We start from the raw sequence: 72,089 nt of genomic DNA, 5'->3' as shown, positions 1-72,089 counted from the left end.
GAGCTTTAGAGTATAGTAGTACCTTGTCGTTTTCTTCTTTTGTCCATTGTGACTGAGTTTTTGGAACTGACGCAACTGTGTCTGTTGCAGTAGTCATTGGAGTGTAGTTGCCATTTTCAACCACAGACCACATGTTGTTATCTTGAGATAGTAGAAACAATCTCATCTTACCTTTCCAGTAGTAGTAGTCAGAACCATTAAAGTAAGGAGGCATGTGTGATGATCCTCCTTCAGCTATAAACTTTGTATCAGTCATTTCATGTTTGATCGATTAACTCTAACACGGTTAAGTGTTCTGTATATTCAGAGCCCGTAGCTCTGATACCAATTGATGGAATAAGGTACGACACAACAAGGGGGGTTGGATTGTGTCCCTTTTAAAATTTATCTAAGTATTTAAAATGTTGCCTTTAATCAGAAGAAAAAGATTAGTAATAACTTTAGAGATTTTAAGTAATTGGTGTTAATGTGTGTGATAAAGTATAGTTGTGAATAATATGAATAAAGGACAATAAATAAAGAACACAAGAAAACTTATCCTGGTTCACCAACTTGGTTAGTCCAGTCCCCACACCCTGTGAGATTATCCTTTATTGAATACTTCTTACAATAGCCTTTTTCTTCTATGTATTCTTAGCCTCACCAGGCTTACACTTCTAAATGATATAGCTTACAGATAGCTTACAAGATGATTGGTTTGTATATCTATGATATACTTTGTGATCTTATGAGGTTTACAATAAACTCCTAAATACTCTCCGTATGGCAGTGAGTATTTTACTTATAGAATGTGTATGATAACTCTAATATATTTTTATCACTTATATGGTAGTGAAAGCTAAAGATAATATATAGAGAGTATGATTGCTTTGTGAATAAAGACTTTGGTTTTCTTTGTATGCTTGTGGATATTTTCGGTGCATGAGAATGAAGCATAAGTCTTGTTTTTATAGAGCAAAGCAAAGTGAGAAGGAAGTGCCGAGAGTTTCATTTGAGAAGTGCTGGCAGCTTTGTCTTTGTAGGACTTGGTCTTGGCTTGACTTGGTCTTGGTACTGCTGACAATCTGCAAGTTCTGACATTTGACCATTTCAACAAAGACTTATTCTTGGCACAGTAAATCTGGAGGAGTAACTCTGGGACGAGTAACTCTGGAACGAGTAACTCTGGGATGAGTAACTCTGGGACGAGTAACTCTTGGACCGTGATTCTTGAGAGTAACTCTGGGGCCATAATTCTGAAGAGTATCTCTGGGGCCATAATTCTGGAGAGTAACTCTGGGGCCATAATTCTGGAGAGTAACTCTGGGACTGTCATTCTGAAGAGTAACTCTGGGACCATAATTCTGAAGAGTAAATTATTGAACTTCTGAGAATCCATATGTTCTTAAAGCTTTGTTCTTTGTCAGCACAATCTTGAATCATCATTTTAACTCTTTGTTTTATAGAGACCATAAATTATTTAGATGATTAATTGATGAAATCACTTTGGAGTTTCTTTAGATAAAATAGTTTGTAATATTCAAAACATTAACAGAATATGTTTCAACATTTCCTCTATACTTGTGTCAACTTATTAATAACATTTAAATTGTGAAATTATGGTTAGTGAAAAGTTAAATAAAAGACAATTTTGATATTAATTTAAATTACTCATATTTTTTATGAAATCATGGTAAGTGATCGTACCTGATAAGACTGGATCGTCAATGTCCTTCAACTCCTTGAATTTTAAGTGAATGGGGGGTGTACCTGCAAGGTACTCCGATGCTTAAGTAAGAAAGAGAGCAAATGAGAGCAAGTACAGAGAATAGGTGAAGGTGAATGAATACCTGACCCTGTAGTGAAAGGGGGTATTTATAGTCCACGCGTGGGACCAAGATTTCCCTATTTTGGGCTGGATTGTTGGAGGCCCAAAACCAAGGAAACTCCCAGGTTGCCACGGGGTAGGGCAGAGTCAGCAAGTGACTCATATCCTGGTTAAATCGATCGTAGGGTTATGATGTGGTGACCAAAATTCCCGCTGGTGGGTGACCACGTGTTTTTCATGTAACACGTGGAGATGACGCTTCAACGATCATTAAGGAAAACAAGTGCATTTGGGCACAAACTTGGAATTGCCCCCTAGTCGTTGCTTCAGTTAGAAGTGATGACTTGAATCATCTCAGAGGTCATGGAGAACCAAGCAGACTTCGAGATTGCGTTTGTGACAAAAAAAATTGTTCGCGCTTCTTGATGGAGGGGATCATAGGCTTGTTTCCTAGAGGATGGTCGAGGTGACACCCTCGGTGTGTTGTGTTTTTTGGAGGTGGAGATGGACGTCAACGGTACTGTGTCAGGGAGTTAGATCTACGACCCTTATGGATTTTCAGGGATAAACTCGCATGGAACCCAGAGAGGTTACGCATGGCAGATGTAAGGTGTTATTATGACAGTGTTTGCTAGAGTGTTACACGTGGCGGCTGTCATTATGATCTAGGGGAGTCTAGCAGTCCTAGGCAATGATGACAATGATGATGCTTTTTCACAGTTTCCCGTGTGGCTTTGTCTATAAAAGAGGATGAAGGAATCATCTTAAACTTGTGAAATTTGGGCTTCAAAACTTATGATGTGCAGAATATCAGAGCTTGAAAATCTTCAGAAGTTCCTTTATTAGAGAGAGAGTTAGAAGCCATTTGATGATCATTCTTTTTGAAGCATTGTTAAAGAGTATTCCATAACTTGACTTTTCTTTGTAAAGCAAACTTTTGATATCTCTTTAGAGTCGGAGTGTGTTGTGTTCAGAAAATGATGACGTCATATGTTACTTCTTCAAAATCAGAACATGTCAACACTTAGCTACACACTAGACAAAATAAATCAGCGTACAAAATTGTTCTCCAAATCTTTCTTTTACATCTCCCCTTTTTGATGATGACAAAACCATATATTTTGATGAATAATATTTAGTTGGTTTAATTACATAAAACATATTAGAGTGAACTAGCAAGCTTCCCGTTAGTTTTATACATTAAAAAATTATCTCATCTTGTTCTAGGACTCCCCCTGAGTTTAGGACATATAAAATAATTTTGCTACATAAAACAATTGAATCAATATGAAAGGAATACTTTCCTAATTAAAACATTATTGGAATCTAATTAGATTTGTCAGATTCATTATCTTAGAGTTTACGGTTACTATCAAAATCTGATTAGACATGCCTGAATCTTGCTTGTTATCAAAGTCTAGTAGGATTTACTTTTATCAAATACCTGATTAACAACTCCTAGTTTTTAGAACAGGATATATCTTCAGAATTTCTAATTCCTGTTAAACCTTCATCTAAAATTTCCTACAAGAAAGTTTTAAGTGGAAAAGAATATGTGAAATCGAAGATACAAGATTTCCAAAGATGTGCGTCGAACTATGATTAGAAAGTTGAACGGAATGAGAATTCAAACCGTGACAAGACGGTGAACAACGGTGAGTACGTGAATGACGATCGATAATGAAGAGACGAGAGTGGCATGTGAATGTTCGAGAGGGTTCCGACAATGATAGATAACTCGTTCTCCATTTTTTTAGATTTAATATTATTTAACTTTTTTAGTATAACTTTCATATACCTTAAAAAAATATACATTAAATAAAATTCTATAAAAGAATGTAACGTGACATATAATTTGTTTAATTGAAAATAAGTTATATCACTATATATATATATATATATATATATATATATATATATATATATATATATATATATATATATATATATATATATATGAGATGTACTTTAAATTTGACTTCAGATATTTATCCGATGAAAATATGTTTAAAAAATTGTGAAACTTGTTCGATACATTGCCACAGCACAAGATTAGGGTGTAATCGGATGGAAAAATCTGATTAAACTAACAATGCAAACTAAACTAAATCGGATAAAAACTCTAGCACTCTTCTCCAATTTAAAATAGAATAAAAATAATGAAGATCGGGCTGAATTAAAACTTAAAAATTGATTAAAAACTAATTTTGATAAAAATTTAAACAAAATCCATTATTATTTTATACAAAAAATTGTTTTAATTTATTTTTTTTTATTTTGTATAATTAAAAAATCTATACGAATATTTCCAGCTAAATACGCATGTATGTTTCTTACGAATTTCTCTAGGATGCAGAAATGCAGGTTATATTTGAAAGATAGAAAAACACTTAGAAAGGGGGGTTTGAATAAGTGTAGTCTAAAAACTTGAACGATAAAAACAATTTGCACAGTTATTTTTATCCTGGTTCGTTGTTAACTAAACTACTCCAGTCCACCCCCACGGAGTGATTTACCTCACCTGAGGATTTAATCCACTAATCTCAACAGATTACAATGGTTTTCCACTTAGCCCACGACTAAGTCTTCTAGAGTATTCTGATCACAACTTGATCACTCTAGGAACAAATGCTTAGACACACTCTAAGACTTTCTAGAGTATCCTGACCACCACGTGATCACTCTAGTTACAACTGCTTAGACACAAGCTAAGACTTCCTAGAGTTTCCTGATCAACACGATCACTCTAGTTCCTTACAAATTAATGTAATCAGTTAAGAGTATTACAAGTGCTTCTTGAAAGCGATAATCACAACTGTGATATTTCTCTTACAGTTTAAGCTTAATCTCACTAATATATTACAACAGCAATATAGTGAGCTTTGATGAAGATGAAGTCTGTGAGCTTTGATTTGAGCAGCGTTTCAGCAAGTTTGTATTCACATAAATAAGTCAGAATTTCGTTAACCTTGCTTCTCATCAGAACTTCATATTTATAGGCGTTTGAGAAGATGACCGTTGGGAGCATTTAATGCTTTTCGTATTCCGTACAACATTGCATTTAATGTTTCACTCTTTTGTCAACTACCTCGAGCCTTGTTCACGCTGTGTCTACTGACGTTGCCTTTAATAGCTTCTAACGTTCCTTTTGTCAGTCAGCGTAGCCTTCCATCTTGTACTTGCTTCTGATCTGATGTTTGTGTATACAACGTTTGAATAGCATCAGAGTCAAACAGCTTGGTGCAGAGCATCTTCTTGTCTCCTGACCTTGAAGTGCTTCTGAGCGTGATACCATGACTTCAGCAACTTCTGCTTCTGATCTCTAGTTCCTTCTGATGCTTCCATAGACCCATGTTCTGATTCTGCTTGACCATCTTCTGATGTCTTGCCAGACCATGTTCTGATGTTGCATGCTGAACCTTCTGAGTCAAAGCTTCTGAGCGCTGATTTGTGCATACTCTTTATATATTTCCTGAAAGGGAAATTGCAATGTATTAGAGTACCACATTATCTTATGCAAAATTCATATCCTTGTTATCATCAAAACTAAGAATATTGATCAGAACAAATCTTGTTCTAACAATCTCCCCCTTTTTGATGATGACAAAAACATACATAAATGATATGAATTTGCAATCAGAAAAGAACAGACGGCTAAAGACAATTGCACAGCTATAGCATAAGCATATAGACAACGTGTGAATATGTCTCCCCCTGAAATTGATAATCTACCCCTGAGATAGATAATCTCCCGCTGAAATAGATACTCGAAGAATTTTAATAATAAAATACTTCCCTGATTATTTCAGTTGAGACGTTCACATAAGCTTATGTCTTTAGAACATTCATAGCTTCTGATTCTTGCTTCCGTAGGACAGCTTCAGAACTTGAATTTCTTAGATCCCTAGAACACTCACAGCTTCTGATTCCTGCTTCCATCGGACAACTTCAGAACTTGAATTTCTTTGATCTTCAGAACATTCACAGCTTCTGATTCCTGCTTCCATTAGGACAGCTTCAGAACTTGAATTTCTTTGATCTTCAGAACATTCACAGCTTCTAATTCCTGCTTCCATCGGACAGCTTCAGAGCTTGAATTTCCTAGATCTTTTAGAACATTCACCGCTTCTGATTTCTGCTTCCCTCGGATAGCTTCAGAGCTTGAATTTCTTCTTGCATCACTTCATGCTAAATTGTATCAGAACATTGTTGAATGTACCAGAGCGTCATCAGAGCATCTCTACATCCTGAAATGTTACAGAACAAATCTATACGACAAAAGTCAGCATGAATGAGTCAGAACATAAAATATGTATCAGAGCAAATGGACTACTTCTGATCATATACAATGTGTTTCATTAAATATATCAATTTGTCAGAACACACATAAAATGTTTCAGAGCATATAAAAATATGCATCAGAACATATAGAGCATTAGAAAGGAAGGAATATTCTAGCATCAGAATATCATAGCATTCTTCCTTCTTGCTTCTTGCTTCTGATTCTGAAGCTTCATAGCACTCAGCCTGCTTCAAGAATCCAAAAGCTTGATTCTTTAGAGTCGCTTCTCCTCATGATTTTGCTTCTGGTGTTGAACCTTTGAGATTGTCTTCAATCCTGCAAAACACTTAGAAACACAAATATTGCAAATCCTGCAAATTCTGTTAGTGGTGTAGGGACTTTCTTCCCGGTAACTGATAATATTAATCAGATCATTTATCACCATTTTCTCCCCCTTTTTGTCATAACATCAAAAACATAAAAGATTCAGATGAAAAAACAAAAGGAAACATGGAAGAGTAAAGAGAATTTTCATTCAGCTCAAGAAGACAGAAGTACAGAAGTACAAGAGGATAAGCAAAAGAAGATGCACAAAATAGATGCAGCAAAGCAAGAACGAAGGACAATACAACTAAGACTCAATCTAAGATGACCCTAGCTTCGACAAGATCTTGGCCAGCATCTTTTGAAACCCATCGTTGTATTTATTCTGCCTCTCCATGAAAGCTCTAAACTCAGCATTGACTAAGCTTTGCTCATCCTGGTTCTTCTGAATAACTTCCAGAGTCCTTGCAAAATGGGAAGGTTCATCAGAAGAAGCTTCACAGCTTCTATCCACAGGGATGACATTTAATGTTACGTGACGTGAGGAGAGATAATTATGACAAAGGAAGTGATTAGCACAGTTACCTAAGTAGGCGTCCCCTCAACTGCACGCACGCTTGTCCAGAAATAGTGAACACATGTTTACCATCTGGAAAGCCAGTTACAGCTGTTTTGCTTTAAAGAGATTCTGAATTAACTTAGACAATGAAACGTTAGTAATAACAGAATCACTACTTCTAATTGATTAGTATCAGAACTTCTTATGACTGCCTAGTCTTAACACATATCAGAAGATACTTATACAAAGATTTTCTCATCTTCTCATTCTGGGCACAAGTCCATACTGATATTCTTCAGAATGAACTTAAACCTATCTTCAACAAGGGGTTTTGTAAAGATGTCAGCCCATTGATGGTCTGTATCCACAAAGTTTAAAGATATAACACCCTTCTGAACATAGTCCCTTATGAAATGATGTTTAATCTCAATATGTTTAGCTTTTGAGTGTAAGTGTTGCACCCCAAAATTTGCCCTCATATATTTGCCAATGTCATTTTATTTCAAATGAGTGACATGACACATTTGGTAAGAGTGTAAAGCTTGCATGTACGAGGTCTCGGGTTCGAATCCCACTTTTGACTTTTTAAATTTATTTATTGTCTTTAACTTTATTTCCTTTTTTTATTTTATATAAAAAAAATCACAAAAAATGTTTTCTTTTTTAATTTTCGTCTTTATTTATTTTATTTTTTTAAAATAATTTTATTTTTATGATTTATGCACTTTTTATCACAAATTGATCAAAATCACAAAAAGAAGTTATTTATTTATTTTCCATGTTTAGAATAATATCTTTAGAAATAAGTGAATGTGATTAATTTCAAAATTAAATATTTTTATCACATTTATCTTCCTACCATTTGTGTTAACCTAGTTTCTATTGTACAAAAGGGGCCATTCATCCACGTACAAAAGAACTAACAGTCAACCCCTATTCTCTCCCATCAACCTTACACGGCTAAAAACCACTCTTCGAACCCTCATTCCTTCACCGCCAATTTCATTCAAACAATGACAATTTCACCCACTCTGTACAAAGCTCTAACCTTATTTTCTATCATCTACACAGTATAACCACCGTAAAGCTAACATCACAATAACCTCTCAAAACCTGCAAATCAATTTTTTCTCAGACAATAACAAAACTCAAAACCAAACTCACCATCCATTTAAACCACACAAAACCTTCTTCGATCCATCTTCAACACTCAACATCCCATCATCAACACAGCACGTCTGCAAAACACAACACAACACAGCGCAACCTTCAGCTGATCCTTCAAACATCACAGCCGTCGTCAATCTTCGACTCCGCCACGCTTCCGATCGCCAACCGCACCTCCCACCATGAAGTCCTTCGATTCATGAGCTCCCCCAGCTGGACGAAACAATCGCGCCTCCCAACAACGAGCCACTTTCTCCGATCCGTCGATGAATCCCACCGGCGCTCCGACCATGACGTCCAACCATATCACATCTTGTTGCGGCTATCAACGGCGGAGGTTTCGCTTTCTACTCTCAATTATTTCTAATATTTGAATGAAACTGGTTTGCTTTTTTTCAGATTTAAACATTATTGCGTTGTTGGAATAAAAAAAGAAGAAGAAGAATACGTTAAGATGCAGAGGAAAATGTGTGATGAAGAGTTGATTCATGTGCTTTATCATTTCACTATTTTATTTTTCTTATGGGGATTTGCCACGTGTTGCAATATGATTGGTTGTGCTTGGATGGAAAAGTCAAAGAGCAAAATGTGGAAGGAGGGATGCACCGCCCCAGCCATGCCCATTCATTGGTTTCTCTTCAATTTTGATTAAACTCTTTTTTTTCATTAATTATAGACTATTAGGATTCATTTTAATTAATTTTGTAGGTTTATTAATTAAAATCAATTAGATGTTTAGGTTAATCTTTTATGTTTAATCATTTAATAAATAATTATTTTAATTAAGTAGATTAATTAGGATAAATAGTTAAAATTAGATTTAGGTTTTAATTAAGTTTAATAATTTTAATTAATTTTAGTTAATTTTAGGATAATTAGTAATTAGTTTGTTTTTTAGCACTAATTTAGTTAATTTAGAATTAAGATTAATTTATAAATTAAAGTTTAAATTGCACATAGTAAATTAAAATTAAGTTAAATTATTTCTTTAGGTAATTAGTTTTAGGTTAGAATTTGTTAGTTTTTTTATTTCAATTAACATTAACCTTTTTTTTTTTCTTCTAATTTCAATTCGCGATTCTCTTCTCACCTCACACTCCAATGAATGTCGTGTGTTTGTTTTATATTATTTAAAATTATTTAATTATCCATTTAAATATTAGAAATCGATGTATAGGTCGTATGGTTTTTTTTTGTAATAGCGTAGATTTATTTTCTCGCACATTTACTTTCCGCACACTATAACTGCTACTATTATTTGTTTAGATGTATGGTTTAGGATTGTATGACAAGATAAAATCAATCGCTGGCTAAACTTAATTCAAGATAATATCTCTGAACATAAAACACTTTACTGTTCACACACTCACCTTTAGGGTTTCCCTTCTTACGTTGCCTTTCGAAAAATAATAGTCAAGTCCCTTCGAATGTAGGGATACCTTAGCCTATGTTGCCTTCGATTCAAAATCACCACGTCCCTCCGATTTAAAGATCATAGTCCCTTCGATGTTGCCTTTCGGTATAAATGATCTTGTCCCTCGATTAAACGGTGATAGTCCCTTCGATGACTAAGGTATCCTTACCTGTTGCCTTTTTGACTATTCACATCTCATAGGACTTCCTACCTTCTTTATGGTATGGATAGTCTCTATGAAGATTCGACGACCCTTCGATGACCCGCACATCCAATGTATAGGACTACCTACCCTCAAATGGTATGGATAGTACTATCGCCCAAGGAAAGTCTTAGAATAGGAAAGACCTTATGAACTTAGGGTAGGTTACTCTTAAGTGCTTGCTCACAACAAATCAACAAACGCTTTTCACACCATGTTTTCTAACACTTGTCTTTTTAGACACTTTCAAAACAAAACTATTTTTCTAAACACACACGACACCTTTCAAACATTTCAAACAAACAAAGTGAGCTAAGCAACTAAGAGCCCGTGGATAACTACGGATGAAAAGGGTGCTTACACCTTCCCTTTTCATAACCTACCCCCCGAACTCAATCTCTTTTCAAAGAAGGTCTTTCCTGTTCTTTTATACCTTTCCTAGTTGGATAAAATAAAAGTCGGTGGCGACTCTTGCTCACCGCAACATTGGTTGCTTACAAAAATAAAAGTCAGTTCACCGTATTACAGAACTGGCGACTCTGCTGGGGATGCTTAAAAAGAGGGGTTACCTTAGAGTTTAGTTCACTTTAATAATTGTTTGTTTTGATTGCTTTACCTTTCAAAGTTTGTTTGGGCATTTGAATGGAAGATGAATCCTATACCCGGATTCGAGTGCACCATAAGATAGGATGTGGCATAGTCATGGAGACCTCCCTTGTGCATGCTTGGGATTGGTCAATATGAAGTTCACGCTTGAGTTAGGCCTCCACTGGTTATTATGTACCTCTTTTGCATGAGAGAGGTTTACGTATGTACCTTTGGGTGCGTCGGAGCTCAAGGACCTTTAGTCACCTTTAACCCATCCTAACTTTTAGGAACGTAGTGGGAGGGCTATTCTTGGTGCATGCCAAGTTATGGTCGCGACCCGATACTACAACTCAGATAGGTTTCTTCTTAAAGTATCATTGCGTGGTATGCATGTACCATGTTCGAGGGTGCTTTAGAGGGGCTGACAATTCTGAGTAATTGGTAGAACCTGTTGCTGATTTCATCCTTATCCTTAGAAGTACCTATTGGGGAAGGGTAATCACCTGGTCATACTCCATGCAAGCTGTAAACCTAAGGACTCTTGTGTGACATGTTTGTTATTTAACCACTTGATCTCCTTGCAGGTTTTGTTTGTAGGACTTACTTGTCCGTACTACCCTATGCTTTTACATAACGTGCTGACTAACCTTTTTCAGGGATCTTAGGTATTTAGGACGCATAATTCCCAGGAACTGTTATGGAAGGACTATCCAGAGCCTAAATTTCTATCCAGGGGCAAGAGGATTTATTTTCCTCTAGCCAGATGCCTTCAAACTCAAGGGTACAGTTCCTATCGAGGGGCAAGAGGATTTATTTTCCTTTAGCCACATGCTTTTAAGCTCAAAAGTACCATACCCCGAATCAGAGGCTATGACCCACTGGATATGGTGAGCTTGATTCTTAAAGAAGGACGTTCAAAGATGGAAGTCGAAGTTCTTCAACAAAGTTGCAACTACATTTCAATGTTGCAAACTGGGTTCCAAAAAGATCCTTGAAAACATTGCATATGCATTTGCATACATATCATTGCATAACAGGTTTCCAGACAACGAACTTCTCATTTTCTACCTCAAATCCCTAAAGCTTGATACTTACAACTCCTTTGTGGCTTCGTCAGAATCTTCTTCTTAGAAGTAATATGTACTTCAGATACGAACGCTTGGTTTGGTTTCCTCTCTGGAGCACTTGGTCAGTCGATCGATAATTGCTAACCAGTCCGAGATAAGGTACAAGACCTGATTGATGCAAAGGCTATCATATTCATACCTGCAGGCCAGACTTGAAGTTCTCCTTCGACTCAATGGACCTTCTGAAGCAATAAGTCCATACGGAGAAAATCTCCACAATGTTGGCAATTCGTAATTTCTCATGCATTTTCATGCGTAATCTTTCTTGTTCTTGTTCAATACTGTCTATATGCAATACTTGTTTGTTTTTGAACTATAACAATGATGCATTGAATATGTTTGTCTTGAAAAAAATTCATTCGCTCTCGCTCTAATATGTTTTTATTTGCTTGTGATACCAAACTCTCAGTGATAAAGCATGATGACTCTGAAGGGAGAATGACGAACACATAATACCAATAATCTCAAATGGTGTGCTTTCGAGTAAAACCCTGTTGATGATGTACAGGCATTGTTTCAAATTCCCAAACACTGGAGATATAAGGAAGTTAATCCCTTGCCAACCCCTTTTGAGCCTTGAAGTAGGAGTTTCTTTTCTATACGAAAAAACCCTCACATTTAACCTAGGGGCAGGGTAGTGTTCAGTTAACCTGATTGGGTGTTCAAAATTCAGCAGGACCTCGCACCTAAGGAAACAATAATGGTTATCCTTCAAAAGGTTCAGGAAAAGTCGAGACCGCAATGGTCACCTCTCGCGTAATAAGAGGTCAAATATGACGATACAACAACGACTATCCCTCGTCGACCAAGAAATGAGGCAGTCACAATCTTTCCAAAAAGACGTCTCAGGATCATACGACTTGCTCAAAAAATAAAAAGAACGAAAAAAAAAAAAGAGAAAAGAAAGCCCGCTAAGTCAATAACTTGAAAACAAATGACTAAGGCAAAAGTTAGGGCATCCCGCTGGACTTCAAACTCAGAATTCAAAAGAATTTGTCCAGGCAAAAGTTAGGGAAACAAAAAAGATCCTCAACAAAAGGGGCAAATTCGTGTGTCTATAAATTCAAGATCGTGTGATCAGACGCCAAGAACAAAAGGTAAGTGACTGTCATGTCCAAACACCTTGTCGATTCCTCAATCGTCTCAAACTCCTCTTGAAGGATGAATGCTCGCGTCGAGTTAACTGAACTTAGGTTGGAGAACATCACGAAGGGGGTGGGCACCAATAAAATTTTGAGCCTATATATCTTTTTTTTCTAAAACCATTAACCTGGCCACGTTACAACCCTCAAAAGTCCTAATTGAAGCAGGGTTAATTCGAAAGCATACTGTAACGAGAATACGGTAAACTGCCTCCTAGGAGTTTTGCTAAACGCTTGAGTTGGTATCACACCACCTTTCAGAAAAAAATCGATGTTTTAACATCCTTTCAAAAATTTCTTCTTCTAAACTTTAAGACAAACATGAACTTTGCATTAGAATTATATTTCTCATACTAAACATTCTTTGCATATGAACAAGTACTTGACACCAGGAAAGTTTCCATCATGAGCTGCAGATGAAAAGTTTAATCCTCTCAAGGGACAAGTTGTCTTCAGAACTCCATTGAGTTCGAGCATGAACATCTCAAATTATAATCACCCTCAGGGGCACAAAAGCGGTCAAAATACTCCATGGAGTAAGCGTTCAGGTATCTGGGGCAATCAGACCAAGATTCAAAGGATCTCTCAAAACTGCTGAACAACCAGGAGCCTTCACCCAAGCACAGTTTAAATTACCTCCAACCTTGATCAACCAGGGGCATGATTCCTAAGTCCATGATACAGGGGCATGTTGCTCATGATAGCACGAATCTCAGAAAGTCCCCTGACAGATAAAGCTGCAAAGACGTCTCGTATGCCTGACTCAGTCAGTCAAAAGTTTGTATATACAAGGGGCATGACATGTTATTATCTCATTCATCTGGGGCAATCAAGTCAAGATTCAGAGAATCTCACAAAGGTACTAAACAGTCAGAGAGGCAAGCCTATCACTTGGGACATATTGCATTAGTCACAAATCTCAGCAAAAGCTATTTAGCTACTAGCAGCAGGATCAGTATCTCCTTTGAAGTTCTAATTCCAGTAATCTCAAGAATCAAGTATACCAAGTTACCGACTCCAGAGACAGATAGACTTCCCCATGCAAAGGGCCACATATGGTTAAGGAAATGTTTTACAACATCAAGTGACATGGGGGCAATGAAAATTGAAATCTCAAGGGATCTTACCCACAAAGTTGTTTTCACAACAATATCCCCACAGAGTAATCCTCGAGGAGTTACCTTCAAGTAATCTCTTCCCAACAGAGACTTGGCTCCCCAACACTACACGCTCTCCGATACAATCTTCTTTTCCAATAGGGTTTATTCAAACTCACTGTTCCCAGTAAAGTTGGCACTCACAGTGGAAACTTGGTCAGTTATCCATCTCTCTTATCCCTAGTCAGGGCACATCAGGATCAAATCACTCAAGCTACTTTCATCCCCAAGCGGTAATAAAAATCTCCAGCTGGATATCCTTGAACAAAAGACAGGAATTCTCAACCACCCTGTCATTATCTCCAGCAGCATACAAAGATTTATTTTCTCAACCAGCAATTGCTATACAAAGTTACCAATATGCTTCGACTATATAGTCCATCCATGCATCATTCATAATACATACATGACATACAACATTCTTGTTTATTTCGAGAACCTCTTACACAATACATGCATCATGACATTGCATAAAACTAATTTTGCCTTTTCAGGTCATTTCACAATCAAAAGAACATTATCATCCAAGTATAGTGCAAAGATGATCGTATCAACGATTCAATCCTAACACTCATTCAAGACAAATACAATTCTAATGCTCCATTCCAAGTCTTTCTCCAAAGATAATTCAGAAACAATTAAAGAACTTCTCATCCTTTATAGGAACCTTTCTAGGTAGTCTTTTCTAAGACATTTATCAACCTTTCTAGGTAGTCTTTTCTAAGACGTTTATCAACCTTTCTAGGTAGTCTTCTCTAAGACGTTTATCAACCTTTCTAGGTAGTCTTCTCTAAGACGTTTATCAACCTTTCTAGGTAGTCTTTTCTAAGACGTTTATAACCTTTCTAGGTAGTATTTTCTAAGACGTTTATCAACCTTTCTAGGTAGTCTTCTCTAAGACGTTTATCAACCTTTCTAGGTAGTCTTTTCTAAGACGTTTATCAACCTTTCTAGGTAGTCTTTTCTAAGACGTTTATCAATCTTTCTAGGTAGTCTTTTCTAAGACGTTTATAACCTTTCTAGGTAGTCTTTTCTAAGACGTTTACCAACCTTTCTAGGTTAGTCTTGTTCAAGACGTAACCCAGTCCTTCTCGGTAGTCTTCTCTAAGACATATCTCCACCTTTTTAGGTAACCTTCTTTAATACATTTATCCAATCTTTTCTAAGACATCTCTTGCCCTTTTAAGGAGCTTCTCAGTTAATCTTCTACAAGACAGTTATTCCCGAGCTTTGTTTAAAGCCTAATCTTCTTTACATCAGTCATTGATCTACCCTATTCAAGAACCTCTCCAGGCAGTCTTATGTAAGACATTACTTCATTTTGATGAATTGCTCCAACTCAGACAACACTCTGTCAACATCTGGATGGCATCTTTAAGCCCATCTCCAGCGTCATTACTTCGCACACCGACGAGTGCAAATTTTTGGGCACTTTAGTGTTCAATCCTCTTCCACCTTCAGATCACAATTGGCAAGCGAGCCAATCTTCCTCTTCAGGTTTAAGAAGATTGAACAGGGGCAGCTGTTGCACCCCAAAATTTGCCCTCATATATTTGCCAATGTCATTTTATTTCAAATGAGTGACATGACACATTTGGTAAGAGTGTAAAGCTTGCATGTACGAGGTCTCGGGTTCGAATCCCACTTTTGACTTTTTAAATTTATTTATTGTCTTTAACTTTATTTCCTTTTTTTATTTTATATAAAAAAAATCACAAAAAATGTTTTCTTTTTTAATTTTCGTCTTTATTTATTTTATTTTTTTAAAATAATTTTATTTTTATGATTTATGCACTTTTTATCACAAATTGATCAAAATCACAAAAAGAAGTTATTTATTTATTTTCCATGTTTAGAATAATATCTTTAGAAATAAGTGAATGTGATTAATTTCAAAATTAAATATTTTTATCACATTTATCTTCCTACCATTTGTGTTAACCTAGTTTCTATTGTACAAAAGGGGCCATTCATCCACGTACAAAAGAACTAACAGTCAACCCCTATTCTCTCCCATCAACCTTACACGGCTAAAAACCACTCTTCGAACCCTCATTCCTTCACCGCCAATTTCATTCAAACAATGACAATTTCACCCACTCTGTACAAAGCTCTAACCTTATTTTCTATCATCTACACAGTATAACCACCGTAAAGCTAACATCACAATAACCTCTCAAAACCTGCAAATCAATTTTTTCTCAGACAATAACAAAACTCAAAACCAAACTCACCATCCATTTAAACCACACAAAACCTTCTTCGATCCATCTTCAACACTCAACATCCCATCATCAACACAGCACGTCTGCAAAACACAACACAACACAGCGCAACCTTCAGCTGATCCTTCAAACATCACAGCCGTCGTCAATCTTCGACTCCGCCACGCTTCCGATCGCCAACCGCACCTCCCACCATGAAGTCCTTCGATTCATGAGCTCCCCCAGCTGGACGAAACAATCGCGCCTCCCAACAACGAGCCACTTTCTCCGATCCGTCGATGAATCCCACCGGCGCTCCGACCATGACGTCCAACCATATCACATCTTGTTGCGGCTATCAACGGCGGAGGTTTCGCTTTCTACTCTCAATTATTTCTAATATTTGAATGAAACTGGTTTGCTTTTTTTCAGATTTAAACATTATTGCGTTGTTGGAATAAAAAAAGAAGAAGAAGAATACGTTAAGATGCAGAGGAAAATGTGTGATGAAGAGTTGATTCATGTGCTTTATCATTTCACTATTTTATTTTTCTTATGGGGATTTGCCACGTGTTGCAATATGATTGGTTGTGCTTGGATGGAAAAGTCAAAGAGCAAAATGTGGAAGGAGGGATGCACCGCCCCAGCCATGCCCATTCATTGGTTTCTCTTCAATTTTGATTAAACTCTTTTTTTTCATTAATTATAGACTATTAGGATTCATTTTAATTAATTTTGTAGGTTTATTAATTAAAATCAATTAGATGTTTAGGTTAATCTTTTATGTTTAATCATTTAATAAATAATTATTTTAATTAAGTAGATTAATTAGGATAAATAGTTAAAATTAGATTTAGGTTTTAATTAAGTTTAATAATTTTAATTAATTTTAGTTAATTTTAGGATAATTAGTAATTAGTTTGTTTTTTAGCACTAATTTAGTTAATTTAGAATTAAGATTAATTTATAAATTAAAGTTTAAATTGCACATAGTAAATTAAAATTAAGTTAAATTATTTCTTTAGGTAATTAGTTTTAGGTTAGAATTTGTTAGTTTTTTTATTTCAATTAACATTAACCTTTTTTTTTTCTTCTAATTTCAATTCGCGATTCTCTTCTCACCTCACACTCCAATGAATGTCGTGTGTTTGTTTTATATTATTTAAAATTATTTAATTATCCATTTAAATATTAGAAATCGATGTATAGGTCGTATGGTTTTTTTTTGTAATAGCGTAGATTTATTTTCTCGCACATTTACTTTCCGCACACTATAACTGCTACTATTATTTGTTTAGATGTATGGTTTAGGATTGTATGACAAGATAAAATCAATCGCTGGCTAAACTTAATTCAAGATAATATCTCTGAACATAACACACTTTACTGTTCACACACTCACCTTTAGGGTTTCCCTTCTTACGTTGCCTTTCGAAAAATAATAGTCAAGTCCCTTCGAATGTAGGGATACCTTAGCCTATGTTGCTTTCGATTCAAAATCACCACGTCCCTCCGATTTAAAGATCATAGTCCCTTCGATGTTGCCTTTCGGTATAAATGATCTTGTCCCTCGATTAAACGGTGATAGTCCCTTCGATGACTAAGGTATCCTTACCTGTTGCCTTTTTGACTATTCACATCTCATAGGACTTCCTACCTTCTTTATGGTATGGATAGTCTCTATGAAGATTCGACGACCCTTCGATGACCCGCACATCCAATGTATAGGACTACCTACCCTCAAATGGTATGGATAGTACTATCGCCCAAGGAAAGTCTTAGAATAGGAAAGACCTTATGAACTTAGGGTAGGTTACTCTTAAGTGCTTGCTCACAACAAATCAACAAACGCTTTTCACACCATGTTTTCTAACACTTGTCTTTTTAGACACTTTCAAAACAAAACTGTTTTTCTAAACACACACGACACCTTTCAAACATTTCAAACAAACAAAGTGAGCTAAGCAACTAAGAGCCCGTGGATAACTACGGATGAAAAGGGTGCTTACACCTTCCCTTTTCATAACCTACCCCCCGAACTCAATCTCTTTTCAAAGAAGGTCTTTCCTGTTCTTTTATACCTTTCCTAATTGGATAAAATAAAAGTCGGTGGCGACTCTTGCTCACCGCAACATTGTTGCTTATAAAAATAAAAGTCAGTTCACCGTATTACAGTAAGATAGGATTCTTTGATAAATATATAGCAGAAGTATTATCACAGAAGATAGGAATGTTACTCTCATATATCTGATAATCTTCTAACTGACTTCTCATCCAGAGCATTTGTGTGCTACAACCAGCAGCAACATATTCTGCTTCTGTTGTTGAGAGGGCAATAGTAGCTTGCTTCTTGCTGTACCATGAGATCAGATGACTTCCAAGAAATTGACAACTTCCAGAAGTGCTCTTCCTTTCAATTCTGTCTCCAGCATAGTCAGCATCACAGAATCCTACTAAGTTGTAATCTTTGGATCTTCTGTAGACTAAGCCAACGTTAGTAGTACCTTTCAGATATCTCAGAATTCTTTTAACAGCAGTTAAATGAGATTCTCTCGGATCTGATTGGAATCTAGCACACAAGCAAACACTGAAGAGAATGTCTGGTCTAGAAGCAGTTAGATATATAATAGATCCAATCATACATCTATACAACTTCTGATCTACCTTCTTACTTACCTCATCCTTACCTAGAACACATGTTGGATGCATAGGAGTTTTGGCTTCTTTGCTTTCAGAAAGATTAAACTTCTTCAGAGGTTCTTTCACATACTTCGTTTGATGAACATAGGTTCCATCAGAAGTTTGGTTAATTTGAATCCCAAGGAAATACTTGAGTTCTCCCATCATACTCATTTCAAATTCAGCCTGCATAGACTCAGCAAACTCCTTTCCAAGTGTAGCATTAGATGTTCCAAAGATGATATCATCAACATATATTTGACAAATTAAAATATCCTTTTTAAAGGTTTTACAAAAGAGAGTAGTGTCCCCTTTTCCTCTAGTGAAACCATTTTCCAGAAGGAAAGAACTTAAACGTTCATACCAAGCTCTAGGAGCTTGTTTCAATCCGTATAATGATTTCTTTAATTTAAAAACATGATTTGGAGACATGGAGTCTTCAAAACCAGGAGGTTGATGGACATAGACTTCTTCATCTATATAACCATTTAAGAAGGCACTCTTGACATCCATCTGATAAAGAGTGATACTGTGTTGAGTGGCAAAAGAAATTAATAGACGAATAGATTCTAACCTGGCCACTGGTGCAAAGGTTTCTGTGTAGTCAATTCCTTCTTGCTGACTATAACCCTGAGCAACCAGTCTGGCTTTGTTTCTTACCACTTCACCCTTCTCTCTTAGCTTGTTTCTGAATACCCACTTCGTACCAATGATGTTAAATCCTTTTGGTCTAAGAACCAAGTCCCATACATCATTCCTTGTAAACTGATTTAGTTCTTCTTGCATGGCAATTATCCAGTCTGGATCTTCTAGAGCTTGATCAACAGAAGTTGGTTCGATCAAAGAGACAAGACCTAATTGACAGTCTGCATTGTTCTTAAGGAATGCCCTTGTTCTGATGGGATCGTCTTTCTTTCCAAGGATCACATCTTCTGAATGAGCTGATGCAAGTCTGGGTGATCTTCTGACTGTTGGCTCTTCAGAGATACTCAGATTCTCTAAAGAAGCAGCAACTTGATCTTCTGATCCATTGCTTCTGAGACTTCCAGCTTCTGCAACATTGCTTCTTGGTTCTACAGCTTCTGATATATCAATATCTATATCTGCAAAATTCTCAAGCTGCTTTGGTTTTTCAAGACCAAGCTTATCATCAAACCTGATATTGATTGATTCTTCTACAATCAATGTTTCAGTATTGTATACTCTGTAGCCTTTAGAGCGTTCAGAATATCCAAGAAGAAAATACTTTTGTGCTTTAGAATCAAACTTACCAAGATGATCTTTAGTATTCAGAATAAAACAAACACATCCAAAAGGATGAAAATATGAAATTTTTGGCTTTCTGTTCTTCCACAATTCATAGGGAGTCTTATTTAGAATAGGTCTTATAGAGATTCTATTCTGAATATAACATGCAGTGTTTATAGCTTATGCCCAGAAATGCTTAGCCATATTGGTTTCATTGATCATGGTTCTGGCCATTTCTTGCAGAGTCCTATTCTTTCGTTCTACAACTCCATTTTGTTGTGGAGTTCTAGGACAAGAGAAATCATGGGCAATACCATTTTCTTTGAAGAACTCCTCAAAGAATCTGTTCTCAAATTCACCACCATGATCACTTCTGAACTTTAAGATTTTGCACTCCTTCTCAATTTGGATCTGAGTGCAGAATTCAAAGAACACTGAATGAGACTCATCCTTGGGTCTTAAGAACTTTACCCATGTCCAGCGGCTATAATCATCTACGATGACTAATCCATATTTCTTTCCTCTGACAGATGCTGTTTTGACTGGGCCAAACAGATCAATGTGCAAGAGTTCTAACGGCCTTGAGGAAGAAACAACATTCTTAGACTTGAATGCAGGTTTGGAGAACTTGCCCTTCTGACATGCTTCACAAAGAGCGTCTGATTTGAATTTTAGATTAGGGAGTCCTCTGACAAGATTCAGTTTGTTAATCTGAGAAATCTTTCTCAAACTAGCATGTCCTAATCTTCTGTGCCAGACCCACTGCTCTTCGGAAACAGACATAAGACAAGTTACCTTCTGATCCTTAAGATCTTGAAGATCTGTCTTATAAATGTTATTCTTTCTCTTGCCTGTAAATAGGATTGAGCCATCCTTCTGACTTACAGCCTTGCAAGACTTTTGATTAAAGATTATGTCATAACCGTTGTCACTTAATTGACTTATGGACAACAAGTTATGAACTAATCCATCTACTAGAAGAACATTAGTTATGGAAGGAGAGTTACCCGTACAGATGGTTCCAGAGCCAATAATCTTGCCATTCTGATCTCCTCCAAACTTAACTTCTCCAGCAGATTTAAGCACCAGGTCTTTGAACATAGACCTTCTTCCTGTCATGTGTCGGGAGCATCCTGAGTCTAAGTACCATGACATGTTGTGCTTTGACTTCTTTGCAGCCGGGGATATCTCTTCAAAATCTGATTCTGATGTAACTTCTGATCCATCATTTTCTGTCGCCATCAGCGTAAAGTTGGCCTGCTCATCTTCAGAGTTTGATTCATCTTCTAACTCATCCCATGTTGCCATAAGACCTTTCTTCTTATGAAACTTCTTCTTGGGATTTTCCTTCTGAAGTTTTGGGCACTCACTCTTGTAGTGTCCAGGCTCATTGCATTCATAGCACATGACCTTCTTCTTGTCAAATCTTCTGTCATCAGAAGATTCTCCATGTTCAAATTTCTTTGAACTTCTGAAGCCTCTGAACTTCCTTTGCTTACTCTTCCAGAGTTGGTTTACTCTTCTGGAGATCATGGACAGTTCATCTTCTTCTTCAGATTCTGATTCTTCAGGATCTTCTTCTTTAACCTGAAAAGTGTTAGTGCATTTTTTAACATTAGATTTTAATGCAATAGACTTACCTTTCTTTTGAGGCTCATTTGCATCCAACTCTATTTCATGGCTTCTTAAGGCACTGATAAGCTCTTCCAAAGAAACCTCATTCAGATTCTTCGCGATCTTGAATGCAGTTACCATTGGACCCCATCTTTTGGGTAAGCTTCTGATGATCTTCTTTACATGATCAGCCTTGGTGTAGCCTTTATCCAGAACTCTCAATCCAGCAGTTAGCGTTTGAAATCTTGATAACATCTTCTCAATGTTTTCATCATCCTCCATCTTGAATGTTTTCATCTTCTCAAAACCTACGAAGGAGACTTATAGAAAAGTCGAAACATCCCGCTGACTGCAATCGCCAAAATAAGCAGTTCAGGCAAAAGTTAGGGATAACAAATTCAAAAAAAGAGGTCAGTACAAATCCTCGACAAAAAATATATATGCTACAAAAGAAAAAAGAAAAAAAAGAAGGATGGCTGCTTGGTCCAAATAAACTTCTGGTGCTTCAACCACCATCAAATATCAATGCTAAACACTTCAAGCTTTGCTAAAGCTGAAACGCAAAGTTAACTGAGCATAGGATCGAAGAACATCACGAAGATTGGGATGGGTAAAAATAAAATTTTGAGCCTTTATCCTTTGTTTCTTAAACCGTGAACCAAGCCACGTTACAACCCTTGAAAGTCCTAACTGAAGCATGGTTAGTTCGAAAGCATATTGTCACCAAAAGGGTATCCTGACTCCTTAAGGTTTACCAAAAATGCTGAGTTGATATTTCATTTTTTACAAACATCACGCTTTTACAAACATCACGTTGTTACAAATATCATGTTTTTACAAATATCACATTTTTACATCTCCTGTTTTAACGTTTTTCAAAAACTCAAGACGAACGTATGCATTGCATCTCATGAATTCATTATTAAACATATTCTGCTACATAATTTCAAATGTTAGCAACAGAAAGAATTTGTACAAGGGTATAACTAATGACTCAAAGTTATCCCGACCAACACAGATTACTCCAAGAAGCAATGTCTCCTACGTATACAAGGGGCATGACATATTTTGTCCAATCAATCTGGGGCAATCAAGTCAAGATTCCGAGAATCTCTCATGGATGCTCGAACAATCAGGAGCATGCATCCAAGTATATCTAAAGCTACTCCCCAATCAACGTGAGACATTGTCATGAGCCTATGATTACTGGGGGCATATCGCCCATAGTGAACATCTCATAAAGTTCTCGCGAGGCGAATCTTTCCAAAGTTCTTGCTAACTGGGGCAAATCTATGCAAGTCCAGTTCAACATCTTGATCAATACTCAGTGGCGTGTCCTGAATCAAGTAGTAAGTTACTATAATACTGGGGGCAACTTCCAAGACACCCATATCTCCCCACAGAGCCGGGTTCACAAGATCATATCCCCACAGAGCAATTCTCAAGAAGATATCTTCAAACATACTCATCCCGACAAAGACATGACTCCCCAACAGAGTGTACATCTTCAACACTACCGGTTCTCCGACACTCTGCTCTCCCCCAACATGGTTTATCAATATCTCCTATCCAGTCTAGGCACATCAAGTTACTGATCATCCCCAAGCAAAAATCATAAATCCCCAGCTTATGTCTTCAAAATAAGATCAGACATCAAAGTCACAATGATACAGAGATTTATTTTCTCAGAATAATATTAGTCATACATCATATACATCACATACATATTCATACATCGCATACATCACTTCATGATACATAGCATATAAGTTTCTCATTTATTTTAAGAAACTCATTACATAACACATGCATCACGACATTGCATAAAAACTTCTTGTGTCTATTGCATGATACGGACAAACGAACAAAATCTCCAACTTTCCAAGATCTAATTCAGCTACTACGAACAGTACTGACACGATCAACATTCAAAGATCTAATTCTATCATCCCGAACGGTGTAGACACGATCATCTTCCGAGATCTAATTCATATACCACGAACGGTAATGACACGATCATTTTCAAAGATCTAATTCTATCATCACGAACGGTATGGACACGATCAATGACCAACTAAGTCTAATTCAGCTACTACGAACGGTGCTGACACGACAAAAGATCTAATTCAGTTACTACGAACGGTACTGACACGGTCAACGCTCATAGATCTAATTCTATCATCACGAACGGTGTAGACACGATCAATGACATCTTAAGTCTAATTCGGTTACTACGAACGGTGCTGACACGACAAGAGATCTAATTCTATCATCACGAACGATGTAGACACGATCACCTTTCCAAAGTCCAATTCAAGTATAACGAACGGTACTGATACGATCAACTCTCAAAGATCTAATTCATTTACTACGAACAGTAATGACCCGATCAACATTCAAAACAACTACTTCTCAAACACTTCAGTCTCGACATCTGGATGGCATCTTTAAGCCCATCTCTAACAAATATTCCTCAATACAAAAATTTCAGCCTAACGCACGCCATTCCAGACATCTGAGGATGCAATTGAGAATAGTCTAACGCACGATTTATTCTTCGACCTAACGCACGGTTTTCCAGACATCCGAGGATGCAAATTAACGTACGACACAACCTAAGTCTATTCCTCAGAAACAGTCTAACGTACGACATATTCTGACTCTCAAACACCTGGATGGCATCTTCAAGCCCATCTCCGACAAAAGTCCCTACTTCAGCTAGGGCAAATTTCTTGGTATTCTAGTGTTCAATCATCTTGCACCTTCAGATACCAACTGGCATACAAACCACTCTGCATCTTCAGGTTTAAGATAATTGAACAGGGGCAGCTGTCATACCCAAAAATTTGCCCATCATATCTATTCATATTTCAGTCCATATGACTTTCAAGAAAGATCATGACTTAGGCATGGAAGACTCAACTAAGAGGAAATCCTAAGAGAGTCTACGAAAAATCTTATAGTATCCCCGTACGATCAAAATTGGAGGAGTTATGACTTGTGCAAGTTAGCCAAAGTTTGAGGACTACGTGAGGATTATTCACTAATGGGCCTACCACTTGAATGCTAAATTGGCCCATGACCTTAAAGAATGACTTTAAACCCTTCATCCTATTTTTATGATATTTATTTTAATTTTATTCAAAAATATAAAATGAATTATTAAAATATGAGATAAAGGGACTAAATGATGTGGCTAAATATTTGGTCTTAGTAAGCAGAATCCGTGAGAAATTGGATCAGGACCAAAACTGCAAGATTCTATATGAACTTAAAAGCAAATCTTCAATCAGGAAATAAAAGAAGGGATTGGATCCAAATTTGTTAAACCTAATGCAGTCCCATATATATGCATAAAAAATTGCTAATCAGGGGGGATTTTTTTTCGTAAGGATTGCAGCTATTTGGACCCTCAAGAAAACACAAAAACTCAAAAAAAAATTCGGATTCGTTTTCAACAATTGAGGCCAATTTAAGGTGTTATAGAAGTTCAATTGTGTTCGGGGACGTTCTCTGAAGCATTCCACACCAGCCCCTTGGATCAACACGGCCGGAATCGTTCCTATACACACTACGGTTTGCTCTTTCGGTTTTACGTTCGTTTACATTCATGTAGTTATCATAAACGGATTTTGATTGTGGATTTGTGTTCGGATTGATGCTTTGTATGTTTCTGCATAGTTAATTTAATTTTTATTGCGGTTTGAACAATCCACCATTATTAGGGCATAAACCTTAAATCTATTCGTATTGACGTTAACGGCATGATTCAGGTTAAATGAACCTCACCATTGGATTCGTGAGGTCCGAATTAGTAGACAAGGGTCCTTCTTGTTATCGTTTTGACCGTTTTGCAGATCCGAGAACGTAATCCCGCCGGAGATGAAAGAGTGGCCGCGTGTGCAGCAGTGGTCCTGGGCGAAGGAGATCTCTTCATAATTCGTTTCGTGGATCCCATTAACAGCACATGCGATTCATCCCGGCGGTAGCAGTTAGCGGCCAAAAGCTCTCATGCGCAGGGGCACGGGTTCGATCCCTGCCCCCTGCGTTTATTTTCAATCTATTTTCTTTGCTTCTCCTTATGTGCAGATCCCGTGTGGAGGTCCCCATCGTGCACACAGTGAGCCTTTCCATCGCTGCCGTACGATTGAGAGGGTGTCAGATCCAACGCCCAGAAAGCACATGCCTATGGTACATCATCATGGAGCAGCCGCACCTGAATATTCACGCTAAGTGCCATGAGTTTATTCAACTTATTTTCTCTTATTCTTTTTATTTGTTTAATGAATCTATTTTCATTAAAGTCCTTTTAATCTTTCTCTTTTATTATAAAATATCTATAACTTTTATTTCATGATTTGTTAAGTAATTTATTTTAATTATTAATAATAATCAACTTAATTGTTTAAATCATTTAATTAATTATAAATATTTTATTAATTAATTGACATTAGGTTTAGACAATTTAATCAAATAAATTATTTTTGCCGATTTAATTAATAAGGTTGAAAACCAACAATTATTTGACTTTTTTATTTATTCTATTAACCATGGTTAACTTGTGCCCTAATCAGGGTTTGCCACGATCATTCCATACACTAAAATCTTTCCTTTGTGCATTTTTTTCAGGGTTTGCTTTTCGAAATTCTCCGGCTACGCGCTATACCAATCAAAAAAGCTAAGTTTCAATCCTTTATTTTATTTTTTTATTTAAATATTATTTTACTTTTAATTTATGCTTTATAGATTAAATTAGGATTTATTCTTAAATGTCAATGAATTAGCCATACACTCACTCTATTTTTGTTTGTATGCCTTTTCAGGGTTTGCCGACCGCCAAAGCTACGTTTTTGGTAACCCTAAACTCTAACCTTTTATTCTTCTGTTTTTAATTATTACTTATGTCAAACCCTATTAAGGGATCCGCTGGTTACAATTTCCCTCCCCCATATCTGTTTTGGTTATATTATTATTTGTGTGGTTAGTAATCCTAGGGAGTGCAACCTTTGAATTGAACATAGAATCACTAATTTTACAAGATAATATATTCGAATATAATCACATGATTGGTGCACACACGCACGCTTTTGGGTAACCTCTTTGTTGCCTTGTTGCCTGTTGCCTTGTTGCCTTGTATTTTGTGCAGAATAGTCAGTCCCTCGAATACGAGGATACCTCAGCCATGTTGCCTCGATTAAAGGTCATGGTCCCTAATGATGCTGCCTTCGATACACTAACATGACCTCGACCCTCGGAAGTTGCCTACGGAAAAGGCTGAGGTATCTTCTGGTTGCCTATGAAAGGCTATTCTGAATCCTTCTCCTTAGACTACCTGCCTCTCTATGGCATGGGTCAGTCTTAGGGCGAATGATAATTCGATGACCCTTCTACCTCCAAACGAAAGGCTTCCTGCCCTCTTATGGCAAGGACTGACCCTTTCATTCTGAAAGGCTAAAAAAAGACCTATCATCTGAGTTTAAGGTAATTGCCCCTAATTGCCTTGCCATGCTCTATTTTCTATATTCTTTCTCAAAATTCTTCAAAAACTGGCTACGCTCATTTACGAGCTAAAGTCCATTTTTTCCTCTTTCATCTACATTTTCTGAAAACGAGCAAGCAAAGCAATTAAGAGCCCATGGAAAACCATGGATGCAAAGGGTGCCTTACACCTTCCCTTTGCATAAATTACCCCCCGAACTTAGATTTCTTTAAAAGGTTTTTTTCTATTTCTTTTAGCCTTTCTGAATTTGTGTGGATAAAATAAAAGTCGGTGGCGACTCATGCTTAACCGCGACATTTCGATCGATAAAAAGTCAGTTCACCATATTACAGAACTGGCGACTCTGCTGGGGATATGATCTTATAAAAGAGGGGTTACCTTAAAAGTTTAGGATTCACTTTAAATGTTTTCTATTGTTTGCTTTGTTTGTTTTATTTTTCAGGGGCGTTTTGGGAATTAACTGAAGGACGAATCCTACACCCGGATTCAAGTACACTTAAGATTAGGAGTGGCATAGTCATGGCGACCTCTTTCACATATGTGGGAGATGAGTCAATATGAAGTTCACACTTGAGTTAGGACTCCATAGCATATGCACACCTTTCTCAAATGAGGGAGGTCTATGTATGTGTCTATGGGTGCGCCGGAGCTCAAGGACCTTTAGTTACCCTTAACCCATCCTGGCCTTTAGGAACGTAGTGGGGGGACTACTCTTGACAAATGTTAAGAACTAGTCGCTACCCGATGCTACAATTCAGATAGGTTCTTTCTCAAAGTATCATTGCATGGTGCAAATGCATCATGTCCGAGGGTGCTTTAGAAGGGCTGACAATTCTGGATAACTTGTAGAACCCGTTACTGAAATATCCTTATCCATAGAAATACCCTTGGGAAGGACACCTGATCAGACTTCATGCAAGCCTTAAGCCAAAAATGGTGTGACTTGTGTGACTTGTTTGTGTTTGCTACTAACCTTCATTTCCTCGCAGGTTTTGTTGAAAGGGCTTGTTTGTCCTTACTATCTCACACTATGCCAAATGAACTTCATTCGCATAACATCATGACATCATAAGCATAACATGATTTAACTAACCCTTTCAAGGATCTTAGGAATTTAGGGCGCTCGATTTCAGGTGCTTTTATCAAAGACAGAATTCTTATCTAGGGGCAAGAGGATTTATTTTCCTCTGGTCACACACCTTCCAATTCAAAGACTCAGTACCTAACAAGGGGCAAGAGGATTTATTTTCTTTTGGCCACACACCTTCCAATTCAAAGACTCAGTACCTAGCAAGGGGCAAGAGGATTTATTTTCCTCTGGCCACGTACCTTCCAATTCTGGAGTATCCCGAATCAGAGGCGATGACCCACTCGATATGGTGAGCTTGATTCTCAAAGAAGGACGTCCAACGACAAAAGTCAGAATTCTTCAGACAAAGACGCGACCAAACTATTTTTTAATATTGCTAACTAAATTCCTAAAGATCCTTGAAAAGATTGCATTTGCATTCATAACATCACATAAAACTAACTTTTCCTTTCAGGTCGACCAACTGGTCATAAAAATACCATTTACAAATCAATCCTAATCAGATGAACATTCTGGAAGCTTGACCCCCAGACTTCTGAAATATTCCAATCAGATATACATTCCGGAAGCTCGAACCCTGGACATTCTGAAACATTCCAATCAGATGTACATTCTAGAAGCTTGACCCCCAGACTTCTGAAACATTCCAATCAGATGTACATTCCGGAAGCTCGAACCCCAGACATTCTGAAATATTCCAATCAGATATACATTCCGGAAGCTCGAACCCCGGACATTCTGAAAGTTCCAATCAGATGAACATTCTGGAAGCTTGACTCCCAGACTTCTGAAACATTCCAATCAGATATACATTCCGGAAGCTCGAACCCCGAACATTCTGAAAGTTCCAATCAGATGAACATTCTGGAAGCTTGACTCCCAGACTTCTGAAACATTCCAATCAGATATACATTCCGGAAACTCGAACCCCGGACATTCTGAAAGTTCCAATCAGATGAACATTCTGGAAGCTTGACCCCCAGACTTCTGAAACATTCCAATCAGATGTACATTCCGGAAGCTCGAACCCCAGACATTCTGAAACATTCTTATCAGATACACATTCCGAAAGCTCGAACCTCGGATACTCCGAATCTCTACACTAGTTCCACAACAATGACGCAAGCCAGATGCACCTAAGCGTCAATTCACCGAAATCAATATGTCGTCGGCTCAAACATTACAACATCTGTTGAAGATCAGATTGATTACTCTGAGGGATGCTCCTAAGAATTCTAACACCTCCATTCCTGGATATAAACTCAATGCGAGGTGCGCGTACCATTCCAATATTCCTGGACATTACACAAACAATTGCTGGACATTGAGGAATAGGATTCAAGGTCTAATCGATGACGGAGAAATCAAATTCAACCCTCCTAAAAACTCCTATGGTGATCACCGCTCCTATGCCTAGTCATGACAAGACTGATTGACGTCTAGACAGATGAACTTTTGGATCATTAGATCTACTTTCATTTGCAAGTTTCTTTTATGTTTGTTTAAACATTCAACTTATGATAGACATTATCTGTTTTAATAATCATCATCAGTGCATTGCATATGTTTGTCTTGAATAAATTATTTCGCTATCACTCATTTTTAATTATATCTTTACTTTGCATGTGTTTTGTGATATTCAACTCCCGCTAAGCCGTATACCTTTTAAGGGAGGATGACGAAAACGATACTGCAACCTCATACATTATGCTTTTGAGTGGACTATGCTGACGATGTACAGGCATTGTTTCAATTCCTAAACAGTGGAGATATAAGGATATTAATCCCTCGTCAATCCCTTTGAGCCTAAGAAGTAGAAGTTTCTTTCTTGTACTAATTAAAACCCTTGATCATAACCTGGGGCAGGGTAGCTACTCAGTTAACTCAATTGTACTAGCTGTTGTTTATACAAATAACGGTGGGTTCCCGCAACAAGTAAGTCAGGCAGTCAATATCCACTAAGAGAAAAAAGCTATTAAGTCAAAACCTACGAAGGAGACTTATAGAAAAGTCGAAACATCCCGCTGACTGCAATCGCCAAAATAAGCAGTTCAGGCAAAAGTTAGGGATAACAAATTCAAAAAAAGAGGTCAGTACAAATCCTCGACAAAAAATATATATGCTACAAAAGAAAAAAGAAAAAAAGAAGGATGGCTGCTTGGTCCAAATAAACTTCTGGTGCTTCAACCACCATTAAATATCAATGCTAAACACTTCAAGCTTTGCTAAAGCTGAAACGCAAAGTTAACTGAGCATAGGATCGAAGAACATCACGAAGATTGGGATGGGTAAAAATAAAATTTTGAGCCTTTATCCTTTGTTTCTTAAACCGTGAACCAAGCCACGTTACAACCCTTGAAAGTCCTAACTGAAGCATGGTTAGTTCGAAAGCATATTGTCACCAAAAGGGTATCCTGACTCCTTAAGGTTTACCAAAAATGCTGAGTTGATATTTCATTTTTTACAAACATCACGCTTTTACAAACATCACGTTGTCACAAATATCATGTTTTTACAAATATCATATTTTTACATCTCCTGTTTTAACGTTTTTCAAAAACTCAAGACGAACGTATGCATTGCATCTCATGAATTCATTATTAAACATATTCTGCTACATAATTTCAAATGTTAGCAACAGAAAGAATTTGTACAAGGGTATAACTAATGACTCAAAGTTATCCCGACCAACACAGATTACTCCAAGAAGCAATGTCTCCTACGTATACAAGGGGCATGACATATTTTGTCCAATCAATCTGGGGCAATCAAGTCAAGATTCCGAGAATCTCTCATGGATGCTCGAACAATCAGGAGCATGCATCCAAGTATATCTAAAGCTACTCCCCAATCAACGTGAGACATTGTCATGAGCCTATGATTACTGGGGGCATATCGCCCATAGTGAACATCTCATAAAGTTCTCGCGAGGCGAATCTTTCCAAAGTTCTTGCTAACTGGGGCAAATCTATGCAAGTCCAGTTCAACATCTTGATCAATACTCAGTGGCGTGTCCTGAATCAAGTAGTAAGTTACTATAATACTGGGGGCAACTTCCAAGACACCCATATCTCCCCACAGAGCCGGGTTCACAAGATCATATCCCCACAGAGCAATTCTCAAGAAGATATCTTCAAACATACTCATCCCGACAAAGACATGACTCCCCAACAGAGTGTACATCTTCAACACTACCGGTTCTCCGACACTCTGCTCTCCCCCAACATGGTTTATCAATATCTCCTATCCAGTCTAGGCACATCAAGTTACTGATCATCCCCAAGCAAAAATCATAAATCCCCAGCTTATGTCTTCAAAATAAGATCAGACATCAAAGTCACAATGATACAGAGATTTATTTTCTCAGAATAATATTAGTCATACATCATATACATCACATATATATTCATACATCGCATACATCACTTCATGATACATAGCATATAAGTTTCTCATTTATTTTAAGAAAATCATTACATAACACATGCATCACGACATTGCATAAAAACTTGTTGTGTCTATTGCATGATACGGACAAACGAACAAAATCTCCAACTTTCCAAGATCTAATTCAGCTACTACGAACAGTACTGACACGATCAACATTCAAAGATCTAATTCTATCATCCCGAACGGTGTAGACACGATCATCTTCCGAGATCTAATTCATATACCACGAACGGTAATGACACGATCATTTTCAAAGATCTAATTCTATCATCACGAACGGTATGGACACGATCAATGACCAACTAAGTCTAATTTAGCTACTACGAACGGTGCTGACACGACAAAAGATCTAATTCAGTTACTACGAACGGTACTGACACGGTCAACGCTCATAAATCTAATTCTATCATCACGAACGGTGTAGACACGATCAATGACCAACTAAGTCTAATTCGGTTACTACGAACGGTGCTGACACGACAAGAGATCTAATTCTATCATCACGAACGATGTAGACACGATCACCTTTCCAAAGTCCAATTCAAGTATAACGAACGGTACTGATACGATCAACTCTCAAAGATCTAATTCATTTACTACGAACAGTAATGACCCGATCAACATTCAAAACAACTACTTCTCAAACACTTCAGTCTCGACATCTGGATGGCATCTTTAAGCCCATCTCTAACAAATATTCCTCAATACAAAAATTTCAGCCTAACGCACGCCATTCCAGACATCTGAGGATGCAATTGAGAATAGTCTAACGCACGATTTATTCTTCGACCTAACGCACGGTTTTCCAGACATCTGAGGATGCAAATTAACGTACGAAACAACCTAAGTCTATTCCTCAGAAACAGTCTAACGTACGACATATTCTGACTCTCAAACACCTGGATGGCATCTTCAAGCCCATCTCCGACAAAAGTCCCTACTTCAGCTAGGGCAAATTTCTTGGTATTCTAGTGTTCAATCATCTTCCACCTTCAGATACCAACTGGCATACAAACCACTCTGCATCTTCAGGTTTAAGATAATTGAACAGGGGCAGCTGTCATACCCCAAAATTTGCCCATCATATCTATTCATATTTCAGTCCATATGACTTTCAAGAAAGATCATGACTTAGGCATGGAAGACTCAACTAAGAGGAAATCCTAAGAGAGTCTACGAAAAATCTTATAGTATCCCCGTACGATCAAAATTGGAGGAGTTATGACTTGTGCAAGTTAGCCAAAGTTTGAGGACTACGTGAGGATTATTCACTAATGGGCCTACCACTTGAATGCTAAATTGGCCCATGACCTTAAAGAATGACTTTAAACCCTTCATCCTATTTTTATGATATTTATTTTAATTTTATTCAAAAATATAAAATGAATTATTAAAATATGAGATAAAGGGACTAAATGATGTGGCTAAATATTTGGTCTTAGTAAGCAGAATCCGTGAGAAATTGGATCAGGACCAAAACTGCAAGATTCTATATGAACTTAAAAGCAAATCTTCAATCAGGAAATAAAAGAAGGGATTGGATCCAAATTTGTTAAACCTAATGCAGTCCCATATATATGCATAAAAAATTGCTAATCAGGGGGGATTTTTTTTCGTAAGGATTGCAGCTATTTGGACCCTCAAGAAAACACAAAAACTCAAAAAAAAAATCGGATTCGTTTTCAACAATTGAGGCCAATTTAAATTGTTATAGAAGTTCAATTGTGTTCGGTGACGTTCTCTGAAGCATTCCACACCAGCCCCTTGGATCAACACGGCCGGAATCGTTCCTATACACACTACGGTTTGCTTTTTCGGTTTTACGTTCGTTTACATTCATGTAGTTATCATAAACGGATTTTGATTGTGTATTTGTGTTCGGATTGATGCTTTGTATGTTTCTGCATAGTTAATTTAATTTTTATTGCGGTTTGAACAATCCACCATTATTAGGGCATAAACCTTAAATCAATTCGTATTGACGTTTACAACATGATTCAGGTTAAATGGACCTCACCATTGGATTCGTGAGGTCCGAATTAGTAGACAAGGGTCCTTCTTGTTTTCGTTTTGACCGTTTTGCAGATCCGAGAACGTAATCCCGCCGGAGAAGAAAGAGTGGCCGCATGTGCAGCGGTGGTTCTGGGCGAAGGAGATCTCTTCATAATTCGTTTCGTGGATCCCATTAACAGCACATGCAATTCGTCCCGGCGGTAGCAGTTAGCGGCCAAAAGCTCTCATGCGCAGGGGCACGGGTTCGATCCCTGCCCCCTGCGTTTATTTTCAATCTATTTTCTTTGCTTCTCCTTATGTGCAGATCCCGTGTGGAGGTCCCCATCGTGCACACAGTGAGCCTTTCCATTGCTGTCGTACGATTGAGAGGGTGTCAGATCCAACGCCCAGAAAGCACATGCCTATGGTACATCGTCATGGAGCAGCCGCACCTGAATATTCACGCTAAGTGCCATGAGTTTATTCAACTTATTTTCTCTTATTCTTTTTATTTGTTTAATGAATCTATTTTCATTAAAGTCCTTTTAATCTTTCTCTTTTATTATAAAATATCTATAACTTTTATTTCATGATTTGTTAAGTAATTTATTTTAATTATTAATAATAATCAACTTAATTGTTTAAATCATTTAATTAATTATAAATATTTTATTAATTAATTGACATTAGGTTTAGACAATTTAATCAAATAAATTATTTTTGCCGATTTAATTAATAAGGTTGAAAACCAACAATTATTTGACTTTTTTATTTATTCTATTAACCATGGTTAACTTGTGCCCTAATCAGGGTTTGCCACGATCATTCCGTACACTAAAATCTTTCCTTTGTGCATTTTTTTCAGGGTTTGCTTTTCGAAATTCTCCGGCTACACGCTATACCAATCAAAAAAGCTAAGTTTCAATCCTTTATTTTATTTTTTATTTAAATATTATTTTACTTTTAATTTATGCTTTATAGATTAAATTAGGATTTATTCTTAAATGTCAATGAATTAGCCATACACTCACTCTATTTTTGTTTGTCTGCCTTTTCAGAGTTTGCCGACCGCCAAAGCTACGTTTTTGGTAACCCTAAACTCTAACCTTTTATTCTTCTGTTTTTAATTATTACTTATGTCAAACTCTATTAAGGGATCCGCTGGTTACAATTTCCCTCCCCCATATCTGTTTTGGTTATATTATTATTTGCGTGGTTAGTAATCCTAGGGAGTGCAACCTTTGAATTGAACATAGAATCACTAATTTTACAAGATAATATATTCGAATATAATCACATGATTGGTGCACACACGCACGCTTTTGGGTAACCTCTATGTTGCTTTGTTGCCTGTTGCCTTGTTGCCTTGTATTTTGTGCAGAATAGCCAGTCCCTCGAATACGAGGATACCTCAGCCATGTTGCCTCGATTAAAGGTCATGGTCCCTAATGATGCTGCCTTCGATACACTAACATGACCTCGACCCTCGGAAGTTGCCTACGGAAAAGGCTGAGGTATCTTCTGGTTGCCTATGAAAGGCTATTCTGAATCCTTCTCCTTAGACTACCTGCCTCTCTATGGCATGGGTCAGTCTTAGGGCGAATGATAATTCGATGACCCTTCTACCTCCAAACGAAAGGCTTCCTGCCCTCTTATGGCAAGGACTGACCCTTTCATTCTGAAAGGCTAAAAAGAGACCTATCATCTGAGTTTAAGGTAATTGCCCCTAATTGCCTTGCCATGCTCTATTTTCTATATTCTTTCTCAAAATTCTTCAAAAACTGGCTACGCTCATTTACGAGCTAAAGTCCATTTTTTCCTCTTTCATCTACATTTTCTGAAAACGAGCAAGCAAAGCAATTAAGAGCCCATGGAAAACCATGGATGCAAAGGGTGCCTTACACCTTCCCTTTGCATAAATTACCCCCCGAACTTAGATTTCTTTAAAAGGTTTTTTTCTGTTTCTTTTAGCCTTTCTGAATTTGTTTGGATAAAATAAAAGTCGGTGGCGACTCATGCTTAACCGCGACATTTCGGTCGATAAAAAGTCAGTTCACCGTATTACAGATAGGCACCTCAGGAAGGCCCTGGTCAATGTTGGTTATGCATTAACCCAACCTATATTTCAGCATTATCGGAGTGAGATTGTACTGACAAATCCAGATGCGGGAACTTGGATAGATAACCTTTCTAGGGAGAAATGGACAATGGCTTATGACAAAGGCGTGCGATGGGGCCACATGTAACGCCCGTATTTAATTAATTATTTTAATTAAATATTATTGAATATTTTTTTTGGTTTGTTTAGAATATTAGATGAATATGTCGAATATGTGGTTAAGTCGTTAAATTAATAGTCGAGTAAAATTAACCGAGAAATTAATATTATAAATAATATTAGTTTTGTAGAATTATTAATTTAATAGTTAAGTTAAGTTGGGTGGTAATAGCAAATATTAAAGTGAGTACTAGTAAACCCATTAAGACCCACAGTGGCCCTTTTATTTTATTAAGTCTTAAAATTTCTAATAGTTAGAAGTAGCGGTTAACAAAACAAAAGCAAAAGAAAAAGCTTCACGTAGCAGCATAAGGAAAATAAGGGTTTGGTGCTAGTAGTTCAAGGTTGCTGTCTTAGAGTTCAGATCCCGATCAAATTTTCGAGCTTCCTTCAATCCAATCAGGTAAGGGTGGGGTTCGAATTTTATAACCGAGAATATGATAGTTGATATATAGAATTGGGATTATGGGATTTTACTACTGTGCTGTCTTGAATTTATGGTCTCTGTCGTGATAAATTATAATGCCATTTGTTGAATTCGTATTGAATAGAATTATATACGCTGCTGTTGTTGGTATTGTATTGGTGGGTTGTTTGAATGGTGGTATGGAAATTATGTTGCTCTGTTAGGGTGATAATTCGTATGAAAACGGAAAACTGAAGAAGAAATAAGAAGAAAAATACTGGGATGGGGGCTAGGGACGAACTCACTATAATTGTTATAAAAAAAAATTAAAATTAAGATAAGGGGCGGATGCCCCATGAGTAAGGATGGGCGCCACCCCCACCTTTTCCCTGTTCCTCCTTTTCACGTGGGTTATGTGAGATAGATATGAGATATTGTTCTTTTTCTCTTATGGCAATTGGTAGGATGTGTTTACTATATAAATATATATAATGAATTAGTAACTAGAGACATATATATATACATTAGTATTATTTATAACAAAAATCATTAGACTAATAGATTAGTGAGTTCTATTAAGTAGTATTATGATTCAGCATGAAATAGTGGTCTTAGCAGAGAATGAGAATTTAGCAGACATTGGCATCTTGTAGCAAAGTTGGAATTTTGATGTGAGCAAAAAGAAAATTGGTAATAGAAATGTAATTGTACCACTAAGCTAATTTTTTTAACAAATAGTAACAATTAACTAGTAGTGATAACAGAGTATTAAATTAGTATCGATAAGCCGAATAGTCGAAATTAAACGGAGAAATTAGTTGTTCAGAATTTAATAAAAATTGTTGAGGTAGTTCGTAATAATTAGTAGGCATTGTGGTTGATTTATTTTGTTGAAAAGATGCTGGAAGTTGAAAACAGTAGGAATTTTAGTCGCCCGGTAGAATTAAGCGGTATATTTAGTTGCCCGGAATTAGTTGGAAATTGTCGGAGTAATTCATAGGCACTAGTAGATATTTTTGGTTGTTTCGTTTTGTCCCGATTATGTTGATTATATTGATTTGCAGGCGAAGTTGGATGAGTTGAATTATCCCGATTTACGGGCGAATTATTTAAGTTGCAGGTCTTATGACCAATATGGTTTGAGTTGAGTTGATGTTTAAGTTGTTGTTTGCGTCGTGGTTGTTGTGATATTGTGGTTATTGTTGCATGCATACATTTGCATTGATTAAGTTGGCCTTGATGGCACTTGTTTAAGTTGGCCTTGATGGCACCTGATTAAGTTGAAAATGCCTCGATAACCTGGCATATGATTAAGTTGGGAGTTCTACTCCGAATGGTACCACATTCATTTGCACAAGTTGAGTCGCATTGAGTCGTATTGATGAAGTTGTTTATGTTGAGTATTGAATGGTTGTGTTGTGTTTGTCGTGAAGTGGTGAATATTGTATGATCCTAGTCTAACATAATATTTATCATACCCTTGCTTATATTATTCGATATCTCACCCCTTCTGTTTGAATGTTATCCTCTGCAGGTAACGTGCAGGTAACCAAGGAGAGTAGCTGTTATCGTTTTAGTTCGAGAGGGTGTCATTGCTCTTATACGTAGCACTCGGGGGGGAATGAACGCTTATCTGAAATTTCTTTGTTGTTTTCAGTTGAACTCAAGTTGTTATTTTAAAGAATTGTTTTGACTTACGTTGTTTACTTTAAAAAGATGCTACGACAATTGAAGTTTATGTTGACATTGAAATTATGTCGAATAATCCGTTGCGTGGTTTTTTTTTATTGAAAGTTGTTTTGAATTGAGATTATACAGGTTGTGAATTTTTATTGTTATAGGTGTGCTATGTATCTCTAATTGCAAGTATGCAAAATAAGTTTTGTGTATTAAGTGGAAATGTGATATCCCAAATATTGTTAAATTTTGAAATTTACTCTGATTATTTATATCATAAACGTTGGGTAGATTTGGGGTGTTACATTAGTGGTATCAGAGCAGGTCGTTCCGTCCGGCCAGTTGTCGAGTCGTAGTTAGTTAACAATCGAGTATTGTTAATTACTTTATCTGACTGTTGTTTATTTTGTAGTGCTTAGTTGAGATGGCTGGAAGAAATGATGCCGCGATTGCTGCTGCTTTGGAGGCTATGGCTCAGGTTCAGGAAAATCAACCAAATGCCGATGAAAATGCTGGATCTCGTAGTTTGGCGACCTTCCAGAGGGAGAATCCGCCGGTCTTCAAAGGAAAGCATGACCCTGATAGCGCATTGGAATGGTTGAAGGAGATTGAGAGGATCTTCCGTGTGATGGATTGCACTCCAGCGCAGAAGGTCCGTTATGGTACTCACGTGCTAGCAGTTGAAGCTGATGATTGGTGGCTAGAGACTCGCCAGAGATTGGAGGTGGCTGGTGAAGAGATCACTTAGGTTGTGTTTCGCAGGGAATTTTTGAGGAAGTATTATCCTGAAGATGTTCGGGGTAAGAAAGAGATTGAGTTTCTTGAGCTCAAACAAGGGAATATGTCAGTGACTGAATATGCTGCAAAGTTCACTGAGTTGGCTAAGTTCTACCCGTATTATGATGGGGCAGGTGCTGAGTTTTCGAAGTGCATCAAGTTTGAGAGCGGATTGCGCTCTGAGATCAAGAAAGCCGTTGGGTATCAGAAGATTCATATCTTTCCTAATTTAGTTGATAGTTGCAGGATCTTTGAAGAAGATAACAATGCTCATTACAAGGTTATTACTGACAGGAGAGGCAAGAATCAGCAGAACCGTGGCAAACCATATGATGCTCCAGCTGGTAAAGGTAAACAGAGAGTTACGCAAGGCAAGAGATCTAGTGGGGGAGGTGCTCCTCCTAATGTGACTTGTTTCAATTGCGGGAAACCTGGCCATAAGAGTACTGCGTGCAACATAGAGGTGAAGAAATGTTTTCGCTGTGGTAAGATGGGGCATGCTATGTCAGATTGTAAGCATAAGGAAATGGTTTGTTTTAATTGTGGTGAAGAAGGACACATTGGAAGTCAGTGTTTGAAACCAAAGAAGGCACAAGCTGGTGGAAGAGTGTTTGCTTTGGCTGGAACTCAGACATCGAATGAGGACAGACTTATCAGAGGTACATGTTTCATAAATAGTACTCCTTTAATTACTATTATTGATACTGATGCTACACATTAATTTATTGCTGCTGATTATGTTAAAAGATTGAGTCTTGTGTTATCTTCTATGAATGGTGAGATGGTAGTTGAGGTTCCAGCTAAAGGATCGGTGACTACTTCTCTAGTATGTTTGAAGTGTCCTTTGTCGATCTTCGATAGGAACTTTGCTGTTGATTTAGTTTGTTTGCCGTTAAGTGGGTTGGATGTAATTTTGGGGATGAACTGGTTAGAGTATAACTATGTTCATATTAATTGTTATAACAAGACTGTGAGGTTTTCAACTGCTGAAGAGGAAGAAGCTGATTTGGTGTCACCAGAGAAATTAAGACAGTTGCTGAAGGAAGAAGTTGAGATGTTCTCATTGATGGCAACATTGTCAATTGAGAATCAAGCTATAATTGATGAGTTGCAGGTTGTGCGTGAGTTTCCTGAAGTTTTCCCTGATGAGATTCCTGATATACCGCCAGAAAGAGAGGTTGAATTTGCAATTGATCTTGTACCTAGTACCAGACCCGTTTCTATGGCACCGTACAGAATGTCTGCATCTGAATTGGCTGAATTAAAGAAGCAACTTGAGGACTTACTCGAGAAAAAGTTTGTCAGACCGAGTGTATCACCATGGGGAGCTCCAGTGCTGTTGGTAAAGAAGAAAGATGGAAGTATGAGGCTCTGTGTTGATTACAGACAGTTGAATAAAGTAACGATTAAGAACAGGTATCCGCTACCAAGAATAGATGATTTGGTGGACCAATTGGTGGGTGCCAGAGTATTTAGCAAGATTGATCTGAGATCGGGTTATCATCAGATTAAAGTAAGAGATGAAGATATTCAGAAGACGACGTTCAGAATGAGGTATGGACATTATGAATATTCTTTGATGCCTTTCGGTGTTACTAATGCGCCGGGAGTATTCATGGAGTATATGAACCGTATCTTTCGAGAGTATTTGGATCAGTTTGTCGTAGTGTTCATAGACGACATCTTGATATATTCTAAGTCAGAAGAAGAACATGTGGATCATTTGAGGACGGTGTTGCAAGTGCTAAAAGAAAGAAAGTTGTATGCGAAGCTGTCCAAGTGCGGATTTTGGTTGAAAGAAGTCAGTTTTCTTGGTCATGTCATATCTAGTAGTGGCATTGCTGTAGATCCATCTAAGGTAGATGCTGTGTTGCAATGGGAATCTCCGAAGTCAGCTACTGAGATTAGAAGTTTCTTGGGTTTAGCCGGTTACTACAGACGGTTTATCGAAGGTTTCTCAAAGTTGGCACTTCCGTTGACCAAGTTGACTTGTAAAGGTAGAGCTTTTATATGGGATACACAGTGCGAAGAGAGCTTTGTAGAATTGAAGAAGAGATTGACGACAGCTCCGATTTTGATGTTACCTAATCCGGGAGAATCTTTTGTAGTATATTGTGATGCTTCTCTGATGGGTCTAGGTGGTGTGCTTATGCAGAATGATAAGGTTATTGCTTATGCGTCGAGGCAATTGAGAATTCATGAAAAGAACTACCCTACGCATGATTTGGAGCTTGCTGCAATTGTTTTTGTGCTGAAAATTTGGAGACATCATCTCTATGGTTCTAGATTTGAAGTTTATAGTGACCATAAGAGTTTAAAGTATTTATTTGATCAGAAGGAGCTGAATATGAGACAGAGAAGGTGGTTAGAGTTGCTGAAAGATTATGATTTCGGTTTGAATTATCACCCAGGTAAAGCTAATGTCGTTGCTGATGCTTTAAGCCGAAAGACCTTGCATATGTCAGCTATGATGGTTAAGGAGTTGGAATTGATTGAGCAGTTCCGAGATATGAGTTTAGTTTGTGAAGTGACACCGCAGAGTGTTAAGTTGGGAATGCTTAAGGTTAATAATGATTTTCTGGATAATATCAAGGAGGCTCAGAAGTTGGATGTGAAGCTAGTGGACATCATGGTTGGTTGTGGCCAATCAGAGAAAAGTGACTTTAAGATAGATGCACATGGTGTGTTAAGACTGCATGATCGAATTTGTATTCCTAAGGATGATGATATGAGGAGGATGATTCTAGAAGAAGGTCACAGGAGTAACTTGAGTATCCATCCTGGAGCTACTAAAATGTATCAGGATTTAAAGAAGATATTTTGGTGGCCAGGAATGAAAGAAGATGTGGCACGGTTTGTGTATGCGTGTTTGACTTGTCAGAAATCAAAAGTTGAACACCAGAAGCCTGCGGGGTTGATGCAACCATTAGAAATTCCAGAATGGAAATGGGATAGTATTTCAATGGATTAAGTGACGGGGTTACCTAATACTGCAAGAGGATATGAGTCGATATGGGTGATTGTTGATTAGCTTACAAAGTCAGCTCATTTTATACCTATTAACATCACATATCCAGTTGCAAAGTTGGCAGAGATCTACATCAGAGTGATTGTGAAGTTGCATGGCGTTCCTCTATGTATTATATCGGATAGAGATCCGAGATTCACTTCTGATTTTTGGAAGAGCTTGCAAGAAGGTTTGGGTTCTAAGTTGAGATTGAGTTCGGCGTATCATCCGCAGACGGATGGTCAGACAGAGAGGACTATTCAATCGTTGGAGGATTTGTTGAGAACATGTGTTCTCGAGCAGGGAGGTTCATGGGATACCTATCTTCCATTGATTGAATTTACTTATAATAATAGTCACCATTCTAGTATCGGAATGGCTCCTTTTGAAGCGTTGTATGGTCGGAGGTGTAGGACTCCGTTATGTTGGCATGAATCGGGAGAAAGTGTAGTACTTGGACCGGAGATTGTTCGAGAAACTACTGAGAAAGTGAAGTTTATTCGAGAAAAGATGAAAGCTTCTCAAAGTAGACAGAAGAGCTATCATGACAAGAGAAGGAAGGATTTGGAATTTCAAGCTGGTGACCATGTGTTTTTGAGAGTTACACCTGTGACTGGTGTTGGGCGAGCTTTGAAGTCTAAGAAGCTCACTCCTCGTTTTATCGGTCCTTATCAAATTCTGGACAGAGTGGGAAAAGTTGCTTACAGAGTGGCGTTGCCGCCAAATCTTTCTAATTTGCACGATGTGTTGCATGTGTCACAGCTCCGAAAGTACATTCCAGATCCGTCTCATGTGGTTAGTATGGACGACATGCAAGTGCGAGAAAATCTTACTGTGGAGACTAGGCCTGTACGAATCGCGGATCGTGAAATAAGGACTTTAAGAGGAAAGGAGATTGCATTGGTGAAAGTTGTTTGGTTGGGAGCAGCCGGAGAAAGTATGACTTGGGAATTGGAGAGCAGGATGCGGGAATCCTATTCTAGAGACACTACCCACATGCCCCGGATAGAACCCCTGTCCAAGGAAACTGAATATTCCATCGCCTTTTTTGGGCGTTCAAACCTTGCATACGAGGGTTTGCATATTGTAAACCCATACTTCAAATCAATGGAACATGGTTATACGGAAAATACAAGGGAGCCATGCTTATAGCGGTTGCACAGGATGGAAACAACAAGATATTTACAGTGGCATTCGCAATAGTTGAAGGTAAAACTGTCGCGGCTTGGAGTTTCTTTCTAAGAAATCTCCAAGAACATGTTGCTCCTCAGCCTGACCTCTGTTTAATCTCTGATAGGTACGCTTCCATTGAGAATGCTTACAATAATCCAGCAAACGGATGGCATGAACCACCATTAACTCATGTGTATTCTATTCGCCATATTGCCCAGAACTTCATGCGGGAGATCAAGGATAGGTGAAGGATAGAAAAACACTTAGAAAGGGGGGGGGGGGTTTGAATAAGTGTAGCTTTAAAAACTTGACTGATAAAAATAAATTGCACAGTTATTTTTATCCTGGTTCGTTGTTAACTAAACTACTCCAGTCCACCCCCGCAGAGATGATTTACCTCAACCGAGGATTTAATCCACTAATCGCACGGATTACAATGGTTCTCCACTTAGTCCGCGACTAAGTCTTCTAGAGTATCCTGATCACAACCTGATCACTCCAGGAACAAATGCTTAGACACAAGCTAAGACTTTCTTAGAGTATCCTGACCACCACGTGATCACTCTAATTACAACTGCTTAGACACAAGCTAAGACTTCCTAGAGTATTCTGATCCACACGATCACTCTAGTTCCTTACAACTTAATGTAATCAATTCTAAGAGTATTACAATTGCTTCTTAAAAGCTATAATCACAAACTGTGATATTTCTCTTAACGTTTAAGCTTAATCTCACTAATATATTACAACATCAATGTAGTGAGCTTGGATGAAGATGAAGATTCTGAGCTTTGAATAGAACAGAGTTTCAGCAAGTTAATATGAGTTGTTTTGTTCCAGAATCGTTAACCTTGCTTCTCATCAGAACTTCATATATATAGGCGTTGGAGAAGATGACCGTTGAGTGCATTTAATGCTTTGCGTGTTCCGTACAGCATCTCATTTAATGTTATACGCTTTTGTCAACTACCTCGAGCCTTGTTCACGCTGTGTCTACTGACGTTGCCTTTAATAGCTTCTAACGTTCCTTTTGTCAGTCAGCGTAGCCTGCCACTTGTACTTCCTTCTGATCTGATGTTTGTGAATACAACGTTTGAATATCATCAGAGTCAAACAGCTTGGTGCAAAGCATCTTCTGATCTTCTGACCTTGAAGTGCTTCTGAGCGTGATACCATCAGAACTTCAGTGCTTCTGATCTCATGTTCTTCTGATGCTTCCATAGACCCATGTTCTGATTCTGCTTCGACCATCTTCTGATGTCTTGCCAGACCATGTTCTGATGTTGCATGCTGAACCCTTTGAGACAAAGCTTCTGAGCGCTGAATTATGCATACTCTTTATATATTTCCTGAAAAGGAAATTGCATTTGATTAGAGTACCATATTGTCTTAAGCAAAATTCATATTATTGTTATCATCAAAACTAAGATAATTGATCAGAACAAATCTTGTCCTAACAATCTCCCCCTTTTTGATGATGACAAAAACATATATAAATGATATGAATTTGCGATCAGAAAGAGCAGACGGCAAAAGACAAATTACACAGCTATAGCATAAGCATGTGAATATGTCTCCCCCTGAGATTAACAATCTCCCCCTGAGATAAATAATCTCCCCCTGAAATAAATACTCGAAGAACTTTAATAAAAGACTTCCCTGATTATTTCGGTAGAGACGATCACATAAGCTTCTGGCTTCAGAGAATTCATAGCTTCTGACTTCTGCTTCCATTGGACAGCTTCAGAACTTGAATTTCTTTAGATCCCTAGAACACTCATAGATTCTGATTCCTGCTTCCATTTAGGACAGCTTCAGAACTTGAATTTCTTTGATCTTCAGAACATTCACAACTTCTGATTCCTGCTTCCATCTAGGACAGCTTCAGAACTTGAATTTCTTTGATCTTCAGAACATTCACAGCTTCTGATTTCTGCTTCCATTTAGGACAGCTTCAGAACTTGAGTTTTCTGGATCTTTAGAACATTCACAGCTTCTGATTTCTGCTTCCCTCGGATAGCTTCAGAGCTTTGAATTTCTACCAACATCACTTCATGCTAGATTTGTATCAGAACATTGTTGAATGTACCAGAGCATCATCAGAGCATCTCTACATCCTGAAATATTATAGAACAAAAACTAAACGACAAAAGTCAGCATGAACGAGTCAGAACATAAAATGTATATTAGAACACATGATATGTATCAGAGCCATATAGGCTAAAATAATGTATCAGAGCAAATAGAATTTTGTCAAAGCAAATAGACAAATTTTGGATCAAATTCTATTATCAGTGCTTCTGATTCTGAAGCTTGACAGCACTCAGCTTGCTTCAGTTTCCATAAGCTTATTCTTTTTACAGAATAACGCTTCTTATGGTTTTGCTTTGAAGATTCTCTTCACTTCTTTATACCTGCAAAACACTTAAACCATATAGAACTTGCGGTTCTTGTTAGTGAATGTGTGGGAGCTTTACCCAGCAACTGATAGATTAATCAAATCATTTATCATTTATCTTCTCCCCCTTTTTGTCATAACATCAAAAAGAATATTCCAAAAGATTCAGATGTATAAAACGACAAATAAAATCACTGGAATGTAAAAACAAAGAAACTTTTCATTGATAATCAAAAGATATTACAAAGGTTCTTATGTTTAACAAGATGAGAAACATTCCTAGCAAATACATAAAAAGTCATCCCAAGAGGAAATGACTACAAAAATTAAAAACAAAACCCTAGCAAGACACATTCTGTGTTAACCCATCAAGAATCCCTGTGGTCTTCTTGTCTTTCCAGACTAGAACCTCCACTGTAGGAGAGATTCAAGAGACCAAAGAGAAGGAAGTTGTTAGAACAAGATTTGTTCTGATCAATTATCTTAGTTTTGATGATAACAATAATATGAATTTTGCTTAAGATAATATGGTACTCTAATCCAATGCAATTTCCTTTTCAGGAAATATATAAAGAGTATGCATAATTCAGCGCTCAGAAGCTTTGACTCAGAAGGTTCAGCATGCAACATCAGAACATGGTCTGGCAAGACATCAGAAGATGGTCGAAGCAGAATCAGAACATGGATCTATGGAAGCATCAGAAGAACATGAGATCAGAAGCACTGAAGTTCTGATGGTATCACGCTCAGAAGCACTTCAAGGTCAGAAGATCAGAAGATGCTATGCACCAAGCTGTTTGACTCTGATGATATTCAAACGATGTATTCACAAACATCAGATCAGAAGAAAGTAGAAGTGGCAGGCTACGCTGACTGACAAAAGGAACGTTAGAAGCTATTAAAGGCAACGTCAGTAGACACAGCGTGAACAAGGCTCGAGGTAGTTGACAAAAGCGTATAACATTAAATGCGATGCTGTACGGAACACGCAAAGCATTAAATGCACTCAACGGTCATCTTCTCAAACGCCTATATATATGAAGTTCTGATGAGAAGCAAGGTTAACGATTTAAAAGCAAAACAACGCATATCAACTTGCTGAAACTCTGTTCAAATCAAAACTCAGAAACTTCATCTTCATCAAAGCTCACTACATTGCTGTTGTAATATATTAGTGAGATTAAGCTTAAACGTTAAGAGAAATATCACAGTTTGTGATTATAGCTTTCAAGAAGCATTGTAATACTCTTAGAAAGATTACATTAAGTTGTAAGTAACTAGAGTGATCGTGTTGATCAGAATACTCTAGGAAGTCTTAGCTTGTGTCTAAGCAGTTGTAATTAGAGTGATCACGTGGTGGTCAGGATACTCTAAGAAAGTCTTAGCTTGTGTCTAAGCAGTTGTTCCTGGAGTGATCAGGTTGTGATCAGGATACTCTATAAGACTTAGTTGCGGACTAAGTGGAAAACCATTGTAATCCGTGCGATTAGTGGATTAAATCCTCAGTTGAGGTAAATCATCTCTGCGGGGGTGGACTGGAGTAGTTTAGTTAACAACGAACCAGGATAAAAATAACTGTGCAATTTATTTTTATCTGTCAAGTTTTTAAAGCTACACTTATTCAAACCCCCCCTTTCTAAGTGTTTTTCTATCCTTCAATTGGTATCAGAGAGCCGGTTCTAAGGTGCAAGCACTTAACCGTGTTTAGAAAAGATTCAGGAAGAGAAAAACGCTTCAGTTAAAAGATGGCTGGTGAATCTCAAGCAAATCCAACTCCATCTACATCTGGCTCTGCTGAGCAACATAACGGTAACAATGGTTATACTAGACCACCAGTATTTGATGGTGAAAACTTTGAATACTGGAAAGATAAACTGGAAAGTTACTTTCTTGGTCTAGATGGTGATCTATGGGATCTTCTGATGGATGGTTACAAACATCCGGTAAATGCCAGAGGCGTAAAGCTGACAAGGCAAGAAATGAGTGATGATCAAAAAAAGCTTTTCAGGAATCATCATAAATGCAGAACTGTTTTGCTGAATGCTATCTCTCATGCTGAGTATGAGAAGATATCTAACAGGGAAACGACATATGACATATATGAGTCCTTGAAAATGACTCATGAAGGAAATGCTCAAGTCAAGGAGACCAAAGCTCTTGCATTAATCCAGAAGTATGAAGCCTTCAAGATGGAGGATGATGAAGACATTGAAAAGATGTTTTCAAGATTTCAAACTTTGACTGCTGGATTGAGAGTTCTTGACAAAGGCTACACCAAGGCTGATCATGTAAAGAAGATCATCAGGAGTTTGCCCAGAAGATGGGGTCCTATGGTGACTGCATTCAAGATTGCAAAGAATCTGAATGAAGTCTCTTTGGAAGAGCTTATCAGTGCCTTGAGAAGCCATGAAATTGAGCTGGACGCAAATGAGCCTCAAAAGAAAGGTAAGTCTATTGCACTAAAATCTAATATCAAGAAATGCACTAACGCTTTTCAGGCTAGAGAAGAAGATCCTGAAGAATCAGAATCTGAAGAAGAAGATGAACTGTCCTTGATTTCCAGAAGGCTAAATCAACTCTGGAAGACCAAGCAAAGGAAGTTCAGAGGCTTCAGAAGTTCAAAGAAATTTGAACGTGGAAAATCTTCTGATGACAGAAGATCTGACAAGAAGAAGGCTGTCTGCTATGAGTGCAATGAGCCTGGACATTACAAGAATGAGTGTCCGAAACTTCAGAAGGAACATCCCAAAAAGAAGTTTCATAAGAAGAAAGGTCTTATGGAAACCTGGGATGAATCAGAAGATGATTCAGACTCTGAAGATGAGCAGACTAACTGTGCGCTGATGGCGACAGAAGATGACGGATCAGAATCTACATCAGAATCAGATTCTGAAGAGGTATTTTCTGAACTTACTAGAGATGAGTTAGTTTCCGGTCTAACTGAACTTCTGGAATTCAAGTCTCAGATTAGTCTCAAATACAAAAAGCTGAAAAAGCTATTTGAATTTGAAACAAAGAAGCTTGAGTTGGAGAATTCTGAATTAAAAGAAAAACTTTTAAAATTATCCAATAATGTTGGATCTCCTTCTGATTCAGAAAAATCCACTCCTAGTCTAAACCATATTCTGAAAGAATATGATTTAAGTTTCAGGAAGTTCTTATCTAGAAGTATTGGCAGAAGTCAGCTAGCTTCTATGATATATGCTGTGTCTGGAAACAAAAGAGTTGGCATTGGTTTTGAGGGTGAAATCCCATACAAGCTTGAATCTGTGGATGATATGAAAATATCATACAAGCCTCTGTATAACCAATTTAAATTTGGCCAATCCCATGATATTAGGCACACATCACATGCACAAAGCTTTCACATTACACACACCAAAAAGCATGTGACACAACCTAGGAGATATCATGAAACTCAGAATAAGAAGTATCATTCTGTTCCTCCTGTTAAATATTTTGCTAAACCCAAGTTTCACCAGAACTTGAAGAGAACTAACAAGAAAGGACCCAAGAAGATACCAAAGAAAAAGATTATTTCTTTTGCAGATTCTCTTGGTGACAAAGAAGATAACATACAACATGTCACGTCACCTGGACTCAAGATGTTCTCAACACTTGAAGAGAAGAAGGACTGTTTTCCAAGTCCTGATACTTAAATCTGCTGAAGAAGTTAAGTGTGAAGGAGATCAGAAGAGCAAGCTTATTAGATCTGGAACCATCTGTTTAAGTTTGTTTCTAAAGCAATGGTGTTTCGTTCTTGAGTATTCTGAATGCTCTAAAAGCTACAGAATATACAATAATTGAAACATTGATTGTAGAAGAATCAATCAATATCTGGTTTGATGATAAACTTGTTTCTGATGAAACAAAGCAGCTTAAGAATTTCTGCAGATACAGTTTTGTCTTATCAGAAGCTGCAGAACAAAGAAGTGAATCTTCAGAAGCTGTGTATATCAGAAGGAATGGATCAGAAGACCATTCAGATTTACATTAGCACACTTCAGAAGGAGCGTTTCCAGAAGAGAAACTTGATCAATCAGAAGCAGTGATCAGAATCAAAAAGGCGTAAAGTCTATTCTGAAATTTACAGCTGTCATCTATTATCTTATGGTGAACACGTGTCTGTGCGGTTAGTACAAAGCGTGCAGTTGAAAAGACGCCGACCTAGGTAACTGTTTTAAATCATTTCATTTACCACGTTCTCTCTCCTTACGTCACTCATCATTTAATAAAATTGATTTCTTTTGATTCTGGAACTGTTCAGTCTATATTTCTTCTTATTTTTTTTTTCAAATCCGTCTCTATATATTCTTTTCAAATCATATCTTACATCTTTTTCGCTCCCTTGTCTCTCTCTCTCTTCTTGCATTCTCTCGTTTGAAAAGTTCTTAGCCGTTTTTCTAAAAACCCTAATCGAAAACCCAGTTCGCTTTTCTTGTTCGTTTTTGTTCCTTCTGCATCCATGGCTGCCTCTTCATCTCAAAATGTTGATTCATCTACCCTTCTCCATATTCAAGATGAAGTTAATCAGGAACTCACTCCAGTTGTTGCGTGCTCCATTCCTAAAGAAAAATTAGATGTTTTATGCGAACTTATGGTTGATTTTGATAATATTGAAGAACATGGTTTTCATCTCAAAGAAGATATAATTTTTCAAGGATGGACTTCTTTGTTTGCTGAGTTCTGTGGACCAGTCTACCCAGATCTTGTCAAGGAATTCTGGGTACATGCAGTTGTCGCTCCAAAATCCATATTGTCTTTCGTTCATGAAAAGTTTGTGATAGTAACTGAGAACATCTTAAGGGTGATGTTTGATTTGAGAAACGCTGAAGGAGCTTTTGAAATCGATAAAAGGGAAGATTGGGAAGATGTGTTATCTACTCTCTACCTAGACATAAATGAAACAAAGAATGTCAAGGATTTGAAAGATCTCTACAAAATCTGGACCAAAATTCTCCTTGGATGTTTCTATCACAGGAAAGGGACACATGCTTCTGACTTCATCAGCAATGAGCAAAAATACATTTTGTACTGCATTGCCACTAAGAAGAAGGTTGATGCTATTTATATTATCTTCAACCATATGTGGAAGGCTGTGAAGGAGTCCAGAAATGCTTTCAGAGAAAAAGGTGGAACAATCATTCCTTTTGGAAGGATTATTTCAAATCTTTTGGTTCATTCCAAGATTGTTGAGAACCTGGAATCTGAAGGTATTATCAAAGATCTTGCTGTCACAACTGGGGCCTGTCTGAATGCTTTCACGTTAAAGAAGATGAAAGTGATTAAGGCTATCACTAAGACTCCTCAACCTCTTGCTGGAACAAGAATCAGAAGAGAACCAGTTCTAGCTGAATTTAAAACCTTCTTCAATAGTGAGGTACCAAAAGTCAGAACTAGGTATCTGAAGTCTCAAAAAGAGGACAAAAGTCTTAAAGATCAAGAGAAAGGTGCTCCAATTATAGTGCATCGCAAGAAGGAAGAAAGGACCAAAAGAAAGCTTGATCATCCTGCTGCTACCACCAAGAAAGAAGTGGTCCCAGAAGAAGTCATTGCAAAAGTTGTTAAGGCTGTTTCTGATGATTTTGTGAAGAAAAAGAAGGAAGCTGAGAAAAAGAAGAAGAAGTCAAATGACAATGCTGAGATTGTTGAAGTTGTTGAAGGGAAGAAGACCAGAAAAAGGAAGATGATTCTTCAAGAATCTGATGAGGAAAATGTCTCTCAAAAGGCTGTGAATCAATCAGAAGTTCTGGCATATGTCAGAAGGAAAGAAATCTCTAGCGGCAAAGCAAAGATCATTGAAGAGCCGAAGAGTAAGAAGCAAAAGAAGACTGAGGATGTGGCCAAAGCTTTTCTGAGAGGTTCCAAAGGTATATGCATTTCTGAACCTGTTTCTGCTCCTGCTGTTCGTTCAGAAGCTGCACCAATAGAGGTTGTCCCTACACCTGAACCAGAAAAAGCCACATCAGAATCACCTGTTTTTGTTCATGTTCTTACACCTCCATCTTCTCCTTTAACCATTCCTTCCTCTCCACCTACCATAAATCCTGTTCTGGATGTACCACCCCTTCAAACTCTCTTTCCATCTCAACCTTCTCTCAATGCCACTCTTGAACATACTCCCTCCACCTCTCAAAACAATCTTTGTGATTCTCCTCCTCCAACCTCTGCATCACATGAGCAGCTGCTCCGTGATTGCAACTACACTCCCAAGCCTCGTCCTGAAGCTGAAGTGGTAGTGTTAGATTCTGATACTGAAGCAGAATCTTCTTATAGGTTGGATAGAGAACCTCATCCGTACTTCACTTCCAACCCTGCCTTTTCAAAAACCCAAATAAAATTCCGCCCTGTATATCCTATTGGTGTAGTTTTTGAAAACATAAAGAGGAATCTCAGAAGTACCTTTGATACTCTCAGAATTGCTGAAAGTTCTGGACTGAATGATGTTGCTATGCATAACTTCTGGAGGATCTTTCGCAGAAAATCAGATGCTCTGTTTTTAGAACTTCAGGAAGCCTGTGTAGCTGCTGCCCCACGGCCTCGTGGAATTCTGAGGAATTATAAAGACTTCTGGTTTGCTAGTCTCAAAGGAAGACATCTGTTGGAAGAGAAGCCCTTCTTGGATGAGATGGAACAATTAAGACTGGCTGCTGCAATGGAAGCTAATCCATGCAGGGATATTGTTATCTTTATTCCTGATCATCCTGTTCTGCTCGGAGACTTCAAGACACTCTTTAACTATCTAAAGGAAAATCCTTCTAAGAAATGCCCAAGCGTGGTCATTCCGGAAGTTGTTGACCCACCAGAAGTTGAAGGTCCTTCTGCTCCCAGGAATTTAGCTGCCATTCTTCAGGCACTTGAGAATGGAGACTCAGAAATTCCTGCTGCAGAATATGGAGATGCTTCTATGCAAGAAGCAGATGCTGAAGATCATGTTGCTGAATCAGATCCTGTTGAGGAAATCCCTGCAAATGATCTATCCATGGAAGCTACAGATCAAGTTGCTTTTCCTGTGGTTGAAAGCGGTGAAACTTCTTCTGATCAATCTTCTCGTCTTGCAAGGACTCTGGAAGAAATTCAGAAGAGACAGGATGAGCAAAGCTCACTCAATGCTGAGTTTAACGCTTTCATGGTGAGGCAAGAAGGACACAACAATAAGGTTCAAGAGATGCTGACCAAGATCTTGTCAAGACTAGGGCCATCTTAGATTGAGTCTGTGTTGTTTCTTTCTTTTCGTTGCATCTGTCTTTGTGCATCTGATCTTTCTTATCTTCATGTACTTCTGTACCTGCTGTTTGAACTTCAATGAAATCATCTTCTTCCTCAGTGTGTTTCGTTTTGTTTGTCTCTGAATCTTTTCTGTTTTTTGATGATATGACAAAAAGGGGGAGAAATATGTGATAAATGATTTGATTTAATCAGTTGCTTTCTCTAACAGAACTGCAAGTTCTATTTGGTTTAAGTGTTTTGCAGGTATAAAGAAGTGAAGAAAATCTTCAAAGCAAACACAAGAAGCAAAACCATAAGAAGCGTTATTCTGTAAAAAGAATAAGCTTATGGAAACTGAAGCAAGCTGAGTGCTGTCAAGCTTCAGAATCAGAAGCACTGAGAATAGAATTTGATCCAAAATTTGTCTATTTGCTTTGACAAAATTCTATTTGCTCTGATACATTTTATGTTCTGACTCGTTCATGCTGACTTTTGTCGTTTAGTTTTTGTTCTGTAACATTTCAGGATGTAGAGATGCTCTGATGATGCTCTGGTACATTCAACAATGTTCTGATACAAATCTAGCATGAAGTGATGTTGGAAGAAATTCAAAGCTCTGAAGCTATCCGAGGGAAGCAGAAATCAGAAGCTTTAAATGTTCTAAAGATCCAGAAAACTCAAGTTCTGAAGCTGTCCTAAATGGAAGCAGAAATCAGAAGCTGTGAATGTTCTGAAGATCAAAGAAATTCAAGTTCTGAAGCTGTCCTAGATGGAAGCAGGAATCAGAAGCTGGGAATGTTCTGAAGATCAAAGAAATTCAAGTTCTGAAGCTGTCCTGAATGGAAGCAGGAATCAGAAGCTGTGAGTGTTCTAGGGATCTAAAGAAATTCAAGTTCTGAAGCTGTCCAATGGAAGCAGAAGTCAGAAGCTATGAATTCTCTGAAGACAGAAGCTTATGTGATCGTCTCTACCGAAATAATCAGGGAAGTCTTTTATTAAAGTTCTTCGAGTATTTATTTCAGGGGGAGATTATTTATCTCAGGGGGAGATTGTTAATCTCAGGGGGAGACATATTCACATGCTTATGCTATAGCTGTGTAATTTGTCTTTTGCCGTCTGTTCTTTCTGATCGCAAATTCATATCATTTATATATGTTTTTGTCATCATCAAAAAGGGGGAGATTGTTAGAACAAGATTTGTTCTGATCAATTATCTTAGTTTTGATGATAACAATAATATGAATTTTTCTTAAGATAATATGGTACTCTAATCCAATGCAATTTCCTTTTCAGGAAATATATAAAGAGTATGCATAATTCAGCGCTCAGAAGCTTTGACTCAGAAGGTTCAGCATGCAACATCAGAACATGGTCTGGCAAGACATCAGAAGATGGTCGAAGCAGAATCAGAACATGGATCTATGGAAGCATCAGAAGAACATGAGATCAGAAGCACTGAAGTTCTGATGGTATCACGCTCAGAAGCACTTCAAGGTCAGAAGATCAGAAGATGCTATGCACCAAGCTGTTTGACTCTGATGATATTCAAACGATGTATTCACAAACATCAGATCAGAAGAAAGTACAAGTGGCAGGCTACGCTGACTGACAAAAGGAACGTTAGAAGCTATTAAAGGCAACGTCAGTAGACACAGCGTGAACAAGGCTCGAGGTAGTTGACAAAAGCGTATAACATTAAATGCGATGCTGTACGGAACACGCAAAGCATTAAATGCACTCAACGGTCATCTTCTCAAACGCCTATATATATGAAGTTCTCATGAGAAGCAAGGTTAACGATTTAAAAGCAAAACAACGCATATCAACTTGCTGAAACTCTGTTCAAATCAAAACTCAGAAACTTCATCTTCATCAAAGCTCACTACATTGCTGTTGTAATATATTAGTGAGATTAAGCTTAAACGTTAAGAGAAATATCACAGTTTGTGATTATAGCTTTCAAGAAGCATTGTAATACTCTAAGAAAGATTACATTAAGTTGTAAGTAACTAGAGTGATCGTGTTGATCAGAATACTCTAGGAAGTCTTAGCTTGTGTCTAAGCAGTTGTAATTAGAGTGATCACGTGGTGGTCAGGATACTCTAAGAAAGTCTTAGCTTGTGTCTAAGCAGTTGTTCCTGGAGTGATCAGGTTGTGATCAGGATACTCTAGAAGACTTAGTTGCGGACTAAGTGGAAAACCATTGTAATCCGTGCGATTAGTGGATTAAATCCTCAGTTGAGGTAAATCATCTCTGCGGGGGTGGACTGGAGTAGTTTAGTTAACAACGAACCAGGATAAAAATAACTGTGCAATTTATTTTTATCTGTCAAGTTTTTAAAGCTACACTTATTCAAACCCCCCTTTCTAAGTGTTTTTCTATCCTTCAGAAGTGAGGGACAGTTCACAGACAGGGAGCTAATGTTGCAAACGGGCTCGAGTGACTCAAGAAGGTCTTCTTCCTTTGGATAAATGTTGATAACAGCATTGAAGAAGAGATCTGTCTTGAAAGAGACTTGGAGAGCCATCCCAAGATATGCTTCACATCCGGTAACTGATTAACCCTTCCATCCGTTCTCATTGAGTTGAAAGGATTCATGATGAACGCTAGGTTGAAAATGAATGAACTAGGGTTTATGCCAAGGAAAGGCTTTGTTGGACAAGAGAGAAAAAGAAAGGGAAAGAGAGCCAAGACTTATTGAAAAGAATGCTACGAAATGAAGGAATAAATAGAGGAAAATGAAACGTTCGAGGAATATAAAAAGAAAAGAAGGACAAAAGAAATGATGAATGACTTTTAATGTAACCTGACATGAGGAGAGATAATAATGACAAAAGACGAGATTTGCACAGTTACCTAAGTAGACGTCCCCTCAACTGCACGCGCGCTTATCCATGAACAGTAAAGACAGGTTTACCATCCCGAGATAAAACATTACAGCTGTTTTGCTTTAAAAGAGGTTCTGAATCAACTTAGACAATGAAACGTTAGTAATAACCGAATCATAATTTCTAAAAGATTATAATCAGAACTTCTGATTAAAAAATAATCCACTTTCATTTCAGAAGATACTCATACATAAGAACTTCTCATCTTCTCATTCTGGGCATAAATCCATACTAATGTTCTTCAGAATGAACTTAAACCTATCTTCAGACAGGGGTTTTGTAAAGATATAAGCCCATTGATGGTCTGTATCCACAAAGTTTAAATATAGAACACCCTTCTGAACATAGTCCCTTATGAAATGATGTTTAATCTCAATATGTTTAGCTTTTGAATGAAGAATAGGATTCTTAGATAAACATATAGCAGAAGTATTATCACAGAATATAGGAATGTTACTCTCATATATCTGATAATCTTCTAGCTGACTCTTCATCCAGAGCATCTGTGTACTGCAACTAGCAGCAGCGACATATTCTGCTTCTGTTGTTGATAAAGCAATAGTTGCTTGCTTCTTGCTATACCAGGAGATCAAATGACTTCCAAGAAATTGGCAACTTCCTGAAGTACTCTTTCTTTCAATTCTGTCTCCAGCATAGTCAGCATCGCAGAATCCTAATAAGTTGTATTCTTTAGATTTTCTGTAAATTAAGCCAACATTAGTAGTACCTTTCAGATACCTTAGAATTCTCTTAACAGCAGTTAAATGAGATTCTCTAGGGTCTGATTGGAATCTAGCACACAAACAAACACTGAAAAGAGTGTCAGGTCTAGAAGCAGTCAAATATAGAAGAGATCCAATCATACCTCTGTATAACTTCTGATCTACCTTCTTACTTACCTCATCCTTACCTAGGATGCATGTTGGATGCATAGGAGTTTTGGCTTCTTTGCAGTCTAGAAGATTAAACTTCTTCAGATGTTCCTTCATATACTTGGTTTGGTGAACATACGTTCCTTCTGATGTTTGATTTATTTGTATTCCAAGGAAGTACTTGAGTTCTCCCATCATGCTCATTTCAAACTCAGCCTGCATAGACTCAGCAAACTCCTTTCCAAGTGTAGCATTAGATGTTCCAAAAATAATATCATCTACATATATTTGACAAATTAAAATATCCCTTTTAAAGGTTTTACAAAAGAGAGTAGTGTCCACTTTTCCTCTAGTGAAACCATTATCCAGAAGGAAAGAACTTAAGCGTTCATACCAAGCTCTGGGAGCTTGTTTCAATCCATACAACGATTTCTTTAGTTTAAAAACATGATTAGGAGACATAGAGTCTTCAAAACCAGGAGGTTGATGGACATAAACTTCTTCATCTATATAACCATTTAAGAAGGCACTCTTAACATCCATCTGATAGAGAGTGATGTTATGTTGAGTGGCAAATGAAATTAATAGACGAATAGATTCTAACCTGGCCACTGGTGCAAAGGTTTCTGTATAGTCAATCCCTTCTTGCTGACTGTAACCCTGAGCCACCAGTCTGGCTTTGTTCCTTACCACTTCACCTTTCTCACTGAGCTTGTTTCTGAAGACCCATTTTGTACCGATTATATTGAATCCATCTGGTTTAGGAACAAGATCCCAAACATCATTCCTTGTAAACTGATTCAGTTCTTCTTGCATAGCAATTATCCAGTCTGGATCTTCTAGAGCATGATCAACAGAAGTTGGCTCGATCAAAGATACAAGACCTAATTGACAGACTGCATTGTTCTTAAGGAATGCTCTTGTTCTGATTGGATCATCCTTCTTTCCAAGAATGACATCTTCTGAATGACCAGAAATGAGTCTGGATGATCTTCTGACAGATGGTTCTTCAGAAATGCTTAGATTCTCCTGAGAAGCTGATACTTGATCTTCAGATTCTTTGCTTCTGAGAAGCTCTGCTTCTGATGCGTTGCTTCTTGGCTCAACAACTTCTGATACATCAATATCACAATCTGCAAAATTATCATACTGCTTTGGTTTTTCAGAACCAAGCTTATCATCAAACCTGATATTGATTGATTCTTCTACAGTCAATGTTTCAGTATTGAATACTCTGTAGCCTTTTGAGCGTTCAGAATATCCAAGAAGGAAACATTTTTGTGCTTTGGAATCAAATTTACCAAGATGATCTTTTGTGCTCAGAATAAAGCATACACATCCAAAAGGATGGAAATATGAAATGTTGGGCTTTATATTCTTCCACAATTCATAAGGAGTCTTATTTAGAATAGGTCTGATAGAGATTCTATTCTGAATATAGCATGCAGTGTTTATTGCTTCTGCCCAGAAATGCTTAGCCATATTGGTTTCATTGATCATGGTTCTGGCCATTTCTTGTAGAGTCCTATTCTTTCGCTCTACAACTCCATTTTGCTGTGGAGTTCTAGGACAAGAGAAATCATGGGCAATACCATTTTCTTTGAAGAACTTTTCAAAGAATCTGTTCTCAAATTCACCACCATGATCACTTCTAACCTTTATGATTTTACACTCTTTTTCAGATTGAATCTGAATGCAGAAATCAAAGAACACTGAATGACACTCATCCTTGTGTTTCAAGAATTTTACCCATGTCCAGCGGCTATAATCATCTACGATGACTAATCCATATTTCTTCCCTCTGACAGATGCTGTTTTTACTGGGCCAAACAGATCAATGTGCAAGAGTTCTAATAGCCTTGAGGTAGAAACAACATTCTTGGACTTGAATGCAGGTTTGGAGAACTTGCCGTTCTGACATGCTTCACAAAGAGCATCTGATTTGAATTTCAGATTAGGGAGTCCTCTGAAAAGATCCAGTTTGTTAATCTGAGAAATCTTTCTCAAACTAGCATGACCTAATCTTCTGTGCCAGACCCACTGCTTTTCAGAAACAGACATAAGACAAGTCACCTTCTGACTCATAAGATCTTGCAGATCTGTCTTATAAATGTTGTTCTTCCTCTTGCCGGTAAATAGGATTGAGCCATCCTTCTGATTTACAGCCTTGCAAGACTTTTGATTAAAGATTATATCATAACCATTGTCACTCAATTGACTGATAGATAAGAGGTTATGTGTTAATCCTTCTACAAGAAGTACATTTGAAATGGAAGGAGAGTTACCAGACTTTATAGTTCCAGAGCCAATTATCTTGCCCTTCTGATCTCCTCCAAACTTGACTTCTCCTCCAGACTTAAGCACCAGGTCTTGGAACATAGACCTTCTTCCTGTCATGTGTCGTGAGCATCCAGAGTCCAGGTACCATGACATGTTGTGCTTTGTCCTTTTTGCAGCCAAGGATATCTGCAATAGGAATAATCTTATCCTTAGGTACCCACATCTTCTTGGGTCCTTTCTTGTTAGTTCTCCTCAAGTTCTGATTGAACTTGGGTTTAACATTGTAAGCAATAGGAGGAACAGCATGATGATTCTTAATGTGAGTTTCATGATATTTCCTAGGTTGTGTCACATGCTTCTTAGTGTGTGTTATGTGAAAATTTTGTGCATGTGATGTGTGCTTAATATCATGGGAGTGGCCAAATTTAAATTGGTTATACAGAGGCTTGTATGATATTTTCATATCATCCACAGATTCAAGCTTGTATGGGATTTCACCCTCATAACCAATGCCAACTCTTTTGTTTCCAGACACAGCATATATCATAGAAGCTAGCTGACTTCTGCCAATACTTCTAGATAAGAACTTCCTGAAACTTAAATCATATTCTTTCAGAATATGGTTTAGACTAGGAGTGGATTTTTCTGAATCAGAAGGAGATCCAACATTATTGGATAATTTTAAAAGTTTTTCTTTTAATTCAGAATTTTCCAACTCAAGCTTCTTAGTTTCGAATTCAAATAGCTTTTTTAGCTTTTTGTATTTGAGACTAATCTGAGACTTGTATTCCAGAAGTTCTGTTAGACTGGAAACTAACTCATCTCTAGTAAGTTCAGAAAATACCTCTTCAGAATCTGATTCTGATGTAGATTCTGATCCGTCATCTTCTGTCGCCATCAGCGCACAGTTAGCCTGCTCATCTTCAGAGTCTGAATCATCTTCTGACTCATCCCAGGTTGCCATAAGACCTTTCTTCTTATGAAACTTCTTCTTGGGATTTTCTTTCAGAAGTTTTGGACACTCATTCTTGTAATGTCCAGGCTCATTGCATTCATAGCAGCCAGCCTTCTTCTTGTCAAATCTTCTGTCATCAGAAGATTCTCCACGTTCAAATTTCTTTGAACTTCTGACGCCTCTGAACTTCCTTTGCTTGTTCTTCCAGAGTTGATTTAGCCTTCTGGAGATCAAGGACAGTTCATCTTCTTCTTCAGATTCTGATTCTTCAGGATCATCTTCTCTAGCCTGAAAAGCGTTAGTGCATTTTTTAACATTAGATTTTAATGCAATAGACTTACCTTTCTTCTGAGGCTCGTTTGCGTCCAGCTCAATTTCATGGCTTCTCAAGGCACTGATAAGCTCTTCCAAAGAGACTTCATTCAGATTCTTGGCAATCTTGAATGCAGTCACCATTGGGCCCCATCTTCTGGGCAAACTTCTGATGATCTTCTTTACATGATCAGCCTTGGTGTAGCCTTTGTCGAGAACTCTCAATCCAGCAGTCAAAGTTTGAAATCTTGAAAACATCTTTTCAATGTCTTCATCATCCTCCATCTTGAAGGCTTCATATTTCTTGATTAGAGCAAGAGCTTTAGTCTCCTTGACTTGAGCATTTCCTTCATGAGTCATTTTCAAGGACTCATATATGTCATAGGTCGTTTCCCTGTTAGATATCTTCTCATACTCAGCATGAGAGATAGCATTCAGCAAAACAGTTCTGCATTTATGATGATTCCTGAAAAGCTTCTTCTGATCATCGCTCATTTCTTGCCTTGTCAGCTTTACGCCACTGGCTTTTACCGGATGTTTGTAACCATCCATCAGAAGATCCCATAGATCACCATCTAGACCAAGAAAGTAACTTTCCAGTTTATCTTTCCAGTATTCAAAGTTTTCACCATCAAATACCGGCGGTCTAGTATAACCATTGTTACCGTTGTGTTGCTCAGCAGAGCCAGATGTAGATGTAGACTTTGCAATTTCATCAGCCATCTTTTACTGAAGCGTTTTTCTCTTCCTGAATCTTTTCTAAACACGGTTAAGTGCTTGCACCTTAGAACCGGCGCTCTGATGCCAATTGAAGGATAGAAAAACACTTAGAAAGGGGGGGGTTTGAATAAGTGTAGCTTTAAAAACTTGACTGATAAAAATAAATTGCACAGTTATTTTTATCCTGGTTCGTTGTTAACTAAACTACTCCAGTCCACCCCCGCAGAGATGATTTACCTCAACCGAGGATTTAATCCACTAATCGCACGGATTACAATGGTTCTCCACTTAGTCCGCGACTAAGTCTTCTAGAGTATCCTGATCACAACCTGATCACTCCAGGAACAAATGCTTAGACACAAGCTAAGACTTTCTTAGAGTATCCTGACCACCACGTGATCACTCTAATTACAACTGCTTAGACACAAGCTAAGACTTCCTAGAGTATTCTGATCCACACGATCACTCTAGTTCCTTACAACTTAATGTAATCAATTCTAAGAGTATTACAATTGCTTCTTAAAAGCTATAATCACAAACTGTGATATTTCTCTTAACGTTTAAGCTTAATCTCACTAATATATTACAACAGCAATGTAGTGAGCTTTGATGAAGATGAAGATTCTGAGCTTTGAATAGAACAGAGTTTCAGCAAGTTAATATGAGTTGTTTTGTTCCAGAATTGTTAACCTTGCTTCTCATCAGAACTTCATATATATAGGCGTTGGAGAAGATGACCGTTGAGTGCATTTAATGATTTGCGTGTTCCGTACAGCATCGCATTTAATGTTATACGCTTTTGTCAACTACCTCGAGCCTTGTCCACGCTGTGTCTACTGACGTTGCCTTTAATAGCTTCTAATGTTCCTTTTGTCAGTCAGCGTAGCCTGCCACTTGTACTTCCTTCTGATCTGATGTTTGTGAATACAACGTTTGAATATCATCAGAGTCAAACAGCTTGGTGCAAAGCATCTTCTGATCTTCTGACCTTGAAGTGCTTCTGAGCGTGATACCATCAGAACTTCAGTGCTTCTAATCTCATGTTCTTCTGATGCTTCCATAGACCCATGTTCTGATTCTGCTTCGACCATCTTCTGATGTCTTGCCAGACCATGTTCTGATGTTGCATGCTGAACCCTTTGAGACAAAGCTTCTGAGCGCTGAATTATGCATACTCTTTATATATTTCCTGAAAAGGAAATTGCATTTGATTAGAGTACCATATTGTCTTAAGCAAAATTCATATTATTGTTACCATCAAAACTAAGATAATTGATCAGAACAAATCTTGTTCTAACAATCTCCCCCTTTTTGATGATGACAAAAACATATATAAATGATATGAATTTGCGATCAGAAAGAGCAGACGGCAAAAGACAAATTACACAGCTATAGCATAAGCATGTGAATATGTCTCCCCCTGAGATTAACAATCTCCCCCTGAGATAAATAATCTCCCCCTGAAATAAATACTCGAAGAACTTTAATAAAAGACTTCCCTGATTATTTCGGTAGAGACGATCACATAAGCTTCTGTCTTCAGAGAATTCATAGCTTCTGAATTCTGCTTCCATTGGACAGCTTCAGAACTTGAATTTCTTTAGATCCCTAGAACACTCATAGCTTCTGATTCCTGCTTCCATTTAGGACAGCTTCAGAACTTGAATTTCTTTGATCTTCAGAACATTCACAACTTCTGATTCCTGCTTCCATCTAGGACAGCTTCAGAACTTGAATTTCTTTGATCTTCAGAACATTCACAGCTTCTGATTTCTGCTTCCATTTAGGACAGCTTCAGAACTTGAGTTTTCTGGATCTTTAGAACATTCACAGCTTCTGATTTCTGCTTCCCTCGGATAGCTTCAGAGCTTTGAATTTCTACCAACATCACTTCATGCTAGATTTGTATCAGAACATTGTTGAATGTACCAGAGCATCATCAGAGCATCTCTACATCCTGAAATGTTACAGAACAAAAACTAAACGACAAAAGTCAGCATGAACGAGTCAGAACATAAAATGTATATTAGAACACATGATATGTATCAGAGCCATATAGGCTAAAATAATGTATCAGAGCAAATAGAATTTTGTCAAAGCAAATAGACAAATTTTGGATCAAATTCTATTATCAGTGCTTCTGGTTCTGAAGCTTGACAGCACTCAGCTTGCTTCAGTTTCCATAAGCTTATTCTTTTTACAGAATAACGCTTCTTATGGTTTTGCTTTGAAGATTCTCTTCACTTCTTTATACCTGCAAAACACTTAAACCATATAGAACTTGCAGTTCTTGTTAGTGAATGTGTGGGAGCTTTACCCAGCAACTGATAGATTAATCAAATCATTTATCATTTATCTTCTCCCCCTTTTTGTCATAACATCAAAAAGAATATTCCAAAAGATTCAGATGTATAAAACGACAAATAAAATCACTGGAATGTAAAAACAAAGAAACTTTTCATTGATAATCAAAAGATATTACAAAGGTTCTTATGTTTAACAAGATGAGAAACATTCCTACCAAATACATAAAAAGTCATCCCAAGAGGAAATGACTACAAAAATTAAAAACAAAACCCTAGCAAGACACATTCTGTGTCAACCCATCAAGAATCCCTGTGGTCTTCTTGTCTTTCCAGACTAGAACCTCCACTGTAGGAGAGATTCAAGAGACCAAAGAGAAGGAAGTGAGGGACAGTTCACAGACAGGGAGCTAATGTTGCAAACGGGCTCCAGTGACTCAAGAAGGTCTTCTTCCTTTGGATAAATGTTGATAACAGCATTGAAGAAGAGATCTGTCTTGAAAGAGACTTGGAGAGCCATCCCAAGATATGCTTCACATTCGGTAACTGAGTAACCCTTCCATCCGTTCTCATTGAGTTGAAAGGATTCATGATGAACGCTAGGTTGAAAATGAATGAACTAGGGTTTATGCCAAGGAAAGGCTTTGTTGGACAAGAGAGAAAAAGAAAGGGAAAGAGAGCCAAGACTTATTGAAAAGAATACTACGAAATGAAGGAATAAATAGAGGAAAATGAAACGTTCGAGGAATATAAAAAGAAAAGAAGGACAAAAGAAATGATGAATGACTTTTAATGTAACCTGACATGAGGAGAGATAATAATGACAAAAGACGAGATTTGCACAGTTACCTAAGTAGACGTCCCCTCAACTGCACGCGCGCTTATCCATGAACAGTAAAGACAGGTTTACCATCCCGAGATAAAACGTTACAGCTGTTTTGCTTTAAAAGAGGTTCTGAATCAACTTAGACAATGAAACGTTAGTAATAACCGAATCATAATTTCTAAAAGATTTTAATCAGAACTTCTGATTAAAAAATAATCCACTTTCATTTCAGAAGATACTCATACATAAGAACTTCTCATCTTCTCATTCTGGGCATAAATCCATACTGATGTTCTTCAGAATGAACTTAAACCTATCTTCAGCCAAGGGTTTTGTAAAGATATCAGCCCATTGATGGTCTGTATCCACAAAGTTTAAAGATAGAAGTGAGCAAAAAGAAATTTGGTAATAGAAATGTAATTGTACCACTAAGCTAATTTTTTTAACAAATAGTAACAATTAACTAGTAGTGATAACAAAGTATTAAATTAGTATCGATAAGCCGAACAGTTGAAATTAAACGGAGAAATTAGTTGTTCGGAATTTAATAAAAATTGTTGAGGTAGTTCGTAATAATTAGTAGGCATTGTGGTTGATTTATTTTGTTGAAAAGATGCTGGAAGTTGAAAACAGTAGGAATTTTAGTCGCCCGGTAGAATTAAGCGGTATATTTAGTTGCCCGGAATTAGTTGGAAATTGTCGGAGTAATTCATAGGCACTAGTAGATATTTTTGGTTGTTTCGTTTTGTCGAGATTATGTTAATTATATTGATTTGAAGGCGAAGTTGGATGAGTTGAATTATCCCGATTTACGGGCGAATTATTTAAGTTGCAGGTCTTATGACCAATATGGTTTGAGTTGAGTTGATGTTTAAGTTGTTGTTTGCGTCGTTGTTGTTGTGATATTGTGGCTATTGTTGCATGCATACATTTGCATTGATTAAGTTGGCCTTGATGGCACTTGTTTAAGTTTGCCTTGATGGCACCTGATTAAGTTGAAAATGCCTCGATAACCTGGCATATGATTAAGTTGGGAGTTCTACTCCGAATGGTACCACATTCATTTGCACAAGTTGAGTCGCATTGAGTCGTATTGATGAAGTTGTTTATGTTGAGTATTGAATGGTTGTGTTTGTCGTAAAGTGGTGAATATTGTATGATCCTAGTCTAACATAATATTTATCATACCCTTGCTTATATTATTCGATATCTCACCCCTTCTGTTTGAATGTTATCCTCTGCTGGTAACGTGCAGGTAACCAAGGAGAGTAGCTGTTATCGTTTTAGTTCGAGAGGGTGTCATTGCTCTGATACGTAGCACTCGGGGGGGAATGAACGCTTATCTGAATTTTCTTTGTTGTTTTCAGTTGAACTCAAGTTGTTATTTTAAAGAATTGTTTTGACTTACGTTGTTTACTTTAAAAAGATGCTACGACAATTGAAGTTTATGTTGACATTGAAATTATGTCGAATAATCCGCTGCGTGGTTTTTTTTATTGAAAGTTCTTTCGAGTTGAGATTATACAGGTTGTGAATTTTTATTGTTATAGGTGTGCTATGTATCTCTAATTGCAAGTATGCAAAATAAGTTTTGTGTATTAAGTGGAAATGTGATATCCCAAATATTGTTAAATTTTGAAATTTACTCTGATTATTTGTATCATAAACGTTGGGTAGATTTGGGGTGTTACACCACATGACGACAAATCTGGTAGAATCCATGAATGGAGTTTTCAAAGGCATTCATAAACTTCCTATCACTGCACTAGTGGAGGAAACCTACTTTAGGATGGCTTCGCTATTCTCAACGAGAGGCAAGAAGTGGAGTGATGTTAGAGAATCAGGTCAATTGTTTAGTGATAGTTGCATGAAATTTACGCAAGAGCAATCGTCAAAAGAAAACACTCATCAAGTAACTGTTTTCGATCGATTCAACTGCACCTTTAGTGTTCGCGAAACAATTGACCACAATGAGGGTTTGCCAAGACAACAATCACTACAGGAAAACAGCACATTAGCGTCAGCCAAAAGCCGTCGTTAAAGGAGACAAAACCGACGCTACCCGAGTTTAGCGTCGGCCTAGCGTCGGTGTCGGGGTTGTCATTCCAAACCTCGAAGCTAACAGTAGCGTAAGGCCGACGTTACCCTAGTGTCGGCTTCAAGTCACGCTAAGTGGGCCACTAAGCATGGTCCAGAGGTATGCTGTTTAGACCATTAGCGTCGGCTGGGTGCAACGCTATAGTGTGCCATATGTGTATTTATGATTGGTTAGCATATATGCTTAAACCATATCTCATCATTAGCGTCGACTTGGTGTGTCGCTAAAGTATGCCACATGTTCGCTTACAATAGGCTAACTACCAGAAGAATGAAATGTCTTTTTTCTGTTAGTGTCGGTTGTAGCCGACGCAATTTTTTTTGGTCTGACCAAATTTTTGTTATACCTATATATTATAAATTTTTATTACACTATTTTTTTTGTCATTCCCCAACGTCTCTATCCTTCTTTTCACTCTATAAATACCTCTCATTTTTTCCATAAATTCTCACATCAAATTTCAACTCATCTCTCTCATTTCTACCTCATATTTATTTTCTCTTCTTCCCCGGCAAAAATGGCGAAGTGGATGGATACGTGTTTTCTTATGGTCATCACCGTCTTGGTGGTGATCATGTCCTTTTTCTGTCTCCATAGTCCTGAAAAATGCGGACCTGGGTTCCTTACACTCCCGATCATCTATATGTTGTTATTTATAGCATGGGTTTTTAATCGTCATTTTTAAAGTTTGTCGTATTTTTTGCTTTCAAATAATGTACCGTTTAATTGTCGTACTGTTCATTATGTTATGTAATATTTGTACTGTCTGTATTAAATGTCGTACTATCTGCCGTACTGTAGTTTAATAATCCAGATAATATTTTGTGTGTTTTCTGCCAGTTAAATTTTTATTTTTCTGTGCATTAAATATTTTTCAAAGTTATTATCGATAATTTCGTTCGCGTACATTATATTTTATTTATTTATTATGTTTGTGTTTTACTAACAACTCATGTAAATAAATTTTCACCATTAACACAACAAAAACAAAAAGAAAAAATTAACTTTAACTGTTGAATTTTCACTTTAACTGTTACGTTAATGCCCGGACAGTCAGTTGACAGTCAAACCTGCTGACAGCACGATTCTCCGTGTTTTGTACCATCAATCAAATCAATCTTTTACATTTCAAAATTTCAAGATTTTTGTTCTAGAAGTCTTATGATAATCACATAATCAGTAGAGACTCAGCACTGCACAAAAATCAGGTACGCTTAACTGTCTCCTACACAAACAGTCCCTAACTAGGGTTTTTGTTTTTTTCAGGAGAACAAGTTTTTTGAGACCTCAAATGGATTTCATGGACCTCCTTATATCTCAAAGTACCACCATACAAATTTTCAAACTTCAATTCGCTCAGACGCACAGTCAGCAGCTCAAACAGTCAACAGACGACCAGTTTGACCGAAAAGTCAAACTAGACATAAGGTTAATCATAACACATATCCTCCTGCAACATCTTCCTCATCCTATTGATCCTGATCATGATCATTAGCAACATCATCTAATTCTTCACCCTCATCATCCTCCTGCAACGTTTAAAAAAACATTTAAATGTGAGCAGGAATCCAGCAGCTATAAGGGGAACACTTGTGCTCTAAATAATGCACCAATTCTATCCAATTCAATTATGAGAAAGAACCAAAATAATATGTAACATAAAGAATCAACAACTTAAAGGGTATCATCATCATCATCATCATCATCATCATCATAAATACACAATAGTGATACCATTGATTATGAATCATCCCAACTACAGAATCTTATCTTAGTTCTAATTAACAAATATAAACATTAATTAGAGGCCACCATGTGTATAATTAGTATTTATTCTTCCTGTCATAATACCATGCCAAAGATTCTCATGAATCATATAACTCATTAGTCTCGTACATCACATAGAGAATAACACACATAAAAAATTCATGAAGAATCATTGTCAAGGGTCCAGTGGGGCATAAGAAATCTAACAGTGATGATGACGAAGTCTTTGTTGGTTCAGACGGAAGAAATCGAAACTGATTTTTAGGGATTCTTTTCGAAAACTGCAATTTGTATAATACAAGAAAATTAAAAAAGTCATGTGACTCATAAATCACGTGTAATTTAAATGCAGAAATATCACTTAACCAATTGCACGTGCAGAATTTGGAATCAGTAATATTTGGCATCACTAATGTATCACTAATGTGCAGAATTTACAGGATATTTCGGAATCAGTAATATATCAATAATGTGCAGAATTTGGAATCAGTAATTGCACGTGCAGAGTAATATATCATTAATGTATCATATGAATATGATTGTGATTCAATCCAAATATATCTATCATGAGTGTGATTCAAACTTGTCTCTCAGGTTTTTTTCTCTCATAAATATATTTATGATTCTCTCAGGTTTGTAAAGATTGAAGGAAGAGGCTAACGTGATAGAGAATTGTCTGAGGACAAAGTCAGTGTCGAAGAAAGAAAGTCTTGTTTTTAATCCATCAAACTTCATATACCAAAGTAACCCTCATCCTAGACATCAAACTGCATATACCAAAGTAACCCTCATCCTAGAGGCAATCTTTACAAAAATTCCAAGACATTTTGGAACTTACAGAAAGAAAATGTAGTGTGTCGCAACAACGGAGAGGCGAAAGCTAAGTATAGCTCACTGATTTTCGAGGTCAAGTAGTATGGACACAAGAAACTTGATTGATATGTTAAATGCTTATTCATGTTACCAATAGTTAACTACATACAAAACATGATTAATACGCTGAATTCTCATTCATAGCAGATAGAAGTGAACAAGATTTTACTTTGAAACCAAACGAAATAATAAATTGAAACAACAAATCAAAACAACGAATTGAGTCAAACCTTGAGAAGAATCAAATTGAGACAACTGATTGAAACAACACATCAAAACCGAACTAATTGAAACAAAGAATTAAGGGAGAGAAGAAATGTAGAGCTTACCTGAGAAAAGATAAAGGTGACGAAGGGTCTGGAGAGCTGATTGGAAGAAATCGAACTCCGGTCACGTTGTTACGGCTCCGGTCATATTCAACTGCAATACCATTCAAATTAAAACCCCTGAAACGATGAGAAAGCGATTTTGAGAAGCGATGAACTGAAACGATGAGAAAGCGATGAATCTGAAGCGATTTTGGGATGCGTTTAGGGATTTTGTTTGTCAAAAGCTTTGAAAGCGATGAACTGAAACCTGCGTTTAGGGATGAACCGAAACCTGCGTTGAACTGAAACCTGCATTTAAGGTTTTTGTTTTTCTTATGTTTTGAAAACTAGAAATGAATATGGAACGTGCGTTTAGGATTATTTAGTTTTTATTATTTTTGTTTTAACTAATAAATTAGATTTTCATTAAATTTTGTTATAATTTTGATTTTATTATAAATTAAACTTATAAATTAGTTTTAATTTATTTTTGTTATAATTTAGATTTTATTTTATAAAATTTTAAATTTATTCCATAAGATTGATTTATTTTAAAAAATTTAGTTCAACAAAGTATAAGTTTTAATTTATTAATTTTTAAACTTTATTATAAATAAAAATTTAATTTTAATACAATATATATATATATATATATATATATATATATATATATATATATATATATATATATATATATATATTCTTGGTTTTTAAAATATAGTTATATTTGATTAAATAAAAAAATATTTAAAAACTGAGAAGGAGGCAAACAAAATATGTGGGGGGAAATGAAATTGTTTTCGCACCAACATTAGTGTCGCCAAAAGCCGTCGCTTGAATAAATAAAAAAACTTATTTAATATAATAAGTGAGCAGGAGGCAAAAAAAATTTGGGGGGAAACGAAAATACAGTTTTTTGGTTGATAGATCATACAATTTCGGGAATTTAACGCGAAGAGTTTGATCTCCCATCCAAATACTATGCCAAAACAGTATGTGTTTACCATTTTGGAAATGACACTTTACGCAACCGGAGAAGCCTTCCTCAAAGGAATCTAAGTTTAAATCATTTTTAATAACATCTCGCCACCAAATTGAATCGTCAGAATTAATGATGTCTCCTCCCATCGCTTGAACCTTAAGCCTCGGGTTAGAATACCTGGAATCTACACCAAATAGCATCTTTCTCCCTTAAAATCCTCCACTTCCATTTGATAAGAAGAACTTTGTTCACTTCTCGAATATCCCATATTCCCAGGACACCTTTTTCTTTGGGTTTACACACTATCTCCCACTTCACCCAATGAATACTCCTTTTATTCACATTTCCGCTCCACAAAAAAATTCCTTTGTAACCCTCTTATCTCTTTAATGATCTTTGACGGTGCCTTATCGAAATATAAAGTGAAAGTCGGTATGGAATTAAGAACTACATTGATTAGAGTTACTCTTCCACCTATGGAGGTATTGCTATCCTTCCAAACCGATGATCTATCTTTTATGTTGTTTAGAACCTCCTTCCAAGCCTTCTTCTTTCTAAGGCATATACCAACCAATATTCCTAAGAATTTGAAAGGTGTAACGGCCGTTTTTCTTTAATTATTTATTTATGTGAGTTATGTGAATTAATTGTGAACTATGTGTTAATTATATGCTTAATTGATTTTATGTTGTTTTATTTGGGAATTATTAGTAAATAATATAAGATAGTAAGTGTTGTTGGTTATTGGGCCTAAGTTGGTATTAGTAAGTGAGGGGTGCTAGTTAGAGCCCATTAGTAATTTAAGATAGTAAGGGTTTCACTAAAACAAGGGTTTTAGAGGAAATATAAATTAGAAGTTCATTTGGGGTTTTTGGTGAAAGAAGAGAAGAGAGGAGAGAAGAGGAGAATCTCAAGGTTGAAGATAGAGTTGGATTCAATCCAAACCTAAGGTAAGGGTGGGATTCTTTCATGCTAAAGGGATGTATGATGATGTTTTGGGTGGGGTTTTGATTGTATGTTGTTATCCATGATTGTGTAGAAATTGAATAGAGATTGTTAGGAATTATATTATACTCCTATGAAATTGTGAATTTAAGTATGATTGATGATGTTATGATGTTAGAAGACCCATAATAGGTGTTATAATTGTGTCTATAACATGTATTCTATTGTTATTCGTGACTCTTGGTGTTTTCCAACTTGATTGGGTTGAGTTTAGGGGTTTTGGGATGGGTTTCGTATGCTGTTTTATGTGTTTGGGGTTTTCTGAAAATCGCCAGTTCTCGCCGCAAACCTTGTTGGCGCCGCGAACCTCTTGGCAGAAACTTGAGAAAATTGGATTTGCTCAGTTCGCGCCGCGAACCCTTGTTGGTGCCGCGAACTTCTTGGAAGAGACTCAGGAAAAATTTGGTGCACTCAGTTCGCGCCGCGAACCTTGTTGGCGCCGCGAACCCTATTTTGCAGAACTTTTCTAAACTTTGAAATGATGTAACTTTTGAGCCGTAACTCCTTTTTAAAGGCCGTTTGAACCTGTGTGAAACTATAATTGAGACCTTTCTAATGAATATGATTTAAGAATGCTTATAAACCTTTTTGAATCTTTCTTTAAATGAATTTTTTTGATGATATGAGTTGTGTGGCGAAGTGGTGTGTTGTTGTATGATGATGCAACGTAGCGATGTGATTGGGAAGTGGTGAATTACTATAAAAGTAATGATGTTTATTCGGTATTTGTGATGTATTGTGAATGTCGTGTTTGTATGGATGTTGCATTTATTGAGTCACATCCATTGCATAAAGAGACGGTGGCCTTAATGGTAAAAAGCGACAGTGGCCTTAATGGCAATTAGCGACGGTGTGCCAAATGGCAAATCTTGAGACGTGGGAGTTTTACTCCAAATGGTACCAGATGCATTTGCATAAGTCGAGTCACATGTGAATTGCATTTGAGTCTTATTTGATTATGATATTGTGATTTGATGATGATATGATTGTTAAGACGTGGTGACTTGATGATGAGATGTTTGTTGTGATTTTGTTGGAATCTTACTTATGAATTGTATACATTGTCATAGTTGAATTGATGACATTGTTGCCGTTTTCTTAAGTTGATTATGTGATGTGAAATTGTTGTATTGAGTATTGTGATGAGAAGTGGTGACCAATGTATGATCTCTTCTCTTGCTTTGAATATTATCATACGTTTCTTTATAATGACTGATATCTCACCCCTTATGTTTGAATGTTACCCTCTGTTGGTAACGTGCAGGTAACGATGTGGAGTAGTCGTGTACCTTATAGCTCGAGTCGGTGTGTCAATGCTCTGATACGTAGCACTCGGGGGGATGTTTGCGATACATGCTTGTGTCTTGTTTTATGTTGATTATCTTTTCTTGAACTTTGATGATATGTCTTGTGGAGACGTTTTGGACC

At 37.2% G+C, this 72,089-nt stretch overlaps 1 pseudogene; it reads left to right on the top strand.

Moving 5' to 3' along the window:
• Positions 1–36,095: 36,095 nt before the first annotated feature.
• Positions 36,096–64,957, top strand: LOC131599116 (uncharacterized; annotated as a pseudogene).
• The last annotated feature ends 7,132 nt before the right edge of the window (positions 64,958–72,089 follow it).

This window comes from Vicia villosa, linkage group LG4, assembly GCF_029867415.1.
Source record: "Vicia villosa cultivar HV-30 ecotype Madison, WI linkage group LG4, Vvil1.0, whole genome shotgun sequence".
NCBI classification, from domain to species: Eukaryota; Viridiplantae; Streptophyta; class Magnoliopsida; order Fabales; family Fabaceae; genus Vicia; species Vicia villosa.
This window is presented reverse-complemented; position numbering and strand designations above follow the sequence as displayed.